The sequence below is a fragment of the Haliotis asinina genome, chromosome 5 (assembly GCF_037392515.1).
Source record: "Haliotis asinina isolate JCU_RB_2024 chromosome 5, JCU_Hal_asi_v2, whole genome shotgun sequence".
NCBI classification, from domain to species: Eukaryota; Metazoa; Mollusca; class Gastropoda; order Lepetellida; family Haliotidae; genus Haliotis; species Haliotis asinina.
In genome coordinates this window covers 41,838,551-41,899,498 of record NC_090284.1, presented here as the reverse complement: position 1 = coordinate 41,899,498, position 60,948 = coordinate 41,838,551, and the positions used below count along the sequence as shown (strand labels likewise).

The 60,948-nt window shown below is 39.6% G+C and overlaps 2 protein-coding genes across 2 annotated transcripts; both read right to left on the bottom strand.

Annotated features, from left to right (window-relative positions):
- Positions 1 to 6,575: 6,575 nt before the first annotated feature.
- On the bottom strand, positions 6,576 to 17,348 carry LOC137284918 (uncharacterized). The gene is made up of 7 exons (XM_067816965.1): positions 17,273 to 17,348; positions 16,106 to 16,219; positions 14,542 to 14,664; positions 12,531 to 12,626; positions 8,424 to 8,546; positions 7,677 to 7,766; positions 6,576 to 6,821 (listed from the first exon to the last, which is right to left on the bottom strand). The coding sequence occupies exons 1-7, from the start codon at positions 17,346 to 17,348 to the stop codon at positions 6,667 to 6,669; spliced, it is 777 nt and encodes a 258-aa protein (XP_067673066.1). The 3' UTR covers positions 6,576 to 6,666.
- Positions 17,349 to 34,527: 17,179 nt separating this feature from the next.
- Positions 34,528 to 53,299, bottom strand: LOC137283863 (putative per-hexamer repeat protein 5). Its single transcript, XM_067815541.1, has 3 exons — positions 53,184 to 53,299; positions 36,295 to 36,892; positions 34,528 to 34,581 (listed from the first exon to the last, which is right to left on the bottom strand). The coding sequence occupies exons 1-3, from the start codon at positions 53,297 to 53,299 to the stop codon at positions 34,528 to 34,530; spliced, it is 768 nt and encodes a 255-aa protein (XP_067671642.1).
- Positions 53,300 to 60,948: the final 7,649 nt, after the last annotated feature.

Below are 60,948 nucleotides of genomic sequence, written 5' to 3'. Positions count from 1 at the left end.
GTTGAATGTTCTAGAGTTGTGCAGGGGAAAAATACACCTTTTTGTCATTGCTTGTTTTTCCATCTGACTAGGAGTATTGGTTAAAGGGAACAAACTGACATGTAATACTGTTGACCAAATATGGACATCATGAAAATAACGGTAACGGCTGAATGTAGGTAAAGAATCAGTTGACAAAGGTCTGGTTCAGATGAGCAATGTTGTCTTTGACATGATGACTGACTTAATGAAGTTTTAGCATGGGTAGCGCAGTGATCTGCAGCAGAGTTGCCTCCCCTTTCTGTGGCAGGATCTGTTTTTCTTTGATTCAGGTTACAGAAAATCCAACTTAAGTGTATGTCACCATGATGGTTGACTGAAAGTGGATATACCCCTGCAAACAGACTTTATTTCTTTCTCTGAGTTAGATGAACTGAGTTAGATGAACCTGGCCATGTAGGTGAACTGTTTTAGAATTTAGCTGCTCATTATATTATGACAAGAGGTAAAACAAGATAGGTTACTGAAAAGACATTAATGCATGCATGATTTTTCATATGACAAAACAGATGAACTTGATAAGATTACAGTGCAAAAATTGGGTGTAGCATAGGTTCATTCATTGTTAGATTTCTCGTCCTAAAATATGGAGAGGATTTAGATAAATTGTTTATCTGCAGCCGATATGAGTAACTGTGTATGTTATGGATGTACTAGCTAATCAGATTTGTAGCATATCTTGCCCAGTTTAAATTCACTTTGCATTTGATCAGTTCACAAACCAGTAGCTGTCCAATACATGTGTAAATGTGAGATCCAGTTGGCTGAGTCTTTTAATGATTTGTCAGACAATTCTTAAAAGTGTGATGATACTTCATTTATGTCAAAGTTATAATGAATTTCATAAATCTGCTGTTACCTATATGATGCTACATTTAACCAAAGAATATAGTGAGTGAAACCATAGTTACCTTCCTTGTTGTCATGGCGACACAGTATTGTTTGAAGATGTCACCCTCTTATAACCTTTTGTATTAAGGAAAATGTTGAACATGTTGTTTGTGTATATGATTGATAAACTAGTTTAATTATATATGGCAAAGGATTGTATGAACTGAGTAATGTTGAACGTCTTCATTGCAGATTTTGGGACATCATTAGAATGAATGTTTTGATGCAAAAATATGTCCAGATTAACAAAACATTAATTTAAAACATGTTTTCTGTGACATGTCCACAGCAGCAGGATCTGTTTTAACAAGGTTCAACTGTAATCAGCATCACAATGGGAAATTGTTGATTTGATGATTAATACTAGATTCAAGTGTCCTCATTGTTTTTGTATAGTATTTTTCATCTGTTTCCAAACTGTTGATCAGTTTGTGTTCAAATGTATATTGTAGTTAGTGAGTATTAAAGAGGCAGATCTCTGAATATTCACATGCACCCTGTACAAATACAACCCACTGACCGACTTTGAAGGGTAAAAGCATCGGCAAACATTAGTTACAGATGCTGCTACTGGATAATGTTCTTCAGTTGCTGCCTGCATACTACTTGTGTGTCACCTTTTTTAATTTCTGTTTGGCATTGGTTAGTTTTAAGTCTTAAGTATTATTTCGGAGTTGTCTTATAGCTTTCATTGATGTCCTAACAGTGTTCAAATATGGCAGTTAGTGACTGTTTAAACTTTTGCCAGTTTGTGGAATGTGCAGTGGTCAAAGGTGTAAAGTGTGTATAGAGTTATCTCCCTTAGTGTTTACAGCACGTTCTTACACCAAACCCATGTTCATTGGTGTAGTGTTAAACATGCATGACGTTTTTAATCGGATATGCTGGAAGATAGCTTGAATGCTGTAGAATCCAACTTGTCCAGAGAAATGCTTGTACAGTATTTGCCATAGATCACAATAAGGAAGTGCTGCAGTACTATCAAAAGAACAGTGGAAATCTTAGCAAAATACTGATGTGCTGTGATTATTCCTTGCTCACATGCATATTTCTCAACACAAGCACATAACTAGAGCTTAGATATTAAAACGTTTGTTCATTTGGCAAAATTCACCTCCATATTGGTACACTTTGGAAACCAAACTGTGTTTCCTGGACTACTGCTAAGGTTTTACCCAAATAGCCCCAATGCATTATCATCATAAATGCGTAAAGAAACATTTTTCTGCAAAGCTGATTTATTTTGTTTTGAACCATGCAAAGCTGTCAGCTTGGGACATTTTGCTGGTTTGTTATTCCATACAAGGAATCGGTCTGGTAGACCATGTGCTATGATTTCAGCGTTGTGGAGGATCTATAATATAATCCTCACTTTCTGTTGTGTGGAATAACAAACTTCTGTGGTGGTTCCAGCCTGTGAATGGTTACAGCTTGTGAAGTCTTCGTCAGATCATAATACTACATTTTTATACAGCCGTGATGTTTTTCTTTTTGTGAGGAGGAATTCTGAGCAAAACATTTATTGCAGTATTCGAGCTCATGATTTATGATTTGCTTTTGCCAGGCCATTTATATTTCTTGTTTTACTGATCCGTCTGTCATTCATTTTCATTAATAAGAAAAGAAATAATTTTTTCCACTCAAAAAATAAAATCATAATGTTTTTATTTTTCCAAAATTGTAAACTTACAAGAAAATTTCTTTTCAATTTTTTTTGCCCCATTTTCACTACATAAATTGCCAAAAGTATAATACTTTTATTATTTAGAAGGAATATTAGTTTGACTGATGATTTTATTATTTTATTATCCTTTCCTTTACATTTTCTGAGGACAAGAATATGTAAAACAAGAAATAAATTTGGTCTGGCCTCATGGATTTATTGCTTGTTTCTTATACATGATAAAAGTGAAAATTGACCTCTCAGAGGGTAAATATGACATGATTAAGGTTTTGGGGACCAGATTTGGAAGTAGCAAATATGAACTAACATGGATCCTTGAGATTTGTTTCAACTTACCTGTTGTCATTGTATACAATGATGACATTTGTACAGAGCCATCAAGTAAGAACATTTTTACAAAGCTTTCATGATTGTTTCTTTGGAGAGGTGAATTCATCAGTATATTTCATTTTTTGGCAATGAGGAGGCAGTCATTTTTGTGTTTTGCAAAAGGTTTCAGATGTTCTTTTTGAGCAAATTGTAAATTAGAAGGTCATTATTTCATTTGTTTTTCATTAAAATTGGAATTAATTGTGGAATGAATGTTAAAATCAAATTTTGAACAATTCCAAAGAACTATGGTCCAGGGTTTGCTAAAGATTTATAAATGAATTCATTTTTTTACATGGAAAATATGCTTTTTTAACATTTAGCTGAGTGGCATAGTATACGAGCGTCTCCATGGACAGAATCTTGGAAATGCTCTTGGTTCTGCAAGTATAAATTGTGTTATTATGAACCCGGCTTAAGAGACAGTGTTAGTACCATGCATAGCTTTGTATTGTTTTGTATTGCTTCTTTTTATTCTTTACACAACGTTTCAGAGCTAATTCTTGCTCCTGATCCCAAGAACGTGTCATGCATTCATGTTCATTCAACTTCTATATGCCTTTAAAAACCTTCAAATGACAATGGAATTGTCAAGCAGACATTTTAAAGCATAGGTGGATCCAGATGTCCGTTTTGTCCAGAAACATTTAAATGACCTTTGACTCTCTTGTCAAAATGGGTGAAAATGAACTGTACATCCCATTTCTTAAAAAGCTATCTTTACCTGTAAAGTGAACCATCACCAAGAAGGTTGTAATCCCCTTCTGTGATGAGGCGTTTGTTCATGTGACAGCATCTTTGAAGATGGTATTCAACTTCATCACTGAGGCACCTCATTACCTGCTTCACCAAGGTGAAGGTACCATTATTTTAATGCTTGGTTTTTGTGTTGATAAAGAATCAAGTTCAATATTACTAATACAATGTACTGTGGAATATGCTGAATAATTATGTGCGACTAACAGTAATAATAACTCAAGCTGCTGTATTTGCTGACTTGTATAATTGTGCTCTGTATATAGTACTTTGAAGTATTATAATCTATTAGCTCAGGTGAGCTTAATTGAAACCCTTTTCGTCCAGATGAAACTGTTTATCAGAGAAGTTGTCCAGGTTAACTTGTTTAAAGGTTGACGAATTAATGTTCCTTGGAACGTTTTGTGAATATTTCTCAGAGTTGTCATCTGGAGTACAGGGTTTCTGAATTTTAGAGATTCTTTAATAACCAGGATTCACTGTATCTCTGATGATTATCATGCTAACACATCACTAATGCTGATAATAACCAGGCTTTTAGGTTTGTTTTCTGGAAAAGGTCATTTTATTGCATTATTAATTTGTTGAAATTTATGAGGAATTTGAAACAAACTTAAGTTCATGACTAAAATGCATGTAGATCAAAACAATTTTGTCAATGAAAACTGCATTTGAGATATAGAATTGCTAATTATGCTAATCATGACATTGTAATTGAATGTATCATGTTGCTAGTGAAATGTTTAGGAATATGATGGAAATCTTGCCCTAGTCCATCTTTTACCACAGTGCAAAACTGCTGAAGTGCATCACAATTGTAGACAGTAAAAGTGTATTATATATGCCCTGGGTTCTGCTAGTATAGCAGTTCAGTGGTAGCCTCTGTGATGTGCCAATGTTAGGGGCTGACTGTATAGCTAGCATCCAAGGAGATGGATGGGGAACTAAATAAAACAGATCATGGGTGCAAGTAACCAATTAAACAACGTCCCAGTCAAGGTGTTTTTTCTGTTGGGCAAGTGTATTTGTATGTCATGCTGTACTGGTGTCTTGTTTACTTTCCAGTGTCAATTATGTTACTTATTTTAAAACATCATCAAGAAAATCGACTGGTATAGTGGAAATATTAACTGGACAAGTGCATTTGCCTCTGCACCCATAGTATCCCCCGCCCCCACCCTCTCCCTTTATGTTTTGAAGAAACATCTTTGCACCCGAATTATTTCTCTTCGCGCCCCCTCAATATGTGGTCAGCAAATGGTCAGCCCCTATTTATCCCCAGTGTATAGTCAGGAGTGATCAACTTCATACCCGTAATACTTACTGCAGTGTTATCATTGATTGTGTCATGTCATACCCATATGCTGACTCGTGAATAAGTCTGTATTAGTTACCTTTGGATTTAGATGTCACGCAATTTATGCTCTTAAAAAAAGGTAGGGGAACCTGAACTTTCAATCTGGATTGAAAGTAAAAGCATGAACCAACTTTTTAAAGAGAGGCATCTTGTGAGCACATCACCATTTATCTTAATCACCATCCTTAACACAATGTGATGCACATGCAGACACAGTAGCCCAATGCACGTGCATGGGGTGCATTCTTTGTGGTTTTAATGAAAATTTATAAATCACTGTAGACCGTTGATTTTGACAAACTGTTTGCATAACAGAGTTGTTAGTGTTTGTAGCTCTTTTATTTTCTTAAATCAAAATCGCACGTATGTAAATTTCACGTCGCTTTAAAGAGCAATTACTGTACAAACAACTATGGCCATAAGGAAGTGCTAGTGGTGATGCACGCTCAAAAAATACAATATTATCATATCATCTTTGATTGACTCCGATATATTTCCAAATTTTATCAGTTGTAAGTTTAAAATGATGTTCCCCTACTTTTTTTAAAGAGCGTATTTTACGAGCAACAAGTGTACAAAGCTAACAAGAATATGTACATGCAGGGTGTATTGGCCTTTGTCATTCGTCACTGTGTTGCAGGGTGTGTTCCTGTTGCCCTCCAACATATAGGAGGCCATATTTTTATATTTTGTGCGTTTATATAATAATTCTCACTGTAGCTGTCATTCTGATATATACATGCTTACATAATTTGGCTCCAACGTAGATAATTTTAGTGTGTGTGTATCAGAGGTTTATCTGTACAATAAATTGTATACATCATCAATTTCTGAGTTGTTGGTTTGTAGTTACATGGGAGATCAGTTGGAGTGGGTGAGTGAGATTGAGTGTGGGACATCTTGTCTTACATCTTGTCTTGCAGGCAGCCAATAATCTGCGGCTAACGCGAACTCAAAGGGACAACTATAGTTTGTTTGATTTTACCGTTTTTCATTAGACTCATTTTGACTGAAGTATAGAAAGTGCAAGAGACTCCAGGACTTGCGTTTAGTCTAAGAATATACATAATTTTGATAGAAACAAAATTTATATTTCACTGAAAAGAACCACCAGTGAGAAGTGAGACTAGACGTGCTTGGTGTTTAGATTTAGCAGAGTGGAAATAATGTGACTGGGAGACAGCACAATGGACAATTCATCACGCCCATCTGTTCATTATAACTGTGTTCATTATAAATGTACGTTAGTGTATAATGTGGTTCAGGGACTGAGGTCGTCTAAGAGACCACTTGAACATTTCATCATATCCATCAGTTCATTATAACTGCATTCGTTATAAATGCAGCTGAATGTATAACACTCGGGAGGTTGCAGTAATATTTGTCCTGTCCTGAATTCCGGAATAAAAGGATTTAGATGGTTAGTACATGGAATAACCAACTCACACTGTATCTTCAGAGACAACTAGTACAGATGGGTAAATTTTAACAAGTTTATTACATATTACATTCAGTGAGGAGGTAATTGTGCTGTAGTGTTTGCTGTCTAACCCTTGGTTACATGCCATTGTCAGTCCGTTATTGGCTCTGAGCAGAACATTATAGATTTGCCATTGGACTGGACTCCACATTCACAGCGATGGTTCTTGCCTTCAGACAGATGATAAGATGTTTGTCCGAATGGAATACACTTGATGCCTTCCACAGGATCATGGAATTCACATTCTGCAAATACAAATGATTTGAATTGAGACTGTTACGGTTGTGTGTTAGTTCTTGAAGGAACGAGCAATTGTTAACCCCTTACTATTCTACCTCCAAATTCCAGTAGATCCTTCTGCATTTATACCCACTATGCTTTCTCCCCTTTTTGGATGCTTTTCTTACGTCATTCATGTGATTGCTCTGATAAATTTCTTCTTACATTCTCCTCTCAGCCATCTGATTACTTCTTTCTATCTTGCTCAACTATCATGAATTTCCCGTTCTTCAACTGATGAATTTCTTTCCTCCTCAACAACTGACAACTATCTTTCTCTAAAACTATGTGTCTTTCTCCTGTTCTCCATGGCTAACTAATGTCTTGTCAATAATAGAACACTTCTGGTGACTCTCCTTTTACTTTCTCCAAGAATATATGGCACTTTCATCCTCCAACCATCAAGCCAGCAGCAATGTTATTGCAGACAACAGAAGCACTGGGGCTCTTAGGTCTGCATCAATATTGTAGATATCAGAAGCACTGGACTTACCCACTGCAACCATCAGGGCTACAGCTATGTTATTGTAGACAACAGAAGCACAGTACCTACACACTGCAGCCATCAGGACTGCAGCTATGTTACTGTAGACAACAGAAGCACTGGGCTAACCCACTGCAACCATCCGGTCTACAGCTATGGTACTGTAGACAACAGAATGACCGGGCCTACCTGCTGCAACCATCAGGTCTAAAACTACAGTTGGACAGAGTGGACAGCATGTTACTGTAGACAACAGAAGCACTGGACCTTCCTGCAGCAATTATCGAGTCTACAAATATATTAGTGCAGGTAACAGAATCTCTAATTATCAACCTACTTGTAGTAACTGTCAGGTCGGGGTTACAGGAGATGCAGTCCCGTGTTACTCCCACATCCAGACATGAACCATCGTGGTTCAGCATGCAGCCTGCAACATATATACACGATAATACGTAGTAAATAGCAGCCCATCCCAATGTTAATGTAATATGTAGTATACAGTCCATAGATATTAGAAAACTTGGACTGGTCAGCTACGTTCCATACATCCCCAAACATGCATACAACATGTGCAGCCTGAAAGACAACATGAATCCTACAGCACCTGTCCGTCAACACACATCGTATGACAAACCCTACAGCATACACCCTTACGCAACATACGTTCTACATCATGACAAAACATACATCCTCTAGTACACACCCTGCAATACCACAGATCGTACAGGATACAGCCATAAACACTTTGCACAGATCCTCGTCAGTACACGACACACATCCGACAATATACACTCGTCAACATGACACGCACATTACAACATACACTCGTCAACGTGACACAGATCCTACACTACACACTCGTCAACAAGAGACAAATCCAACTACACACACACGTCAACACATCTAGAGTACACGCTTGTCAGCACACGACGCACATCCTACAACATACACTCGTCAACGCGAAATACTCAATGAGTACCCTATACCTTATGATATACATTCCTTAGTAGTAATAATAGTCTATTGACAAGAGCACCTACGATCTCAGTTTACGAAAATTAGAAAAAACATGGACAAACTTTACGTTTTGGTTGAGCTGGAATTTCTTGAAACTCCGCTCCTGTTGGCAGTTCAACACATATCCAGTCGACACAGTCGTTCCTGATGACGCTCCCAAGAGGGTAACACGTGTCCCCCACGCTGCAAGCTGGAAATAGAGTGACAGAGCGAATGAATAATGTTTTCCGCTACATTTACAAATGTGCAGGTGAATAACCAGTAGGCTAAAACTGAGCGATAATTCAACAATGACTCAATCCATCAATGACTTTATGACTCTTCCAACAATGACTCAACGCATCAGTGACTTAATGACTCTTCCAACAATGACTCAATGCATCAATGACTTAATGACTCTTCCAACAATGACTCAACGCATCAATGACTTAATGACTCTTCCAACAATGACTCAATGCATCAATAACTTAATGACTCATCCGACAATGACTCAATCCATCGATGACTCAGTGACTCAGTCCAACAATGACTCGATCCAGACTGTATGCAGACATGTCACAGATTCAACCCAGTTTTTCATGCATATAGAAGCATCCGATCCCCATTGTTATCGGCTCTCGCGTCAAGCGGGAGGAACAGAGAATGTGTTCTCTGCAGAAGTCCCCACAGTGAGTACGCGCTATTTCGTTCTTAACAGTGAAGTTAAAAAATGTCTGATGACCAGATGTGATGACCATTCTTAAATACTGGTTACCTGCTGCATATGCGTTGCGACATCTTTATCACGTGTAGAAATGGACTGTGGTTGCATTCCGATAAAGCGTATTTTATCTAACGTCTGATGTTTTCGCGCGGGCAAAGCGAATATATACTGTAGTATTCAAAGCACGCACACCAGTTAGATTTGTATCTCGGCTCTCATTACCAACGTCCTAGTTGGCGCTTGTACACGATTTCTTTCATAAACAGTCAAAAACATGTTTTTAGCCGAGGTTAGATACGTTTTCCGTCCACAAGGAAACTGGTATTCGATAATGTCAACTTTCTGTTTCACAGTCTGTTCGAAAAAGGTTGACTGATTGCAACATGGTATGTATGTTTTTACACGACAGCACTGTACCCATGTTTTTTTTTCTAAATAGTTAGCGACTTAGACGCGTGTCTCTTTGGGTTTTCCTCCCACATCACATGAAGATCCGGGTTAGAATTGATCTTCAGTAACCTATGCTTGTCTGAAGAGGCGACTAACGGGATCGGGTGGTCAGGCTCGCTGACTTGTTTGACAAATGTCATCGGATCCCAGTCGCGTATATCGATGCTCATGCTGTTGATCGCTGGATTGTCTGGTGCAGACGCGAATATTTACTGACCTCTGTCACGCAGCGGATCGAACCCACCTGTGACCGGGTGCAAAAAGCCTTTTGTGCAGGCTTTTCCCGTGATGTCACAGCCCCTAGTGTACAGTAAACAACACTAAGCACTTAATAAACGATCCACGAATCCGTTGTTGTATTACCGGATGGTAGTCACGTGAATAAGTACAAACACCTAGTTGCGGGTATTATAACGTACAATAAACCTTGGACAAGATACTGTGACTATGTGTCCCAGGCCAAGCAGCTGTGAATGGGTACCTCGTAAGGATGGGGAAACCACAATTACACGGTGCGCCTAGTGGCTACAAGAGTTGTATGATCCCCAGGGAGGTGAGACTGATAATACACTGTGCTGTTGAGATTGATGTGCAATGATCGAGGGAACAAAATACCAGCGACTTGAGCATGTCCTAAAACTAGTGGGCAAAACAAAGTGAACACCTTTATTAATGATCAACAAAAAGGCAAAACATACAATCATTATGGAGCATGGTGAATCGACTGTCGTCTGTGAAAACCACACGCTGCCAATTTCGTACCAGACGTACAGTCTTTGCCCATTGTAACCTACGCAGACGATGTTCCTGGGTCACCACGATGTTCCTGGGTCACCACGATTGGTCTTGGGCGCTGCCAGTCTGCCTGTTACGCTGGGAGCAGATTGATGATGATACCACGTGTACAGTTCAGGGTCCTTGCAATATAGCTGTTTTTGGCACCCCTCTGCCTCATACCTATGGCCCTCTCTCTCTCTCTTGCGCTGTTAGCCGTGGCATAACGTCTGTGGTTTTCTGTCAGCTGAGATGTATGGCCACCGGTTGGCTGCCCTTTTACACCATTTCTCGTCAAGCATTTTGCTAAATCTCCTAGATGCACGTTTTTACATTTTTCGCAAATTCACGTGCTTATACACAGCCAATATGCTGCGTTTGGGAGAATGATAAGTAAGTGTTGGGGGCGAGCAGTTTCGGCATAACAGGGTTTTACTAACGTGGACAAAATACAAACGTGTTCACTTTCTTTTGTCCATGAGTTTAGATGCACGGATATGTGCGCTATATAAATATCCTGCCCTGTTCCTATATAGCTGGAATATTGCTGAGTGCGGTGTAAAACTAAACTCACTCCTCTCACATCAAGCTGCGGTATGTACAACTAGAATGTTGTTCAACATATAGAGCGCTACAAAAGATGCTATTTTTTGCCAGAAACATTATTTTACAGGATATCCAGAGAATATAATTTGGTCATAAAACCCGTAATTGTTCTTTTCTACATTTTGTTGACCAAATATTTAAAAAAGACATAAACAACATGGTCAGTCCAAAATGGCAAACATATCTAAGGAGACTGAATTCGATCCTATTGACAAAGTCTGGTATAAGAAACTTAAGTCATATAACTAAATTTATATACATTTATGGACACTGGTTGATCGGTCACCAGTTGGTTGATGACAAATTCGCTTGACCAGCATGTCCTGTAACGGAAAGCTAACCATTCATAGACAAAGTTTTTTACTGTCAAAATATGCTTAAAACAAACGCAAGGCATGTTTAACATCAGCGGAAGATGTTTAGAAAAAGGCATGTGTAGATCAGCTGAAGGTGTTTAGAAAAAACACAAGGCATGTTTAGATCAGCTGAAGGTGTTTAGAACAAGGCATGTGTAGATCAGAAAAAATACAAGGTCAGCTGAAGGTGTTTAGGAATCTGATTTAATTCTAAACGGAATGATTACATATTCTGCTTGATCATATTCAGCGTATATCGCCATGAAATATAGTATCTAATCTAAACCAGCTAAACACAACATTCATATGATCTAAACATGATTCGAGTGTATTCAAACATCGTAGGGACAACACACATGGAGTTGCGCATTGTCATAAAAGTCGGAACTTGCTGAGTGAGTGAGTTAGCTTTTCAGAATCTAAACGCGTTAAATATAGATGCAGAAAAAACGTGCAAAAAAAACAAAACAGTATAGGATAATACTGACAAGAAAGACTGACTTGTTTTACTTCAGTGATATCTCTCAGGCAAATAATCCAGTAAAAAAAAAATAAATCAACACATTCCAAGTTCGTCTTTTGCTCCACAATAACAGCTTCAGAATGATAATTGAATTATACTCAAATCCCTCACCCCTTACCCTATGGGGTAGCATAGTGGTTGAAGCGTTCGCTCGTTACGCCCAAGACCCGGGTTCGATTCCCCACATGGGTACAAGAGCAAAGCCTTTATATGGTGTCCTCTGGTGTCCTAGATAGACTTCAACATGAAAATAACGACAACAGTCAGCTATAGTGTAATACAAACAGTAGACCGATAGGCGTGGCATCTGTTTATAAACTCCACAAGGTGTAGGGGTTAGTCAATCAAATTACTCACATTCAGTCACATACACTGAAAATCACTGAATGCTTTTTAATGTTTATAGCCACCCCCAGCAATAGTCGTAAGTAAGCAAGGTGTCCAGAATAACGGAGACCGGATTAAGGGGGTTCCAGTGTGTAGGGACATCAGTTTCGTGCGTATTTTGCAATACTACGTTTGTATCGAACAGGCTAAAAATAATAAAAAATAATGGCCATTTGAGTTCTTTACAGTCGTAGTTTACTGTATCAGTAACTTCGTTTTCACCAAGCAAAGGTAAATACAACGCTTGCGTATCATTTTTGTTTTGTTTGATCTAGCAAAACAAACGTATTTCTTTGCTAGATATACGCTATAACAGAATGGTGACACACTTGTAATGCTAGGGGTTGGTATCCATGGCAATATAGATACACTTACCTTTCTTGAGAACAGGATGTCCATTGGAACCAAGAATACACTCGTTGCAAAATGTGGTGGTGTCCACGTCCACACATTCGTTACTGACGTTGCACCCTGTGAACATATTGATGACGTAAAGAAGTTGACACAAAATCAAAACAATATTTCAGAAATATGTTAACGTTTGAATAAAATTTCCGTATTAACAAGAAAAATATCTTCAGGTCAAAATTGCTTTGTAGAAGACAGCACTGGCAGAAAAGCAAAGAGTGAGTGAGTGAGTGAGTGTGTGGCATAAGACTTATTTTTAAGGTTTGGCGAAACTGGGCAGTTACATGCACGAAGATTTCAATATGAGGCATCCCTACATGTTCAGTAAGGGCGCGTCGGGCTAACTGTACTTCGAAACAAACTATGTCACAGAAATAATGAAGATGTATCACACGGCCTTTTACCCATCAGTACTTTGAAATCTGATTTTACCCTTCAGTGCTCACATGGCAATCATATTTGACATTAAATCGAAGGAAATCTACGGCTTCGATGTATCAAAACTGACCTATTCGTATTTCTCAACATAAACACGAAATAAACATGAAACCTATTTGTGCAGAACAAATACAAACGGGTGGTATTGTATGACATTTCACGGTCGATGACGTCGCACTGTTGTATGTAATGTCTCCGGCGCGGTCACTACACAATGCAGATGAACGCCCCGTCAGCCCCCGTGTCTTCCCTTGTGTTGCACAGTTAAGTGCATTGATTGCTACACACCAGCTTTACTTTACTACCCGATACTGGCTGACTCTGACTTCATCGAATCCAAAACCGGTGTCTTACGTTAACGAATATAAACGTGGGAAGACGACTAAATGAATGGCAACTTCTTCTTGATTGTATTACACAACGTTTCTACTCTACTTTTTCCCTTTCTTCAGATGATTAAAGACATATGTACAAAACATACTAAATATACCCGAATTTACAGCAAGTCAGTGATGTACATGTATATACAAACAATGTACACCTCTGGCTTCCTGTAAATGTTGGCATATATATATTTATATATATACAGACACACACATAATCAACTCATACTATTTTTTGTTTGTAGCCCGACTGTCCATGATGCAGTCATAATATCAACCACTAGTTGTTTCATTCAGGCCCGGTTACCAGTCAATGGCCCTCACTCAGGGTGCCGTTAACCTCGAACAAACAACAAGGAACTAATCGGATCTCATACAACCATAATCAAACACGATGAATATAGTACTGGGCCGCGTCTTACCTGGCGCTCGGCATTAATAGGTACAACAAAGACTGGTCGGCTTAACTGCAGCATGGTATATCAGTGAACTAGCACTACAAGACAAGTTTAAGTGTGGACTTCTTATGAACGCACCACCATTTCCCTCTATCACCACCCCTAAACACAACGCATGATATGCACGTGCACAACGCAGTAGCCCCACGCACGTGCATGGGGTCCCATTCTTGATTTTGACATTTTTTCAAGAAGGTCGAGAAATCACTTAGAACATTAATTTTGACGCTCATTTTGCACTACACATTTGTTAGTGTTTGTTTCTTGTTGTTTGTTTTAAAATGAAAATCGTACGCATGCAAATTATGTGCCATACACCAATCATCTTTCAAAAGCGACTACATTCCAAATAAATATGGTTGTAATGAAGGGCAAGTGGTGATGCACTCTCAAAACATTCAATATTATCATATCATCATTGACTCCGATAAATCTCTAAATGTTTTGATCGTAAATACAAAAATTGAAGTTAGCCTACTTTTTTAAAGAGTATAAATAGCATCAAATCCAGACGTTAGACAACGTCCAAGCTGTTATAATTTGAACGTTAACTGGGAGAGGAATACAAGCTGATCGAATCACGGCATGACAAAGGGACGCAACTCAGCCAGTACCGTACCATTTAGCCACCTGTTATAAAGGACGGCAGTTATTGTTTGCTCATTCCAACACAGGTACGAGTGACCGATGCAAACTTACGTGGGTGAGTGATGCGAATGAAGTTGTCGTTGTTCTCCATGACGCAGGTGAAGATGGAGCAATCTTTTTGGAAGGTATCCCCCATTGACAGACAATCAGAAGGTGCCATCGGGTTAGGACATCCTGCAATTAAGAGCTGACGTTCCAAAATCTTGCTGCTGACTACCGCTTGTCTTTTAGGCTGTTTTTAGTTTAATATACCCAAAGAACACTTTGCAGAGTAAATTAATAATTTTCATTTAAAAATACCAAATTAGCCATTTATCCAAAATGTGATCATTTTATGATCAAGAATCTGTTTTCTGATTTTGGTAATGATTCAAATATACCGATTATCGGTATTAGTGATGGAGGTGACTGCTTCAAATACAACCTAACATTACAAATTTGATTTAATCTTGAAATTGAAGCAAAATATCACTGTAGTATTAACGTAGCACTCCTAGGGATAGCTACAGTGGTGGCAGAAATGTACGTGAATGAGGAAGTTCAGTTTTGTGCTGCATTCTGACAGCAACATCCTAGATATATGGTGGCGTTCTACAAATAATCGACTCTGGAGCAGACAATCTAGTGGTCAACAGCATGAGCATCGATCTACGCATTTGGGAAACGATGACATGTGTCAACCAAGTCAGCGAGCCTGACCACCCAACCCCATAAGTCTGACGACAAGCATGAATTACTGAAAATCAGTTCTAACCCGGATCTTCACATATTAGCCTGAGTAGTCTTAGTAGTATTAGCATTAGAATTAGCATCATCATCATCATCATCAGTAGTAGTAGTAGTAGCATTAGCAGTGGTAGTAGTAGCAGCAGCAGCAGCAGTAGTAGTAGTAGTAGTCGTAGTAGCAGCAGCAATAGCATTAGTAGTAGTAGCAGCAGCAGCAGCAGCAGTAGTAGTAGTAGTAGCAGCAACAATAGCATTAGTAGTAGCAGCAGCAGCAGCAGCAGCAGTAGTAGTAGTAGTAGCAGCAATAGCATTAGTAGTGGTAGCAGCAGCAGCAATAGTAGTAATAGCATTAGCATTACCATTAGTAGTAGTGGAAGTAGTAGTAACAGCAGTAGTAACAGTAGCAGTAGTAGTAGAATTAGCAATAGCAGTAGTAGCAGTAGTAGCAGTAGTAGTTATTGGTGTAGTAGTAGTACTAGTAGTAGCAGCCAATTACCCAATTACATACAGTGATGTAATGTAGTCATGTGCAGCGTCTCTTATTGTGTATCAGCTGTGTGATTACTATGACTCATGATCGTTGTAAGTTTTACATTATAAAATGTAATATGTATATTTGTTCAAAAGTGCAGTATAATGTACTAACCAGACCTCCTCGGGATTCCAACACTGTTAACTGTAACGCTTGCATTTCTTGAACGTTGTGTATAACACAAATGCAAGAACTCTGTATTATTATGCTATAGAAACACCCCTCGAAACAACAACAAAAAACAAACAAAAGACCCGAAAACTAACAAACACGCGAAAGAAACCCCCCAAACTCCCAAAACAAACAGTAAAACAAATAAAAACAAACTAACACCAACAACAAAACAACAACATTTACCTCCTCTCTCTAGAGCCGCTTCACCGTGGACACACCTGTAGTCGATGCACTTCACCTTGAAGATCTCCTTGTCTTCGTGATGGCCATCAGCCCCCTCACAACCGTCACTGGGATCTGGACAAAACAGTGAGTGAGTTCACGTTTACGCCGCACTCAGCAATATTCCCGCTATGTGGCGGCGGTCTGTAAACAATCGGGTCTGAACCAGACAATCCAGTGATCAACATCATCATCATCATCGGTGTGCGCATTTAGGAACCGATGACATGTGTCAACCAAGTCAGCGAGCCTGACCACCGGGTCCCGTTAGTTACTGGAGGCCAAAATTCTAACCCGAACCTCACAGTGAGTGAGTGAGTTTTAATTTTAGTTTTTAGTAATATTCCAGCAATATCACGGCGGGGGACACCAGAAAATGGACTTCACACATTGTACCCATGTGGGGAATCGAACCCGGGTCTCTTTACCGGGACGCTTTAACCACTAGGCTACCCCAACGCCCCACCGAACCTCACGAGTTCACCATGAGCATACATGGGCAGTTCGTTATACTCCGAGGTATTTCAGTAATTTTAATAATTTGTTTAGGCATATATTTATAACGTCAAATAAAACGTTTTTGAACATGAACAAATACATGACCCAATATATAAAAGTTTGTAACATCCGTCCTTATATATTTGTACGCTTCCTATATGTATACTCAAAAGCAATACTCAAACCTGCAGTCGAATTAATCAACGCTTATGTAACCTTGTTAAGAAACATAATTGGGCACCTATTGCAAGTAACTCTAAATCATACAGCTTGTGAAAGAAACACACTCCCATGAGCTGGAAATATACTGAACTGCAAAAGAGACGCAACACTGTTTCTTGTCAAGTTTATTTTAAATAGAACACATACACGTGAACGCTTACTTTTATGAAATTTCATTTTTTTCGAAATTTGCGTTTCTTTTGCTGTCAGTATATTAAGTGTCTAGTTCACATGCGTAAAGAACACATGTGATAACACGCATAACATTTTGTTCAGTTTTAACATTAAACACGTCCTATGGGCTGAAAGGCGTCCTTAAAAGATATTCAGTACATCCACGACAATAGAAGAATGTATAATCAGATTATCAGAACAGGTCAGAAAAAATCCGGAAACATGATTACTCACCTCTTACGATTCTGCGTCCTGATAGAGAGACGATAACGACACACAGTGTCACTGCCTTGTAAAGAAGATGCGACATCGCCTACAAAACATATTTTAAATAAATTAAAATAAATTAATTACATTAATGATGAAATAACAGTGAAACTTATTTAAAAAGAAATATAGGAATGCAACTGATATTGTTATCAATGTCACATCACAGGAATAATTATCAACTTTCATACGGAATATCCCGTATATATAAATCTTGACGATTATGTTTGGGATGAAAAGGACACAAATTCATAAAAATATTCCTTTATATCGCCCTGTCTATCCCACAATGAATAAGAATGAATTTCAGTATCACTACTGCTTATAATTGAAGAGTTTACCCTCATTGTTAAAAACCCCCAACAACGTCAAAGCACGTCGTTGTTGATTAAAATATTAATTTTCTGTGTTATCATGAAATTTACGAGGCTGATGTGGATTGAAACAAAACACTGACAATAGTCTTTACATGGTGACATGTCATATTACACGAACGGTGTACTTACTGTGGTGACGGTAGACTTTCAGTTTCTGTAGTGAAACAAGCATGCAAGGTTTAAATCTATCGACTGATTTCGGCAGCAGGTGTCTTCCATTCAGTAATAAAATCTTAGTTCGCTTGCTTACTTTCCATGTGAGTTGTCGGAAAGCTGAGACAGAGCCCAGTCTCTGGTCAATATCTCTCGCGTCGGCAGTGACATCAACTGGAGAGCTCGTCATCGATTTATGTCTGTGCTTGGAAACGGAACGAACAATAGAAGAGAAATATATCTGTCATGAATATATAATAAGTTATTGAGTGAATTTTATTGCTTCATGGTATACAAGACGATAACGGATAATAAATTCTCACCGCCTATTTATTTTTTTTCTCTCTCTCGTGATAAAGAGGGCTATAGCTACATCCGTGTACACCTACAGATGTAATAACACTATAGAAATGTACCTTGAGGGTCTATAAGTGAGTTACTGTAGTTTTATACAATATTCCAGCAATATCACGGCGGGGAACACCAGAAATGGGCTTCACACATTGTACCCATGTGTAGAATCGAACCCGGATCTTTGATGCTGGTTTGTGTTAACATGATTAAACATAGTAAAGCTGAATATAATAATTCTGCTTCCATATTATGATAAAATATGATAGTATCAAATTGTGCAACGTTTTCTTTGTAAATATTGCCACAACATGTATTTAATCTCTTAATGTAACATTTGTACGGAGTCTTACAACTGAAATTTTAATGATGATGATAAGATTGTTTTTCTTGTTAATGATAGATACTTCACATCAAAGTTTTGAATGACGCTTCTACTTTTAACATTTGCAGACTACTAGCAGCAGCAGCAATACACATAATAAAGAGCTACTACTACTACTACTACTACTACTACTACTACTACTACTACTACTGAACTTGACCAGTTGTGTAGATCGATGTTCATTGTGTTGATCACTGGATTGTCTGGAAACAGACCGTCGCTATATTGTTTGAATAAGAAACTAGAACGAGATAACGGGAAAACGAGAACCTGGTTTTTGAGGTTTTAGGGCACGTGACGGCTACATGTAGTGTTTTGATGTTTGTGCGATCGGGCAATGGATGACTGCAAAAACAGGGTAAGAATGTAAACACTGGATTAAAAAAAACCACTGGAGATCGCCTGAAAAATATTTAGGTCAATTCATGAATATTGATCTGTATGTAAGATTAAACACGTTTTTACCGTACAGTTTTCACTGCTGTTTCACAGTTTGTGTGATGGGTATAAGTAATTGAAGTGCACATAAAATAATGCTCTGTACCTCGTATGCGGTGGAGATAATACCGTTGATAAAGACTATTAAAGAGTAACATTTTTAAGAGTTCAAAATGATTGAATTATTTCTTTGCTAACTTGATGCTGTTGAAATAAATTATTAACCAACAATAATCGGAATGATATTTGGAATTTCGGATTCGTTGCAATTCTAGGTAAAATATCAGGATCTGAGTAATTTTGTGCTTCCTTTCTTGTAGAAGATTTTTTGTCGTAATATGACTGAAAACACATAGAGATTCTGGATTAGAATCGGCCCCTTCGAACCTGGATTAGCTGAAAGAGGTCACCCACCCGTAGAAATCCAGGTTAGAATCGGTCTTAAGCAACCCATGTTTGTCTTAAGAGGCAGCTAACGGGATCGGGTGGTCAGGCTCGCCGGTTGACACGTCATCGTATCCCAATTGTGTAGGTCGATGCTGTTGATCACTGAATTGTCTGTTAGTTGTTTATCGATTATTTACAGTCATATAGCTGGGATATTGCTGCGTGTGGCGTTAACAAGAAACAAACTGTTAGAGGCGACCGGTCCGGTCAGGTACTGCGTGCTATCTGACTCAGGTAGCGTGGATCACTGATCATAATACCAATCATTGGATAGTTTGGTTCAGACGCGATGATTACAGGCTACCGTCACTTAGCAGGAAACTTGTCCATCGTTTACCAACCAACCAGACATTGATACACCTGGAATTCACTCCAACCTGTTAAAACTACAGTGGAAGCTGTCTAAACCGGCGCTCATTGGAACTGAAGAAATAAACCGGTTTGTACAGTGTGCCGGATTGTAGAGCTCATGATAAATGTACAGGCCACAAACGGGACTGAGAATTTACGCTAGTGTTGACAACATGCCGGATTGGATAGATGGCGGTTCTGACATCTTCCACTGTACATGCAGTTTCGAGTTTAATGTACAACGTGTCGGTTTTAATACTATTTGATCATATACGTCCTTAGAACATTTTTTGAAACATTTAAACCTTTAATCAATCGGATTTATGAAAGAGACTAATAGCTCGCACAATGAATCAGTAATCACCATATTGGGGTTCTGACCTCTCGTGCTGTCGACGTGTGCCACGTTCAAGATTGACCACAACACTTGACCTGGTGTCAAATTCCTCTCCACTAATCAATTAATTATTTTTTCCAGAACCATTCATCATTAGAATGAATACAAGTTTTGACCTCACACGACACCGAGGTTACAGTCTCTCACCTTGAAATGTGGCGAGTGTCTCCCGCCACTCGCGGTGTCAATGAATCAAGACGTTTTGTCGGTGAAGCGACACCAGCGGTTATTGATACTGACATTCCCCTAAAGAGTGATACAAAACTCCCAACGCTTCAAGATGTACTCAAAATGAATCAATCCACGTGTGTCCTGCACGCCGCAAGAGTATCTAACCTGCCTTTGATGGATTAATTGACAGATTTTTAAGCCACGTTTAGGAATATTCACGCAGTGTAATGACGAGGGACTCGAGATCCTTTGGACCCTTGGGCTTCATACATTGTACCTATGTGGGGAATCGAACCGGAGTTTTCGGTGTGACGAGCGAATGCTTGAACCACATGGCTACATCACTGCCCTCATCTGCCGGGAGACCTGGAGTCTGGTTTGAGGAGAGAGGAGGGGTAGGGCAGTCGGTGTGTAATGTCAACCACGGTACTATCTATCTATACCTGATTCAATTGCAACCATATTCTTCCAGAGCAAGTCCTTCCCACTCACGGAGTAACTACGACCACGAGCTACGCTATCTCGATGATGATGATGATGATGATGATGATTTGGAGATTTAACGTGCGCTGCCCCGACCCCTCCTCCCTATTATGTCTCATGTCCATGCCTGTCACTTAGAGGGGTCAACCCATATGACCCATCCCCATCCGTCAACGACGTACAGGAAAAGTGGATTGTCTCAAGTATAATAGAAAAATACTGAATTATTTCCCATTCTCGAACGTCCTTTTTGATACGCAGTAATGATCTGAGTGTACAGTATGACAACCTTTTCGTATTCACCTGCACTAAAATATGATAATTAATGAAGTTATCGAAGCTTTTGTGAATAGCTATGACCTATAGAAGCGCACATAAAAGGTTGCGAGTTTACCGGTATTTCAATGTGAGTTCGTTTGCGCTTGATAATATTACACAAACATGACGGCACCCTGTGATCGATCTGCAGCAGACAAAACAGCTGATGAATAGTAATGACACTGAGCCTGACCATTGATTGGATGTAGTCGCTTAGCACGACGGTCATAGGCAGGAATCACCACAATACACCACGCAGTGGAACTATCGGTCCTTCTTAAAGGGATACACCACGCAGTGGAACTATCGGTTCTTCTTAAAGGGGCACTTGGTTCAGGATAACTATCAGTTCTACTACTTTTGACTCCAGTTAAAAGAACACCGTACTTATTAGTCAAAGTCATATTTACTCTATAATGTAGAAAGAAACTGGTAATATTTACTCTATAATGTCGAAAGAAACTGGTAATAATTACCATAAAATAATAAATGTATTAATTACCCTATCATGTGAAAACAATACCCCAATGTCAAATCAAGAACTGACAACAAACAGGCAATATATCACCATCGTGTATTTTCACCCCTTGTATGTCGATAAAAGAAAAAAAAATGTAACAACGAGAGTTGATTTAACAACATTTTGCTTACACACCTGATATACTGGTTTTACATATAGCCACATTTATCTATTGCAGTCCTACCATTGTTAGATCATTGTTATTATCTGTGTAAACCGATTGTAGCCATGTTGCAGATCCACCCATACGTACTTCAAATTTTAAAAAAATTATTCCTTTTCAAAATTAAAATTAAAATACGTGACCATATATACTGTTAATTTCCTGCTTAAAAGGACTTTTGAGACCTGCATGACGGAACCTTAACAGCTACTTACAGAAAGTTTTCAGGAAACAATATCCTTGCTATTGTCTGTTCATTTACTCAAGAAAGGAATATAGATAATATAACATCCATTAAGAAAACATTTCTACACAAACCAAATTAATTACCATACCATTAACGTCTCTGTACATAGATAAATAGAAACAGTGTTCGACGAGTTTGCGGATGTTTCCGAGTTATCTCCCTTGGATCATACTTTAAGTAAGCTCGACCCTAGCTGGTGTGAACAGCAAATCATGTTTCACATCTGCCATTTCATGTTTGATTTCATAACGATCGGGAATTAAAATTATTACTCGACTTAACAAATTGGATGCATGTAGATTGTTATCTTTAGATACTGGAAAAACGCTGCTGCAGATTGCAATCAAACCGGGTGTGCAGCGAAATGAATGTTTGAATAAAAATCAATAAAACACGGAAAACACGTTTTTGATACAGCGAACTAAATTAAATTACTAATCCATATCTTCGTATAGAAGTGATTACACAAATAGAAATGTTCAAATCATGATCACCACAGTGATCTTGATAGAAAGATTTGCCGCTGTGAGTACATGTATTTCCGTCTTAAATTGATTTGCTGGTGTATCTTTGTTGCCATAAAATGTCTCCAAATGCATTAGTTGTGATGCTTTTGAAGAAAATCATGAAAAGGGAAGTTCAAATGTTGTAATTACTCTGGAATGACTTTTAAAATTTTCTTTGATTTTTTTTTTGCTGTGTTAAAAAATCACAAATGCGTCTCTTATTATGACTGACACCTGAGCTGTGAATGATTTTCGTCCTGTAATATAGGTTATTATAATTATGGGTGCGTCATATCAATCTATCTTTTAAACTTCAAACATTTTGCCCCAATGTGTGACAGATGTGCAGTGAAACGACACAAAAGCCTCAGGCGTTAAACCAAGAAATGGTTCACTTATCTTGAAAGCCAAGACAATACCTACCAATTGTCCGGTGTCTCCTTGAGCAAAGGCGTTTTATTGCTGTACTTCGAAATTTCGGCGACAAAAGACGCTCGAACATTGTTTTGTCTAGATTGTCAAGTACGGGTTACCTGCCCTTGACGAGTTCGCAACCTTCGTCACCATAACTCCACTCACCAAACACCAAAGCAAGACAATTAATCTTTAGTCAAAGATTTATGTATGGAGAAATCTCATTAAGAAATAATCTCTCCGGCCTGGAATTGCACCCTGTCTAGAGAGTGACCCACCGACACACGCCTACCCGTGACCTCAAGAAACTATGACCCAAGGTCATCCCCGGCGGCCTCGCCTAGTGTGTGTTTAATGGCGGTTCTACCCACCCGGAAACACTGACAATGCAACAATCATTTCTAAAATGATTTTATCAAAGTGAAACGTAAAACATAATTATCGGCCGTGTGGAAACGTAATTTTTCACGCTAACTCGGTCCTGTACGGTAGTGATTTTTCTTAAAAAGACGACAGTTTAAGGGTAATGAGTTCGTGTCCAACAGGGCGGGGAAATTGTCCCGATTTCAGGGGACAATATGGAATTTCTTTTACCCGTGTTTTTACGGGTGTCGGTGTTCGGTTCATTAGCAGATTTGTGCGAAATTCTTCTCGAAGTAACTGCTTTTCCCTTTTTTGTTGTTGATTTTAGTTTTTACGAGAATATACACTGGTGTGTGAGTTTCATGTATGTGAGCGTGAGGTTTGACCCGATTTAGAACGTGCGGGAAAGTTTGATTTTTAAAGCAGCGTATTTGTGCTAATGAATTGGATGCTGGAATCGTGGTATTATTGTAGAAAAAGCCTCGTAAAACTACAAACGCTCTGAAGTCGCATAATGCATTTAGTGTATATCATACACATATTGAAGTAAGTAAATAAGCAAGCATGCATCGCTTTCATGTTTACATTATTTATAAGAACCGACTTTCAATAATTCCACACTCTGCCCCGGAGCTTGACGCTCTTACCTCCGTGTTAGTCGATATCGAAGTAAAGCTTTAGAGAAACGTCTACATTTGAAGAATGATGGAGGATGAAAGTCTAAACTGGTGTCTCCCTTTCTTTCATAATTTTATGCTTCCCTTTCTTTCACAGCATAACATTTACCTAAAGCATAACTGTTCCCTTTTTTACCTTTAGACTTCCCTTTCTTTCATAGCATATAGCATAACACTTCCCTTTTTACCTTTAGACTTCCCTTTCTTTCATAGCATAATATTTATCAATACCATAACACTTCCCCTTTTTACTTTCACACTTCCCTTTCTTTCATAGTTTTATACTTCCCTTTCTTTCATAGCATAACAGTTATGTATAGTATAACACTTCGGATTTTTAGGTGAACACTTTCCCTTTCTTTCAAATCTTAACATGTCCCGTTCTTTCATAGCATAGCACTTCCTGTTTTTTTGATAGAGAGGTATAAAATGTTAGAGAGCGACTGGGATTTTGAGACGGTGATGCATTCCATGGGGACAATGCAATGTCAGGTTTCGATCTCACTGAAGTCAGAGCCAAATGTCACGCTTGCATGGAATGCACGTGCAGTACGTGGAAATATACACTGCAGTAACTCTGTTGTATCTGGATATCGTTATAAAGCATCTGATCAAATGACAATGTTTCATTGGACGAGAGCCTTGGATAAAAAGTGCTTAAGGAAAAAAAGCGAAAACATATATCTGAAAAGGAAGTTTAATGCTTATTCTCCAGGTGTACGAACTTTACATGTACATCAATATTTCTGTAAAACGCATCTATGGTAATTCTGTTTAACAAATAGCCAAGACCAGTCTGTCACCATGCTTTTGTTTTGAACGTGACACCATCACCTCCATCGTTTCAGTCTCCAACTTATTACAGTTTTATTTGCCGTTATGTTTGTTGGCTGCGATTAATTTTAAGTGATCGAATCAGGATCAAACAACCCACTGACTCTTATCACGTGCATCGATCTATGGCAGTGGGGTTCGATGGCAGTGCATCAACCATGTCAGCGAGTCTGACCACCAGGTCCCTTCAGAGTAGAGTCGGTGGCCACCATTAACGCAGGGGCACTTGAACCGGGATGAAAAGTAATCTATGAGTTATGACGAATGCCTCTAGGGCAGAGGTAATATACACTAGATAACCGAGGATGATATTAAGTGAGTTAACATTGTGAGTGAGTGTTCAACGCCGCAGCTTTTAATGCTTGTTGGTGCAGACAAACAATGCTAGACAGATTGAGTAACAAACCATGACACCATGACACTATGACACATAGTCACAGCCTAAAGCCCGACCACCCAATCCCTAATAAAACCTCATCCTTAGAAGTACAATTTTGAGATCAATTCTTACTCAGTATTCCATCATGTTTCAACAACGAAGATGGGGTGGCACAGTATTTTTCGAACCGTGATCAAGCGCCGTAAATGCAATTTGGGGGATATAACATAATGTCATGTCAGAGGTACAGTTTCTTTTACTCATCAGTTTAACTAAAAATAATGACAGAGGCGTTTGTCCTTTAAGACAAACCATTTATAATAGTCACGTTTCCTGAAATGCACATAAAGGAGTTCCCAGTCACACTCATGATGGAACATGTGTGTTAATCCCTCTGAACATAGAAATATTTGTAGCACTATGCTGATTGTTACTTGGCATTAGTAACCCTCAATTTAAATTAGTAACCCCTGCTTATAGCCTTCGGGTCAACTCCCCACCGCCGTTTAAAACACAAAAAAATAAAACGGGGTCATTTATCATCGTCTAAACGGCGACTGAACACGACTGTCGGAAACAAATGTACTTTCTCCGGTAAGTTATTTTAAATACCGGCCTGCTTCATACGACTCCTGCCACATCAAAGGGTATGCCTACCAAGGGTCACATTCAACGCTTTGTTCCCCCTGACGCAACTCCCTGCGCGTGCGGAACACGTGGGTCAGAGGGTCACGTGACGTGCTGCGGACAATGTCGGCTGTCACACGTCAGTGGTTGACCCGCGGTCAACTTGTCCATCACGCCTACTCGCTAGTTAGGGTAGTGGTGACGCTTAAAGAATTCTTTGAGGGTAATGGGCAGCATTAGCTCTTGACACGGTTGTGATGGAGGAATTGACCAGAATTGTTGAAGTGTGTTAAGGTATCAGTCTCGGGTTTTGACGATCTTCCACGCCAGGAAACGTTAGATGTCGCACGTCGACGTCACAATGTGTTCGTGAACACCTGAAATGATGGATATAAATATAAGCTTCATTGTCCTTGCACGTGCCTGGGCTTTGTTTTGTTTTATTTGTTTTTGTGTGTTTCTTTGTTGCTAGAAGTGGACGTGGTGGGGTGGTTGGGTGGTGGGGTGATGGGAATGGTGAAAGTTACACAAACTGTTTGCCCATGTATGTATGTATGTATGTATGTATGTATGTATGTATGTGTGTGTGTGTGTGTGTGTGTGTGTGTGTGTGTGTGTGTATGTATAACACATTTATTTGACAACATTTCTGTTAACCTTAATTTCAACACACTGTAAACGTGTAACCACACTACTTTAAAATTGAGTCCAACGGAGTTCTTCCGACTTCTACGTCAAATATCAGCTTGTAAGCACAGTGTGATGAAAGCCAGATATCACAGCGTAATGAAGTCAGACATCAAAGTAAAATGAAGTCAGATATTAGTGAATTGAAGTCAGATATCACAGTATAATGAAGTTAGATACCACAGGGTATTAAGGTCACAGTATAAGAGAGTCAGATATCATAAAAATTAAGTGAGGTATCACTATAATGAAGTCAGATATCAGCATAGTGAACGTAGATATCACAGTAATGTGAAACCCATATCAGCATGATGAAATCAGACACCACAGCGTAAAGGAACCAGATATCACAGTAGAATGACGTCAGATATCAGTATAATGGAGTCAGATATCACAGTACAAAGAAGACGGATATCAGTATGATGACGCCAGGTGTCACAGTAAAATGAAGTCAGATGTGTTTCACGTAAAAGTAACTATTACATAACGCGGCCAAGTAAAGACGTATTTTCCATGGACGTTACAAAACTGCTACTATTTCGTATATTGTGACAAATCAAAACTATATCGCATCGTTGGAGGTGACAAAAAATGTTTGTAAATGAAAATAGAAGTATGTACAGGAAATTTGCAATCAAACATCACTAGGCACGATAGGTCAGTTGTTCCTGTTATGCTGAGCCGAAAATAGCGATCAGCTGTGCATCTATGTTTTGGTCCAATATATATACCAGTGATTCAATTAGAAACGAAATCATAAATTTATAACATCCGAGAATTTCTGTTCCATTATCACAATAAGTTATATCTTAAGCAGTTATTTTAATATAGACATTATATTATCTGTTGCTATCGTATTAATATGACGCATGTTTTCTACGAACACATTTAACATAATAATTAACATACAAGGCTAAGCATTTTGGGCTACCTGGCTGGATACATGTTACGCATTTTACATAGGTAAAATGCAACTATGTACATACAAACTGTTGGCAATTAATTGTCAAATATGTCTTCAAAGAGCCAATAACGCAGATCTTAGAGTCCATGGATGACAACGCTGTAATCTTTTCGTGGTCAGTGAGAATAATGTGAATTTAATGCTATCACGGTACATGCGGAAGTTGTAACCTGTACGTTGTACGGAAGTTGTATGGAGTGAGGTGATGCCACTTCACACATGGTTTCTCCGTTGTTACCGTAAACGGTTGTAATGAATGAAAATGGGATTGGATTTAATCAAATAATATGTGGGTTTTGGGGGGCACCACACGTGAACGACGGATGTTGCATCACAGTAACCACTGTCAGTGGCATGTCTTTATCATCAAATTGTCTTTTCAAAGTTTTACGGTGTTTCGCCGTTCGTCTGTTATTTAGAAACCCTACATACTTTAAACATCTGAAAAACAAAACCCAGATATGTACGATAAAACTGTTAATTGCAATCCGCACTGAATTTCACTTCTTTACAACGTGATTAACCAGAGCTCAACAGCGGATTTGTTGATGTGCTATTTTCGATGACGTGAATTAGGGGTCTGACCGCTGGGCAACAATTTTATGGATTACCCCGCCGTTTCCCGAATCCGCAATATCGCGTAGAGTGTTATTGCGAGGGATAACTGTATGATATGATATGACCAGTGTAATTTTAAGTCGCCGGTCACAGTCTGATACATAATTAAGTCAGAGGAAACCTGCTTTTCCATTTTTCTAAATTTAAAATAAATATTATTCTAAGATGCCAATAAAACACTTAATATTTTACATTTTGAGATCAAATATGCATGAGTGACTGGGGTGTTACAATAATGAATCCAGTCAGCGAGTTAACACGCGTACATCATGATAAATGTGATGTATGTATACTGAACAACAAAAGAAACGCAATTTTCGAAAAAAATGAAATCTCATAAAAAATGAAATGAACGTTCAGTTTTGTTTTCTGTTTGAAAACTTGAGGAAAAGTCAGAGTTGCGTTTCTTTTGCTGTTCACTATATGGAAACAAATGAAATGTGCTCAGGTATCTGTCTCGGGTTTTGACGAGTTTCCATGCCTCTAAACTTCGCACGTCGGCGTCAGAATGTGCCCGCGAACAACTGAAATTACGGGTGTAAGTATGTCTTTCGTCCGTGTTATTGTTAATTACATGTATGTGGTATTTCTTTTTCAAAAATGTTGATATGAAATGAATTAAGAGAGAAAATACGAGTAGATCGAAATTCTGAAAAGTTCGCCGACAGAACATCCACAGTTTCCAATTTCATGTTTTTACGACGTTCATCCCCCACGATGAATTGCCCTTGGAGGCTTTGATGGTGTATAAAAAAAATCACCCCATTGTCCCTGGGCGAGTTTTTGTTTCTTTTTTTCACCTTTCATATGATAATTAATTTCAGTCTCCATGGAAGTAAATTACTTTTTAATATAAATTCAAATATGACCTATAAAATCTCAGCTGTTAAAATATATTAAAACGCATTCATATTGTAAAAGTCATTATTAAATACATGGATTTATTGTGTAATGCGTGCTTGACTATAAAAGCTTGTCCAGAGCCCAGGCTAGCTGATAGAGGGTTTCGCAGACAGAGGCTTGTAGGAATACAATGACATTGTGTAGCAACAAAACCGCAAAATAGCACACGGATAAATAACCTTTGACAAAAAAAACCCCTAAAACTTGAAAACAACCCGAGCAGCGAAAAAAAATATCCAAGACATATTACAGATTAAGTGTGTTTTAAGCCACCCTGCAAACCTGCCCCCAGTATTATTTTTGTAGCCGTGGTTTTAATCAACTTAGCGTTTAGTTACAGACATTAAATTGGATTACTACTGTTAAAATTTGTGATGTAATCATATAAGTTTCTGCAAGTTAATAAAATTTCACTAGTTTATTAAACATATTGTAACAGGTGTGACTTTAATTTTAAGATTAGATTAAAGCTCGCAGAGGGAAATTGACATTAATGCGTTCTTCAGAGTTTGAATTTAATTAAGCATGTTTTTGTCAGTTTTGTCGAAGACTGCAAATAAATAAGCTTATCGTGACGAATCAGCTGTTGGTGTGGTTGAATGTTTGTTTGGTTAATTGACACTTTGTCAGTCTTGCTGATCGGAGAGCAGACAGAATCAAAGACAGACTTAAACGAGTTCCAAGCCGACTGACACATTTTAAAGGGTTATCGTAGTTATTGTTTCAGTTTAATAACAAAGAACTAACCGGTTGGGCAAAACTGTAACAATAGGGGTGAAATAACTGGTCCCGTAGCGCTCTGTAGTAAGGTGTCGTCGAGGGGACGGAGATCGGGAGTGTCTGTCGAGGGGTCCGGCCTGGGTGGGGGTCGGGGAGAGAGGGTCGAACAGAGTGAAACACAGAAAGAAGCAGAGAGTTGGGAGAGGAGAACTGTCGCTTTCTGTCTTGAAATTAGCACGTATAATTCTTCCAGCTGAACCCCCGTCGAGGTGCACAGGCGATTGATTTGTTGGTCACGCAACCGTATTGTAAGTGAGTGTCCCCATGCCCAGCCGGTCGGTACCCACACGTGCCCCACCCTCTCGTCTCTCCTCTCTGCTACTTACTGTCGAGATCAAGATCACACGACAAATAAGGCCACCCCGGCCCAACCAGGCTTATGATCTTAAATGATCTTGAGTGGCATTTTTTACACCACTGCACGTGCGAGACTGTCTATAAAAAACCAACAACAATTTCAGCGGTGGAAAGCAAACAGTAAGCCATACAATGCCGTTGATTACAACCATGTGCCACAGCCCAGGCTTGAAAGACCTCTGCATAATTCCATTACTTCAGTATTTTATTTGAACACAATATGCTGAATCTAAAATCAAATATTGCGCACAATGTACTGTAAGACAAGTTGGAGCAGCAATAATAAGATTCCTGAAAATTTGAATTTAAAATGGAACCAGGGAAAATTAATTCACCACTAAGCCATTCTAGTAGCGTTGTACGGAGGTTGTGTGATTTTTTAATTTGGTGGAACAGACTCTCAAACAGCCCAGCTACCACATACCACCAAAGAAGTACAACCGCGGCAAGAATAGCATTGCCCCTATCAAACGCTTCTTTCATTAGTTTTGAAAATTAAAAAAAAAATAGGAAAAGCAAACTGATGCGCATGGTAAGACCGCTGGAGCTGTTTTAAAGAGTGACGGACTCAGACATTATCGCCACCTCCTGAAACCGTAAACCTGCGTAAACTGAGAAGAAATGTGCGTCCATATGATGTTGTTGCCTCATCGTTCATCTGAGAAAAATGATACCCTTATGGATTGTCACGTGCAAGAATAATAAATTGTACCTGTAAAATATCCTGTTGGTTGTGCAGTCGAACACCACCGTTGATACGCAGGGTGGGGTTAATGGCGGGTTACACGGGTCAGGGATTAAACGTGCTCCGTGGTATCCAATATCGAATTTACATTTACATTTACTACTGCTGCTGTTGCTGCTACCTCTCTATTGTTGCTGTTACTACTACCACCACCACTGCTACTATGTTCATCCTGCTACTATACTGCTACTGCTGCGACTACTGATGATGTTTCTGTCGTTGCTGCTTTTACTACCACTACCGTCACTACTACTACTGCTGCTGCTACTGCTACTACTGCTGCTGCTACTACTACTACTACTGCTGCTACTGCTACTACCACTACTGCTGCTGCTACTACTGCTACTACTACTACTACTGCTGCTACTGCTACTACCACTACTGCTGCTGCTCCTACTACTACTACCACCACCACCACCACCACCACCACCACTACTACTACTACTACTACTACTACCACCACCACCACACCACTACTACTACTACTACTACTACTACCACCACCACCTCTACTACTACTACCATCACCACCACCACCACCACTACTACCACTACTACCACTACTACTACTACTACTTAAACTGCTGCCTTTACTCCACTTTAAGCAATATTCCAGCAATACCATAACGGGAGACACTAGAAATGGGTTACACACATTGCACCCATGTGGGAAATCGAACCCGGGTTTTCAGTTTGACAATCGAACGCTTTAACCATTACGTTACCTCACCGCCCCTTCCATTTGTTTCGACCCGCGAGGATGTGGCAGAGTTCTCAGCAACACTGACTGACAGACTGGGATAACCAGGCTCACTGGCTAAAAGCTGGAACCATACTCACTCGCTGAACAGGTGTTAGCATAAGAAAAAAGAAACCAAAACAAAAAATAAAAACAACAAAACATTCAGTGTTGTCATACATAAGCCCCAGGGTTGAATCATATGGAAAAACATCCTAAAGCAGGCTAGCTATTCTCGAAACGTTCGTAACCCTACGACCTTCTTATGCCCATTCTTAACATATAGACTACGATCAAAGTTAAGAATCCTTAGGGCTACGAACGTTTCGAGAATAAGGGCCCAGGTAACTTTTTCAAGACGTTTTGGTTTTGACGTACGCAATTGTGTAAAAGCAATAGTGCAATGGTACAGCGTCTGCCTATCATGCTGAAGGCCCGGGTTCGATCACCGGTGGATGCACCTAGGTTCGGGCCCCCAGGTGAGCAAATATGCCTAGTATCCTTGGACATGATACTTAGATCCAAACTGTCTTTGTTCACCCAGTTCTAAAATGGGTACCCGTGAGGATGTGTTGACAGTGTGAGTGTTTAGGTCTTTGTGCATGACTGTTCGCTCCCCAAGTAGTTTCACAGTACAATAAATTCCTACGAACGGTAATAGTCATGTACGTAGCGCCGTGAGCATGTACCTGGATATGAGCGCCACATACGCGTACTGTTACTATTATTATTACTACGGATTCGCGAAGGTCCGGGGTAGAATAGGCCCTCAGCAACCCATGCTTGCCATGAAAGGCGACCATGCCTGTCGTAAGAAGCGACTAACGGGATTGGGTGTTCAGATCGCATCGCAGATCGATGCTCATGCTGTTTATCACTGGATTGTCTGGTCCAGACGCGATTATTTACAGATCGAAGCCATATTGATGAATGGGGCGTAAAACAAAACTCACTCAGTACCATTGGGGACCATGTCATGCCTTGTTTTTTAATTAAGATTGAAAATGTATTTAATCTACCAGAAATATTTTTACGTTTAATGAAGGTCTGCATTTGCGAAGAGATAAACGATGTCAAACATATATTCGTCGCATCTTTAATGTATTCATAATTTTACACGGAAGCATTAGTCGGAAAGGTTTGGTAACTTAACGTTATCATAGCATGAAAACATAACAAAACAACTTCAAAACAACCAAACATCATCTCCAACAGAAAATCCAATCAGAGCAACACTGCACATCACTTCTACAAAATCTAAAGGAGGATATAAATTATGAAAATTCACCCAACTCAACAATAAGAATTCCAAGCAACAAAAAAATGAAATAATAAATAAATAAAAACATAAATACACATATAAACCGAATGAAAAAAGCAAAAGCAACAACAAGAAGAAAGAATTGTTAACGATTTGCTGTTCACAGAAATAGAGTAAACTCCAATGAAATAAATAAATTAAAATAGAATAAAAAAAACAAAAAAACAAACCAAAAACAAAATTAAAAAAACCAAAAAAAAAAAAAAAAAAAACCAAACAAGCAAAATTAAACCACGCCCTCCCCCCCTCCTCCCTCCCAAAGAAAAAAAAGAATTCCAATAATGTGGGATAGGATACTATCACATTGTTTATGACCCTACTCCCCCATCCCTCTCCACCTATCCCCCAGAACATTGTCTGTCATACTTTCCTCGACCTCGTTGAAATCCATACTAGACTTACACATCAGAAATAACAGATTTGGACAATTTATGACCCTAAATATTAAATCTCGAACAAAAACACAGAAGTCTGTCAAGTATGAGGCCCAACGAAAATAATCGCTCAAACTCCCAATTACCGGTGACGAATGGACTCAGTCATCTAAACGGGACTCCTTGTTTTCCAGTTAAAACTCTAAGTGGTTCAAGAAAAAACTTGCCGAGTTAAGAATATGGTAATTGTTTAGATTAGTGCAACTGACATAATATTCATGATATAATTTGGTGCCATTGTACACCCCAACAGATCCAGCGTCGATTGTATTTTTTGAAAAAAAAATCCAGCGAAACTGAGCTCGGCTTGTGTTCAAGCGTGTTGTGGCTAAAGGTTTGATACAAATCGGAGCGGAGGTTGGTGGATAACCGGGATTTGGTTCATTTTCTCCTTCGAATTTCCCTCATTGTGAGGCCGGGAAATTTTACGGTTATCTTAATACCAGGGTTGAACTTCGGTGCAGCCCATCATAAACAATTATGTGGTAGAAATTATGGTCGGAGCTATATGTCGTAATTACGCTTTCAATGGACATATTATTTAAGCGTGTTCTGACGTCTCTCCGCCGGCAGAGGAACAAGCGATGACAAAACCAAGTGTAACGGTTAAAATGTCGAACCATCTGCTAAAGACAAATTGACACCAACACGAAGATTATAGATTGCGCTTCGTCGCGCGGAATCCTGCCCCCGTCCCCGAGTTTCACGAGCCACGTGCTTTCCTATACTCGCACAAACAATCTGACACTGAGCGTTGCGCGGTGTGTCGCCATGTTGTACACCTTCTGTGTTACGGGAGGCGGGTAACGTCTCCGCACGGGTAGGGGGTATCATATAGCCCCATCTTATTGCTGATTCCCCCTCCTCGGCCTGAGGGTCGGCTAGGGCCATAAAGCTGGTAATTGCACGGGGGCGATGTCCATAGCTAACCTTTGGGAGAGATGGGCCACGCCGTTGTCCGGTTTAGACGGAGGATAGAATATCATGTTATTGGGATTTAAAATGGCAGCGGACTGACAGGGAACACATGAAGGCTGCAGGAGATAATATGGGGAATTTGTAGTTCCAGGTAGCTAATCCTTCTGTTTAAGGTCGCACGACACGACAAGTTTCAGTTTAAACCCTCCCTGTTAAACATGCCAAATATTCAGCGTCATGACTGTCATATTGGGCTGGTCGTAAACTTTGCACAGAGCCAATGATTCTAACCTGAGGATACCGTAAATGGTCACCTATCTAATTAACGGATTAGATGGACTGTGTCCGAAACGTCCGGCACGTCCTGTCCCCTCGTCGGAGGACATCTCGACGGTGACCCTGGTCAGAGTCGGTGGTGAAGTGAAAGGCAACCGTTTAGAAAGAGAAGAAAATATCACAGCTACCTTTCATCTACTATGCCTAGAAATAAATAAAGACTAAAACTAAACCTACTATTTTTGCATATGAAAACACACTTCTTTTAAAAATCCACCATGAAGTCATATTGTGACAAATTGATTTTCAACGTAAGGTACAGAATGTGAAATAGACTGTCTAATAACAACAATTTGCTACTTTGTATGAGAAAGAGCAACATATATGGATGTCAACTTCTGTATTGTGAATAACACGACGTTTCCGAGCGTTGGCTAGCTCCTTCATCAGGTGAACGGTAATGAGTATTGGGCAGATATATATGCATGAAACACTGCAAAGAAAATATGTTTAACAAAGAATGTGTAATACAAACTTTGTATCATTGATACCCGATGAAGGAGCCAGAAATAGCTTTGAAATACTTTCATAAAGTATTAAATGAAGTTGTTACTCATAAATCGTATCATGTATTCATTTGTTCTCAACTACTTCATTCTACATTTGATGGAATATCGCTAAAAGCCGCGTAAAACTTAACTCATTCACTCACTATATATTGTCACTGTGTAGTCTATCGAAGGTCGTTTATCAAGTCCAGGGTGGCTGTTTCTGTGGGACATGTTCGGAAGCCTCATTACCCATTATTTGTGACCATCTAATTCTTCAGCAGTTATCTAAGGCATTCATTGACATGAAATCAATGCCATCTGTTCAATGGGGGTAGAATAGTAGTTAAAACGTTCGCTCGTCACGCCGAAAACCCGGGTTCGATTCCCCACATAGGTACAATGTGTGAAGCCCATTTCTGTTGTTCCCCGTGGTAATATTGCTGAAATATTGCTAAATGCAGCGAGAAACCCAGCTCACTTACTCACGCCAAAGGCTCAGCATACATGAAACTGAGTTATTGTGGTTTTATCATTTTGCATGTATACTGAACAATAAAAGAAAAGCAAGATTTTTAATAGAAGACATAAACATGAACGCTTACTTTTGGTAGATTTCATTTTTTCGAAACTAACGATTCTTTGGCTGTTTAGTATATATAAATGTATGTAGTTATTTTTCTATAAGCTATATACTCTCGCTGCAGTTCTTTCGTTGACATGCTCCATGTAAGTGTTATAATACATGTCGGCTTATCATCTTAATGTGAGCCGACAACACCAAAGGGTTTGGGGAAACCAACAACTCGCCCAGGACACTGACAAACGAAGGAAAACATTAGCCGGGTGATTCTAAGCCGAATAAGGGACTCGCACAGATACAATAAATGCGAATGTGCCGGTGCTGGCGACGATGCCGGTGTTGGTGCTGGTGCTGGTGTCTGTGCCGGTGCTGGTGCTGACGCCGGTGCCGGTGCCGGTGCCGGTGCCGGTGCCGGTGCTGGTGCTGGTGCTGGTGCTGGTGCTGGTGACGGTGCTGGTGCTGGTGACGGTGACGGTGACGGTGACGGTGCTGGTGCTGGTGCTGGTGCTGGTGACGGTGACGGTGACGGTGACGGTGACGTTGCTGGTGCTGGTGCTGGTGCTGGTGCTGGTGCTGGTGCTGGTGACGGTGACGGTGACGGTGACGGTGACGGTGCTGGTGTCTGTGCTGGTGCTGGTGCTGGTGACGGTGACGGTGACGGTGACGGTGACGGTGCTGGTACTGGTGCTGGTGCTGGTGTCTGTGCTGGTGCTGGTGCTGGTGACGGTGACGGTGACGGTGACGGTGACGGTGCTGGTACTGGTGCTGGTGCTGGTGCCGGTGCTGGTGCTGGTGCTGGTGACGGTGACGGTGACGGTGACGGTGACGGTGACGGTGACGGTACTGGTACTGGTGCTGGTGCTGGTGCTGGTGCTGGTGCTGGTGCTGGTGCTGGTGACGGTGACGGTGCTGGTGACGGTGACGGTGACGGTGACGGTGACGGTGACGGTGACGGTGACGGTGCTGGTGCTGGTGTCTGTGCTGGTGCTGGTGCTGGTGCTGGTGACGGTGGCGGTGACGGTGACGGTGACGGTGCTGGTACTGGTACTGGTGCTGGTGCTGGTGCCGGTGCCGGTGCCGGTGCCGGCGCCGGCGTTGGTGCTGGTGTAGGTGCTGGTTGCAGAAGCAGAAGTTGACACATGCCATTGCATCTCAGTATTGTAGATCGCAGCTCATGATGTCAACCACTAGATTCTCTGGTCCATCGATACTCATTATTTACAGAAAGCAGCCATATTGCTTGAACAATGCTGTGTGTGTTATGAAGAAAGAAAGAAACAAACGAACCATATAATGAACAGGCACTTGTCTCCATATACAAGGGTGTAACTTATTTAGTTAGTAATGTTTTTTTTTTCAGGTATCGGTGATATAAACATGTTTCCCAATGTTACACTGAAATTCAGAATGTATGAAAATATAGGCACGACGCATAACTACGATCACATGCGTGTGCAGTATTGTTTTTACGGGGCATTATGTTACTCAACTGAACGTGCTTGATACTCAACCGTAGGTTTTTGGTTACAGAATTTAATGACTGTCACATATCAACTGCATGCTAGATGAAAAAGCCATGTGGCACACACAGATCGCACATGTTTACCACTCATTTGAAACCCAGGACTCGGATATCGCATTGACAAACTGATAGCAATAAATATTTTCACCAGGATTAAGAAATGCAACTCTTGCGTCGATTTAAGACTTGTGTATGTATGTATACCCTCTCTGTTAAGATATATGTATATGTGTATACAAAATAAATTTAACAAAAAGTGGAATCGTTGACACAATTGCTGTAGCTATAGTTGCAGAAGTGATGGCAGTAGCAGTGGTAGTGGTAGTGGTAGCGGCAGTTGTGGTGGTAGTGGTAGTGGTTGCGGCAGTTGTAGTGGTAGTAGTGACATTAGTTGTACGCTTATTTCCACTATTATTAATACTGTTGTTTTTATCATTGGTAAAACTATTCGTGGTGCTGCTGGTGTCAGCGCTGGTAGTAGTAGTAAAACAGCAGCAGCAGAAGTAGAAGTAGCAGCAGTAGTAGTAATAGCATCAGCAACAACTGTAGTACTAGTAGCAGTAGTAGTAGTAGAAGTGGCAGTAGTAGTAGTAGCAGTAGCAGCAGCAGTAGTAGAAGTAGCAGTAGTACTAGTAGCAGTAGCAGTAGTAGTAGAAGTAGCAGTAGTAGTAATAGCAGCAGCAACAACAGTAGCAGTAGTAGTAGTATTGTTGTTGTTGTAGCAGCAGCAGTAGCAGTAGTAGTAGTAGTTGTTGTTGTTGTTGTTGAAGCAGCAGCAGTGGCAGTAGTAGTGGTAGTAGTAGTAGTAGTATTGTTGTTGTTGAAGCAGCAGCAGTAGCAGTAGTAGTAGTAGTAGTTGTTGTTGTTGAAGCAGCAGTAGCAGAAGTAGTAGTAGTAGTTGTTGTTGTTGAAGCAGCAGCAGCAGCAGTAGTAGTAGTAGTAGTTGTTGTTGAAGCAGCAGCAGCAGCAGTAGTAGTAGTAGTTGTTGTTGTTGTTGAAGCAGCAGCAGTAGTAGTAGTAGTAATAATAGTAGTAGTAGTAGTAGAAGCAGTATTAGTAGTTGTAGTAGAAGTAGTCGTGGTGATTGCAATAGCAGTTGTAGTAACTGTTGCTTTTTTACAGTTAAACACTTCCACAGTTAGTTTTACACAAACGTCGAAATATCGCTATGAAAGAATATGAGTGAACAAAAACTTTTGTTCAATACCCGGTAGTTTTTAAACAAACCTTTACCCTTAACACAGAGCCCTGAGAAATATCAACGGGTATGTTCCGAATGCCTATGAAACTTGCTACCAAACACCCAAGCCATACAGAAGTCTCGCCGCCGCACCGTGACATTGTGAGTGCTGTTTCTTCGTCTTGCAGCAATTCTTTGTGAACAAGGGTGCGGCAACATTTCACGTATACAGTTGTTCAATGTTCAAGTGGCCTTTCAGTTTCTCTGGTCGTTGACGTCTATGCACTGCTCTCCAAATTGATTTTTAGGACTTCAAAGTTGCCTGTATGTGACAATAGAAATATCACTTTAGGATTCGAAATATGCTGACAAATGTGTTGTTTAATGGTACTTTTTAAAGGGAATTGTTTTTGTTAAAAGTTGTATCTGCTAGCTGAAAGATAGTGGGATTAAAACAAATCATCAGAAATTTAGCATTTTTAATTTGATGAATTTTGAAAAGGAGAGTGAGTGAGGGAGCTGGTTTGACGCAATACAGCTGCACATCATTTTAAAGCGCCCTATGAGAGCTAACGGTTAAGGCCTATAACGTTGTGCGACAACGACAACGACAACGCAGAGAAAACAGTTTTAATACTTTGTAAATTCCTTGTTTTTATGGAGCGACAGAGGCATTCTCTTACAACTTAGTCTGTATGTAAATAAACAACGCTTTTATAATGCGTTTTCAAACCTATTGTTTACCAAAACAATTTCTTTACTGAGCGGATTTAGAGTTACCCCCCTTTGCCCACCGGTACAATGCGGGATGGGATCCAGTTTTCTGCTTTGGACTCGTTAATAATGTACTGAAAGTGAGTTAGGCTTTTTTTGTCAGTTCATTTTCATAATGATTCTATGTCATAGTTATTCTTGATTAAAATCAAAACACTTACTAATAGAAATAGAAAAAGCATACCATCGAAAAAATCTGGGTTAGAATTGGCCTCAAGCAACCGATACTTGTTGCAAGAGGCGACTTAAGGATGGGATCGGGTGGTCAGGTCCGCTGACATGGTTGACATATGTCAGCGTATGCTCACTGTTCATGATGTTGATCAGTGGAATGTCTGGTTCAGACTCCATTAATTACATATAGCTGCAATATTGCTGAGTGCTGTGTTAAACAAGGCCCACCCCCACCCCGTCCAAAATAAATACGGACAACTGCAGCAAAAAAAAGAACAAAAGGGGGATTCAAAGAAACACACACACAAAAAAAAAACAACAACAAAAAACAAACAAACAAACAAACAAAAAAAATCAATAAAAACAAAAAACAACAAAAACTAAAACATACAAACAAAAAAGCCAAAACCCGAATCATAACGAAGCTAGATTACTGAATGTCATGAGACAGCAGGCGTTCCTCAAACAGGACAGACATTTAATTATTTTAGAAACAAGATTCTCTCTAGTATTTCCCGACATAATGGCACTGGGAAGTTGATTTTAGCTGAAATGGTCATTTTGATTTAACAAATTTAACACATATTTATTTCTATCATCTTAACATCTAGCAAAAGACAAAGTAAAAAAGAAAAGAGAAAAGGAAAGGAGAAAAACAGAAACAAAAAACTTACAACAAACAAACAAGCACACATCATTGTTAAACATTTGATGATTAACTTGATTATTTTTAATTCTTTTATTTGTATATGTATTTGAATTCTATATATTTTAGTACGTGTTAAAACGGAAAGCATTTAGCTCAATGACAGCAAGCAGATGTCACTGAAGATGGTTTATGGCGTTTGAATACTTTCAGTTTACACATATAAATGATGCAATAACTACATTTTAAGTCCACAGATATATAACACCAACTTTGATATCTTTGGTAAACTTTACACCACCATTATATAAAAATCGTTGTCTTACGTAAACTTTGCACCACCAATAGAGCCTTGTTCGGAACATTCTCACCCCGTAAGACTCAGCGGGAACAATCCGAGCATTCAGAGTGGGACTCCGATTGAAGAGAGGCAATGATAGTAAGATGTATTTCATCTATGTTCTGTCACTTAAAAAATATGTAAAATGATATAATAAAACATCTGAAACCAATTTGTACCTGTCAAATTTGTAACTGTTGGGTGAGTTTGTTTTACATTTGGTACAATTAAGATATTTTATTATCGAGGTAACAAAACAAACGAAACAAGTATCAACCGATACCCGGGGAAGCAAAAGAAAGCGTACTCGGAATAATTGAAAATGAAATGTAATCAAAATTACAGATGCTACTGAAACAATTTGGAAAACAGTGAGTTCCAAAACACAACCACGCGTTTGACATACTGGTATCAAATAAATCACCGTTAAAGATCAATATTTGTGTCCTTTATTTGTAATTTTGTAACCATCAACAAACACTAATGTCTATATAGTTTTTATCTAATCAGAAATATATCAACAGTTTGTATTCTTTTAATTTTTTTTCTATGTCATATATGTCCCTTGTGATCATTATTGAGTGTTGATGCAATTAAATGATCTATATTTCTGATTTTAGGAAACACAATAATACTAAAAATAGTGCTTCAACAGATGCATAGTACACATGGATGTCAAAAGATTCAGAACAGCATCGTATTTTAAAACTTTCCAGATTGTCGACTGTCAACTGTGCTTATATTTAGAAACTAATAATGGTTTTTGTGTGAAACCTTAAGTACTGAAATACTAATTTCATATTCACAAATTGAATAGGGGGCTACCCGTTGTAAGGTTGACCCGTCTACTGTCATGGCGTTTCAATTAGCATAGATCAGATCCCTGATATCATATCGCTGGGTCTCCCTCATAAACAAAGCCCTAATCTGTCACGATATTAAAGAAAAACAAAACCCTAAGGTTCTAGAGCATCCCTGTGAATAAACTGATACTGATAATATGAACATAATATTACCCGTGTCTCCGTTTGGCATGGTGCGGCTTTGCGCTGGCATGAAGTGTCCGACATAAGTGGCGCTTAGGTGACAGGGGGAATCAAATATGGGCCTACACCAGATGTTAGAGGAAATGACACTGGACAGTTTATAGGTTCATCTTCTCCACGACGGTGAGGTGGGGTGAGATGGGGTCAGGGTAGAGTCGTGGGGGTCAGGATAAGGTGAGAGAGGGGGGTGGCGTCCTTTGAGTAAAAACAAAATTTGATTGAAGTCATATCACAAGCAGTAGAGTACGAATGGGCAACTTGCATTGTGACGATGTCTGGAACCGAGCCCGACCCTTGAGTGTGCATGATATACTACCGTTTAATAATGTAAATAAGTAACCTTGGTGAACTGAATCGAACAAACAGAAATTGACGTACTACCTTCTGTCTCACTGTAGAGCAAAAAGGTGACGTGTGTTTAACGTTTAAGCCATTACTAGTCATCATCATCATCATCATCATCATCATCATCATCATCATCATCATCATCAGTTTCACCTTAATCTCAGCGTCTGAACAAACGCCTGACACAGAATTTCTGCCGATCATGAGGTAATGTAAAGGACTGCTATATCCGGGTCAGTCGAATATCTTAATCGGATCTACCTCTGAACAGTTGCAGCGAATGCAAGCAGGGTATATATCCAGCAAAGAAATACTATTATAATAGTAATCAAGGATGGCTAAGAACCAGAACATCACAGTGGACGAAATTAAATAATAATTAAAAAATATACCCATAGGTATCATTTCACATATATTTTACTTTGTAGTAAATGATCTACTTACCCGTACCCAGAAGACACTGGGATGTCGCGAGAGTGTTAAGTTGTTGTGATTTCTGTGACAAGCAATAACATGGCTCACACCCCTTTGACAGTATGTACACCGCATTTCAGGACCGCTTCATCTATACACCCGATACGCGAAGGAGCGAGCATTGGTTTACGCCTCTTTTGGCTATATTCCAGCAATATCACGGCTGGGGATACCAGAAATAGGCTAAACACATTGTACTCATGTTTGGAATCGAACCAGTCTTCAGTGTGACGAGCGGGCGCTTCAACCACAAGGCTTCATCACTACCCGTACGCCCGATGAAAAGCCAAGAGGTAACTCAGAATCCATGAATGGAGAAAGCAATTCACTGGAATTTTGTTCATTTTCTAAATACCTGTAAATGTTATGACATTTACGTGTTTATATATCTTTTTGAAATATGACTCGTAGATAAAGCCAGGATTGATTGAAAGTCTGTCAGAGGGATTATGAAATGATAAATATTATCGTAATTGTAAGGACTGAGGAATAGAATATTATATACCTACTTTGAGTTGATAAAGTGCTGTCTAAGATAACGACGGTTCTTTTAAAAACAGGAGACAAAACACGAAGTCATGTAGACTTACACGAGAATGTATAAACAAACAAAATATATAAACAATGAATTCATAGAGTTTTACCGTTTTTTTACAAAAATCCAGCGGATCACAGGTGACGATCAAAATTAGGGGTAGACGGGAATTATTATAGCAGAATGTCATACACTTCAGATGTGTCTTCACGAGCTACAATTAAACAGCAAATGACCCGAATGCTGGGGAGTCCATTTTACGACCTGAATGTTCTTAAGTAAATTACACAGGGACCGTTCAGCTTTATTTACTATTACCATGCCACTCCGACTATTGCGACATCTGTTTTTACCGCAAACGCTTCGGCGCCATGCGCAGAAGCCATAAAGACTTTCAATAAATAGATACTAAATCTGCAAACAGAGATTCAGTGAAGCGTGATCGTCTCAAACAGACGACCTTTCTTTCATGGAGTGGACATTCACGTCATAAAGATGAAACCAAAAGCGTGTGTTACATTGCAGTTTCTTCCACAATTGACCGTCAGACCCTCATCATTAAGGCTCCAGCAAGAACTTTTGATTTGTATTATGTCGCTCTAACTCCTGGAATAAGCCAAGCGGAACAGATCTTAACGACCATGTCTTTTACAAACATAAATTTAAATGCACTTTTGACAAAAATGCACTATGCTCAGTCAACACTCTCACGTGTTGGGCTGTGTTCGAGGTTGGGGACACGCTCCTTGCGTCCTTCAGCTCCTCTTGATGGGGAAGGGCAGGGTGCAGAAAGGACTGACGTCACGCAGGTACAATATGTCACGTGTTGTTGGAATAGTTCCCACACCTGAAAATGTTCGGATCGCCGAATTCGCTATAATACACTATCAATAAGATCGATTTGTGGCAAGGAGTTATTGCTGGTTTAAATCGTATTATGGATTCATTACGAACCATTGCTGGTACAACTATGATTAAACGTGACCAGGTATGACAAACAGCGAACCTTGAAGTCTCAGACAGTCATTGACTCCCCTGCTGATGTCCTTAAACTACTAGAGTAATTTGTTTTGTTCAGAGCTACCCACAACTGCAATTATGTTAACACAGTAATAAATTATGAATTGTTATTTGCAAATTGTACTATTGATTTCTGAGAGATTAGGAAGTTTTTCATATCTCATGTACTTGTATTAGGAACACACAAGTAAAACGGACAAAAAAGTCTTATAGTAAATTTGTTTTCTCAATACAACTGAAGACTTTTTAAAATGATTTTAAGGTTCGGTTCGACATGCCGTCCATTGTTGTGTGAAGCTAAAAGAAAACAATTACATTTAAAACCACATAAATGCATTATTATAATGATTGTTACCAACTCGAGTTGAGACACCCCATGGCAGTTACACGTGAGTACATTTCTCCAAGACACATTCTGGTAGTTCCATGAGAGTATATCTTCTCCAGACACATAATGGCAGTTACTTACATGTGAGTATCTTTCCCCCAGTTACATGGAAGCATGATACCACGCAATACACCATGGCAGTTACACGTGAGTATCTTTCCCCCAGTTACATGAAAGCATGATACCACGCAACACACCATGGCAGTTGCATGTGAGTATCTTTCCCCCAGTTACATGAAAGCATGATACTACGCAACACACCATGGCAGTTGCATGTGAGTATCTTTCCCCAAGTTACATGAAAGCATGATAACACGCAACACACCATGGCAGTTACATGTGAGTATCTTTCCCCAAACACAACATGGCACTGACATGTAAGTATAGGTGCCCCAGACAAACCACGGCAGTTACATGTGAGTACCTGTCCCCCAGACACAACATGGCAGTTACATGTGAGAACCTTTCCACCGACACATAAATCTACTTATATCTGAGCACCTTTCCTCTAGAAACACCATCCTAGTTACATGTGAGTAAATTTTCCCTGGACACGCCTTGTCAGTTACATGTGAGTACCTGTGCCCCAGACACACCATGGCACTAGCAGTATCATTCCTCCAGGAACTCCAATCTACTTACCTGTGAGTACTTTTCCAGAGCTTCTTAAAGTACCTTTCATCCACATACACTGGGGAAGTTACATGTGAGTGCCGTTCCTCCAGACACATCGTTGAACTTACATGTGAATACTTTTCTCCAGACATGTCATGGCAGTTACATGTGAATACCGTTCTTCCAAACAAACATTGCAGTTACATTTGGGAACCTTTCCTCCTGAAACACACCAATCTAGTTACATGTGAGTAAATTTTCCTTCGAGACACCTTGTCGGTTACATGTGAGTACCTGTCCAGTTACATCTGAGCACCTTTCATCCAGACACACCAGTGTAGTTACACGTGAGAACCCGTCCTCCAAAAACATCCATCTAGGTACATGCGAGTACCTGTCCCCTGGACACATCTTGTCAGTTATATGTGAATACCTTTTTATCTAGACACACCAAAACAGCAACATGTGAGTATCTGTTCCCGAGACACCACAACAGTTACATGTGAGTGCCTGACCCCCAGACACATCAAAGCTGCTACATGTGAGTATCTGTTCCTGAGACACACCGCGACAGTTGCAGTAGAATAGATTTCCTCAAGACACACCTCGACAATTACATAAGACACACCTCGGCAATTAAGTACGAGAACCTTTCCCAGAGACACGTCATTGCAGTTACTTTCATTTGAGTACCTGTTGATCAGACTCACCAAAGAAGTGATATGTGAGAGTATTTTCCTCCCGAGACACTCCAGGGCAGTTACATGTGAGTACCTTTCCTCCAGACACATCATTGCAGTTAGAACCTTGCCTCCAGAAAGCAAAACCAAAAACAATCTATATGTGAGTACCTTTCCCCACGACACACTATACATGTGAGTATCTGTTCCAGAGTCACACCACGACAGTTGCATGAGACTAATTTTCCTCAAGACACACGTCGGCAATTACGTATGAGAACATTTCCCCCAGACACACCATGCCATGGCATTTACTTAGATGTAAATGTACCTGTCGCCCAGACACACCAAAGCAGTGATATCTGAGTGTCTTTCCCTGAAACACACCATGACAATTACATTTGATTACCTATGCCCCAAATACACCAGGGCAGTTATATCTGAGTACCTGTCCTGCAGACACACTATGGTAGTTACGTGTGTGTACCTGTCCCCCAGATCATGTGAGTACCCTTCCCCTGGACATACTGGTATGTTACATGTGAATACCTTTCCCACCATTATGCATCACATGAAAACACGGGTGAGTTTGATCCAAAATCGATTATTGACAGGTCGTCGTCATTATTCTGACCTTGTTGCGTAAGCAATCAAATATACTGGCCAAAAATAGTTAGGGATATTTGTAAATTTTGAAAATATGAATAATGATGTATTTATTCATTGACATACTGATAAAATATCAGTCATAAAAATACCAGTATCCCTAACTCATTTTGTCCAATATATTATAAAACATACATATACCGATACTAATCATGTGTTGTATCACAAAATAAAAACAGAATTCACAATAGGGGATCCTGGTCGATTTCCTTCATCAATAGTAAAATTCCACATGCGTACATGTGTCGGGTTTCTTAATCACTCATCATCGAAAAAATGACAAAGACAATAAAGGAAACAAGCTAAACAAACAGGACTCAAAGCACACGTACTTGATTTTTTGCTGGCCTTATCTGCCAAAAGGATTTAATATTGAAATATAAACAACCTTTTCTATGACAGTTTCTGAAGGTGGCCCCATTGCAGTATGACAGCTTTTCATCGGGTGAGTATGGGGAGGGCCGGACTAGCGGAAACTTCAGGCATTAAGTTTAGTTTCAAATTTGAAACTATTTAGCAAACAAAAAAAGTCGTATTAAGTACTGGGTGTCATTTAGAAGGTTCCACGCCACTGGGCCCACTTTCTTAATACATATCGTATTAACACCAGCATTTTCAAGCGACTGGTTTTAGCAACAATTCAATAAAAATTAAATGTACCCTTGAGTTCAATTGGGACGCTTGAGCAGAGATGTAAGAGGGGAACTGGCGATCGTTTGGAGCTCCATTCATACAATGTTAAAACATAAACGGTTGAACGGGTCCATTGTAGACTGGGTGAAGATCGTGATTTTTTTGCGAGTATGGCCTTATGTAGAGAGTTCTTGCCCATTAGCTAACCCTGACAGTAAGATTCTATTAAACGAACACACGAAATATGATTGTTGACTTTTTGAAAAATTCAATGCAAAAGTATCATTAAGCTGAGAATACGTTTTAAGGGGCTATTTTGAAAAGTATTCATGTTTATAATAATTACATTAACACAAAGATTCAGCAGCAAAGAGGTTACAGACAAAATGTATTCACATTCCTTATGCATTGTTATGCTAAAGAATCTTTTTCAAAATATCTATTTTTCAAAATGCAGTTGTGCTGGGCTGTTTTATATTTTTTTACCTATCAAATAAAACGTTTTTGTTTGGTCCGTTATTTGGTGATTAGAATATTGATTGATGTGTGAGGTAGCAGCCCCGGTTAATGTTATTCGTAACCGAAAGAGCTAACCTGGGTTAGGTCGCTGTTTGACCCAGTCATGAGAAAATTAACATTTTCATATCAAATTATCGCTATGAAACTTATCGTATCTGTTCACACATACCTATAGTAAGGCTATACAACCCTTGGTTAATAATGTAGGATGTGAAATTAGATAATTTGCTCTCAATAATGAAACAATAACTGAGTGAGTGAGGTCTATGCTGCATTATTCCAGCAATATCACGGCAGGTGACAGCAAGTAAGTGAGTATGGTTTAATGCTACTTATAGCAGCAATATTCCAGCAATATCACGGCGGGGGATACCGGAAATGGGCTTCACACGTTGTAACCATGTGTGGAATCGAACCCGGGTCTCCGGTGTGGGGCGCTAACGCTAGGCTAAGCGTTTGCTTTTCACGCCGACGAGCCATTTTCAGCAATAGAGCGTGGTCTGTTAACAGTCGCGTCTGTACCAGACAATCCAGTGATCATCAGTATAAGCATCGACCTTCGGAAAGCGAATACGCGGGTATGTGTCAACCATTTCCACGAGTGTAACCAATTTAGTACCACCTTACGACAAGCATGGGTTGTCTTCACGGGTCTTCGGTACAAGAGTAGAAAGAAAAAAATATATACTGAACAGCAAAAGAAACTCAGCTCTGTTTTTTGTCAGGCTTTCAGATAGAAGGCACTAACAATGAAGGCTTACTTTTATAAGATTTCATTCTTTAAACTTGCGTTTGTTTTGCTGTTAAGTATAGCAGCAAACCAACATGTGAACAAACCTTGTTTTCTGTATTCCCAATATTGTTTTCTCTATTCCCAACCGTTAATAACAAAATAGACCAAATTTATATCAAATTCCTCGTATCAATTCCCTCAGCCATTGCTGACTTATTGCTGTTTCTGACCACGCTATGCTTACACTTGTTGACAAAACGGACCTTCATCATTTAGTACGGTCAGAAAAAAAGGTATCAGAGAATTAAATAAGACGACACTTAAAAATGATCCGTTCGGATTTGTTCATTGGAATGAAAATGTGACATCATTCAAGTCAGCCATTTGTCTGCGGCGACCCATGCTTGTCGTAAGAGTCGGTGAAGGGGATCGGGTGGTCAGGCTCGCTGACTTGGTTGACACATATCATCGGTTCCCAATTGCACAGATCGATGCTCATGCTGTTGATCACGGGATCGTCTGGACTCAGTTATTTGCAGACCTCAGCCACATAGCTGAAATATTGCTGAAACTACACTCACTCATTCATTTGTTTTTGTAGGCATTACAATATAACAATATGCAGAGATTAGACTAAAATATGTTGAATTGATAATTTTTAACTGTTACATATTTTAACATGAGCAAGTCTTAACGCACACTGGTTTTAGATAAGGATTATACTGTAAAGTAAATTCACATCTTGCTCGCAGTCTGATAATCTTTTGTAGGTCGATGGAATGGCCATTCCCACTCATTATCGCCACACTTGAGTACTTAATCGTACTAAATGTCAAAAATATTTTAGCGCAAAAATAGGAAAATTAACTTTTTTTAAATATACATTTGACAGATGAACTTCACGCGCACATTCACATCCTAGGTTGTTTGTAAACACTTGTACAAGTGGGCACAAATTTTTAATCTCAATAAGGCATTGTGTAGACATCCTTGCAAAACAAGTAGAATTTGAATAGTAACCAAGCACCTAGCCACAAACAGTAGATATACACCACACAACGCTGACATAGCGACCTCAGGTATTAAGGCTGACACGTTGAGGCGGCTGTTGAATAGGGCAGCGGGAGAGTCATCTTACATCCCTTGGGGGTCCAGTTCCATTCTCAATACTTGCTGTTTATAAAGAATTGTGGTGTCATATCGCGTCATTTGCAAAATTAGCACAGACGTGGTGGACAAATGAGCCCAAATAACACTATATTGACTCCAAACGAACGTCGCAATGCTATGGGTCAACGATCTCGACCCTAACAGAAGCTTGTTTTGAGGATAACGCTACTAAATTACTGTAAATTAATCCTGACGAAATACTTGACACTAATGGGACGACCGCCTTTGCTTCCCGGTGTCGGTTTGCTAGTCCTCCTTTTGAGTGAGTGAGTTTACGAAACATACAATGAACATCACGGCTGGGGAAACCAGATCGTCTTCCTGCAATCCCCTTACACTTGTTCTAGAGTAACGGCAGTCGCTTCTATAGAATGTTCTGTAGACTTACGACATTATTTCGAACACTGCTTGTCAAATGGTTGTGCGTGTCGAATGGTCAGTCCTGTGAAATATCATCACTATATGACCTGTCGAAACGGATATATCGATTTAACAGAATTTCGGAGCTAGACCAACTAAAATGTTGACTAATTATTGGCAGGAATCACATCCGGGGGTTCTACTTGCTGACGTCACCACAGTCGTCATTACTACTGTACATGGACTCAATATGTCTCTTAACAATATGCCTGCCGTTGGAGAATGACACACAACGCCAGTAAGAGGTGAGTCCCGCCCTTCACAAATTGCACAAAACATCTTAACAAACCCATATTCAGAATCGGGTATGTAAGACTGCAAATCAAATCCAACACTGTATGCGTGATCCAACATTCATACAGAGAAAGCAAGAGGAAGGACAATTCGTGCATGTGCCTAAGCGAGAAGAGCAATAAACTCAGTCCGAAATGTAGGATTGTGAACTCTGCGTCATCGTCCAATATCTGGCAAAGAGTTATCTTTCCTTCTGCATTCTACGCCTGTGAGCCATGGAGCAATATCAGCAACTCCAAGATGACAGAAATGGAAACTGTTCAGCGCTACTTTGCTAGACGGGTCTAGAACCATCTGAAGTGACGATTCCCTCGAGTTGCTACATCGCCGGTGCCAGGACTATGGACAGTGCAAGGCAGAGTAGATAAATCAAAGCTCCTTGGACTGACTGTCGCTCAGCCAGTACTAGTATTATGAAGCGTATCTCGTATTTGAGGTTCGCGGAATATATGTGTACTGTGATTAAAAGTACACGATCGATTGTCCATGTCCTCTTGAATGCAGCTAACAAATGTGGATTTTCAGATGTCATTGGTGCCTTTATGACATAAAGGGAATTTCCATGCAAAAATGTATGGACTTCCATGGTACAGAAGGCTATATTCCATCACGAACATACTGAATTGAGAAGTAAACTCTAAGAACGTCCAAATATGCAGAGATTTAGTGCCATATGTACACGTCTTTTTCCTCATAGTGTCTGGAACCATGTCTGTGTCATAACATGGCCACCCCTCCTGTATGTGCTCTGATAAAGATGGGTATACTGCCCGTACACCTTGGTCTGTGCCTGGTATGTGAGACTAAAAGTGAGGACATTGTAAAACATCAGCTACTCTACTGTTACAAGTTGGTAGAAAGCAGGAACGCGCTGAGCGAGCATCTGTTTGATGACGTGTGTCTCGACACGTACATGAGACTTTAGGATGCTGAAGACGAGTTTAAATCCTGACATACCTTAGTTAAAGTACTACGGTTGTACAGGACATAAATCTTGATAGTTGGATTGAGTTCATGAACATTATTGCAAAATGCATCAGTGCATGGGACCTAGGCAGCATTCTGTATTTATGAGAATAGCATGCAGTGCTTTGTATATACTGATCACCCTTTGAGGAGTTAAAATTTATTGTGTCCTTTTGTATGTTTCAAATACTTCTGTGCTTAGGATCTTTCCACAAATATATATTTTGTTATAAAATATACAGAATACATAGCTGGATGTACAACTCTCCAAACCATTGGTGGAAATAAAAAAACCCAAAAACATTCATTCATTCATTCATTCATTCATTCATTATGTATCCCACAAAGCACAAACTTTGCTCACTGCAACGGACCAAACATTAAAAGTATAAAAACAGTTGTTGTTCCATGCTTGTTTTAAGTATTTCATGGGTTCAGATTTTTCTTTTCATGAATGCAGTCTTCTTAAAGATGGGAAAGGTCAAGTTATGCTGCAAATATTTCATTTTGTGTGCAGCGAAAATGGAGGTTCCGAAATGAGGCAGCACAGAGTAAGGAATAGCGTTAGCTCGTCTCGGCGAAAAGTCGGGTTCGATTCCTATCATGTGTGCAATGTGTGAAGTCCATTTCTCTTGCCCCCCGCCGTTGCTGGAATATTGCTAAAAGTGGTGTACAACGAAACCTGCTCGGAACTGACATAGGTGAATGGTAATGAAATCATTTTTCTCTAGAGTAGTCAAAGTTGAAGCCAGGATTCGATGCTCATGGGCACCGAATCCCGGATCACTAATTGTTCCAAAACCAAAACAACCAAAAGTGTGATAGTGAAAGGTTTTAAGACGTACGTCACATCGGGATCTCCTCGTTGGTCATTTCCACAATCCCAAACCATGATTGTTGGTAATGACCGGCGTCGGTGCGGGATACATCACGATTGTCGGGTCTCGATCTATTAACTGATTCAATATTTAACCTGCAACTCCATAGAAAATTTCCAGAATTAATCTCCAATCATCGATGTTTTCTTACGATCTGTGTGAGTTTCAATTTGAATGTGTTGCACACCAAGACACAGAAAGCTTATGGATGTACACGTTCGGTTAGTAAAACTCGTTTTTTATCAAAATTGACCCATCATTAGTTCCAAAATTATAAATATATCAATTTTAGTGAAACCTTTGTAAGTGATGCCACCTTCAAATACTTCCGAGAAATCTCTTCTTAGATAATACTTTTATAAAATCCGTCATAAAGGTCGGACGCCATAACGCGATGACGCTGTTAAACTCAGGAGGTCTCACACATTGACTTAAATGCATTTAACTCGTTTAACTCTTCCGTGCATCATTATGTCAGGAACATTGACTTTTAAAGGTATCGGAAATGTATCTCAGTTATAGCAATTCTCTTCATGCAAATTGCAAACAAAACCAGAAACAAAACAAAACCAAACAAACAAACAAAAAAGCAAAAAAAGCAAACAACAACTCAGTTTATTCTTATACTTATGCGGGCAACTTGAGATTGTAATGTGTGTTCCATAGGCATTTTAAGCAGCTGATGTTTGTAAAGAACAACTCCCTAACTTTGCAATATATATTTCACAGCATGCATTTAAAATACCTCGTGCTTATCTGAAACATTATCCGCATTCAAATATTAAGGATACCATCTTAACGTACACAGAACGTCCCACAACGGGTTTAATCTTCTCTTATCAAATTATAGCAATATCCTAGACGCACCCACACGGCACGAACCACCCGTGGCAGTTCCCTCCCGTCCAGGACCGACTCCCATGAAACACCAGACCACCCGATGATGTCGCAGGGATTGTGTCGTCCATGACGTCCTCGAGCCGGTATCCCGTCGCGACGTTGACGTTGTCCTTATTTGTCGCCATACACCGAGGCCGTCCGTCCATTGAACTCAAGCTATGCGTGACACATTATTCTATACATCGTTGCGTTTGGTCGCGTTGGCTAATTCCGGATCAAGGGTAATTCAGGTAGTCTTTGTCTGATCTGGTCTCTTTAACTGTCAGTGTTTCTGTATTACCTTACACGCTTTCTGCATAGTTTTCTTTGGTCAAAGTTACCAACTGAGGACAGGGGAACCTTACAGGCGATTTAACCAATTAGCCCTTCCAATAGCCATGTCTTTGACGGTCAAGGCGTTACGGGTTATTAGGAAGTATTAAAGTTTACCACGCCCTGTTGCTCGCTCGTTAATTAGCCATTAGGGTAAACGTTGGTTATTCCAACCCAACTGGCCGATACGGGGCCTTGGCCAGCTGAGGGCAAACACGCGACAGGTCAGCGGGGGTCAGCCATGGGCTGGAGGGGGTCGAGCTGGAGAGTGTTATTTCACCGTCGGGCATGTTGCTGGGCGTTTACATCTTTGCAACGTCACCGTCATCTGTTCGTAGTCATGCTTTGTTCTTCAGTGAGGAAAGGAACGTAATTGATTGACACATGTTCGTTAACGAATACAAACAAAACACTTGAACGCAAAGGGCCCTAATCTTAAATCTAAGTGACAGACTTCGGCTCGAAATTGGGCAACATTTTGGTTATCTAAATATCTACACTGTAAAATAAACTGCCTGCAAAAGAAAAATTGACCTGTCTGAGAGGCAGTCTAGAAGGTGTAAGTAATAGGACTGACAATTCTTGTTTAGGCTATCTTTGGGTACTTCTTTATTGTACAATCGTGTTGTTTCGTTATATACACTTATACCATTTTTAAGCTTGAGATGGTGAATGGAAATATATACATGCATTTGAAAACCGGCTTTGAAAATGTATCAGTGTTATCGAAAGCTCCTTGGCTGAAAAATAGCCGCCGCAACATAACTGCAGTACACGTACCTAGGGGTGTTCAAGAAATGTTTTGTTCCTTAATTTTTGTCACCTCAGAGTCAAACTTTGTTTGATGTTTGGGGGGATACTCCACTAGGTAATCTCAGAAAACCAAAATGATTATCATAAAGGCAGTCCTTGGCGATAACATTCGGGTTTGACTCGTCTGGTTTCATAACAACGGCGCAAAACAAATGTCCAAATGTCCGCACAAATGATTTTGGTGCTCGTTCCAGAAATCGGTGATACCAGTCTTGTTTGGAAAGTACTTCTGAAGTGGGGAACGATAGTAGTGGTAGCCACTATTACCGATTAGACCAGTTTATTCCCTATATGTGTGTTTTCATGATACAAAGTAAATGAGTAACTGTGGTGAAACTTTTATAAAATATTCTACCACAAAAAGATCATAATTTTCTAAGTAGAAGGTACCATGTTTTTATAAACAGTTTACGCGTATATATTGTGAAACAAATAGTTTTCGTTAAAAAACACGTTCGAAAAACACACGGAAGTAAAGCTTGTCATCCTTCGCCACAGACAGGAACATGACTCCAGTCGCCTGTGACACAGACAGCCACACGAGATACCAGCCCGTCGTGCGCCACCGTAATCAGGTCTGCCCTTGTTGCTTGTCGAGTCTTGTCGTACTTAGTCCTTAAGTGGCCAGAACAAAGGACATTCCAGGGATTTAACATTCTTATTTCGTGTTTCACATCACCCTTCAGTTGACGTCGGTTGCGTGGAGAAAGAAAAATATTGAAAAATGTATATGTTTCAGTTATATTTTCTACTTTTAAGCGCGAAACGTCGATTGGGAATATATGTTTATAGTCATGCATACGTATTAAAACAACACATTCGACGACACAACACACACAATGATTTTTCGAGTAAATCATTTAGGTAGTAATATAGAGTAAACTATGTATATAACTAAGTGAGGGGTATGACGATGTGCTGTTTTCTGTCTCGATCACTGAGTAGAACGATCTGTGGTTATAACCAGCTAAAGGAAGAGCACACCCAAAGTGACGAACTCGAGCACGTGTGCTCACTCGTCTTATAAAACAACCCTGACATCTATCTGAAATAAAAAAGTCGGTTAAACGACTGGAGAAAAATATGGACGAATCTATAACAAAGAATTACTATTTTGGCAGATTTTTCGAATTGAATGGAAACGTTTTTCAGGCCCATGCACTGCCCACAGATCATATGATGTCTATAAGGTTATGATGATTATGACGCAAATATTATAAATAAAATGCCACTATTATAAATGAAAACAAACTTGATTGACACTATCATGAATCACCAGAAATGTATAACCACATTTAAATGAAACGGCCCACCACAAAAAGAACTCTGAATCAGAGGAAACCTAGAGATCTACATTTAACTTGAAAAGCTGTATGACTCGTAGCTATAAGACTGGAAACGGTTTGCCATATTTAGTACATTAAATGGGGTCAGAGAGACGACTGGCGCGCACGCACGAGATCTGTCAATGTATTGATCTTTAATCGAGCTGGTTCAACGACTTTTCTTTGTCAGTGTATAGTATTGGTTTGAAAGAAACGCGGCAATTACGACATTATATGGTCAAAATATGTCATGACACCCATTTTATCACGTAATAATTATCAAATATGAAATCTTTTAATATCTGAACCCTGCTCTCGAATTTGTGGCATTGGGATACATACTTCGAGTTAACGAGGATACTGTATATATGAAAAATACATTATGCACAAAGTATAATTTGATTGAATTTTCACAATGAATGTCTGTTTTTCTTTTAAATTGAGTACCGACATTATTCAGAGGAAATTAAGAAATATTTCTTCCCCAAAAATGTGCTAAAATGAAAAATGTGGTTTCAACAATTTGTAACCCAGATATCTTGATATAATTCATTACCTGATATCGATTCAGCGAACAGAGCAAGACTGAAATCAACAAAGAGTTAAGCCAATACCAAATAGATAATTTCAACAAGGCGGAGGGGGGATTTATTTGCCAATATTAGGAAACGTAGTTCTACGCCATATAGCTGGAATATTGCCGAGTACGGCATTACTAAAAAACAAAACAAGCCATACTCGGTATAATTCCATAATAACACGAAACGGTAGGTTGTCACGCGAGACTTCAGGAGCTCGCTCCCCGACAATACGACACAAAACGCACCAAACATTTGAAAGATGCCACAATTGATACTGACATAGACAAGCCCGAGGGGGCACGCGCTGTCTTTCTTTGATGGCCGCGTGTCTCCATGCCACACGTGCAGTGGCCATCAATCTACATGCTACGTATGGCTCACTGTCGTTTTCAACTGTCATTAAGTGAGTACGATGAAAGAAGACTTCATTACCAGTTTTTAGCAATTTGTTCAATATGGTGCCCAACCTATTAAAAGGGATATAGAAATTAGTGACTGTTTGCTTTTGGGGACACTTTAAACATAAAAAACAATTTGCGACATTTTCAGGAGTGTGTGTTTGACTTCTAACACACGTACACAAGCGCTTGTAAATCAGTTTGAATATTTAACTGTTTCAAATCTTCTATAATCAGTTACCCTTTCAGGAATCCAAACTGATTATTAAGCCAAGAAAATTGATTTGCCCCAGCTTCAGGATGAAATTTTTAATTTACCTGAGATAACAGTGGATTCGTGATGTATATGAAGGCTCAGTCTTTTTATCGTTATATGAAGGCACACATTTAAACATGCATGTGATGAACACAATGGTCTTAAAATACATTACACCGATGGCTGATCGTCATAATTCTGTGTACGCTTTACGGTATCTCAAGGAATTAAATCTGTGGTAAACAGCTGTTCATAATTTCGGTATATGATGTGTAACAGAAAGTATGATGAAAGAAAATAGAACATATTATAACAATGTCATGACCGAACCAACTATTCGTCACCACATCTGTTGCAAATCATGTCAGTTGTTGCCTAATGCCTGTCACCTCAATCTTTGTCTACATCCGTTGTAAACTACTTACCAGGCCAATGGTTGCCTACAATTCGTCACCCCATCCGGTGTAAACCATTCACCAAGATAATAGTTGCCTACTGTTGAACATGTCATTTGTTATCAACGTTCCCGTCATATCATTCTTTGCTTACTATATTTTACATAACTCGTTGCAAACTGGTGACTAGGCCATTCGTAGTCCACTGTTGGTAATGTCACTCGTTACCTACAGTTGGCGTTGTCACTCGTGACCTACTTTTCGTCACGTCACTCTTTGTCCTCTCTTCGTCACCTCACTGTTGCAAACTGTTGATCAAGCCTCTCTTTGACAACTGTTGGCTACCTCACTAGCTGACATAGAGAGTTTTTGAGCCGGATGGGTTCACTGGGAACTATACCTCGTTTATTGCATGTGTTCCGTGGCCACACACTATAACTGCCGTGCAAAGGTAATTTCACGGATGCAAGAATCCCATTTAGAAGTCTCAATGAGCACAATTCCCTGCTTTGGGGCAATCAAGAGAGCCATGACTTCTATTCCTTAACAACCCCGTCCCATTTTCATATGCACGTAATTGATCTTTGAAACCTGAATTGCCATTTTCAATTTGTTTTAACATCTGTAATGAACATTCATGTTAAGCACCCTCATGTCAATAAACGATTAACCCAAATATACCGTTAGATTAATATTTTTTTTCTTCATTAGAAAGAAAAAATATTCGTTAATGAATTGTCTTTGCCCACTATGTAACCTCGCAACCCCGCACAATTAAAATGATTAATTTTGTTTATCTTGCATGGAGTTTTTGAACTCACAGATGCAGAAAGGTGATTTGATACACACTTCGCTTATAGTGCTCTTTCTCGCTCGTCACTTGATCCAGTGATAATTAACACAAGGAGTTTTCTAACATAAACCCCCCGAACTATCCCGAGGAGTTCAAGGTCACAAAGGATAGTCATCCATGAGTAATCATGCCTTTCTTCAAGTCAAACATACGACTGCAAATGGGCAATTGGAACGTTACGCTGACGCAACCATGTAATCAATTAAACGACAACTTTGTGTTTACTCGTCAAGCGTACAGATAGCGAGACACCGTAGCGCGCAATTGCTTGTGCAGTAATCCAACTGTGACGTCATTGTATTGACAGGTCATGTGACAGCCCAACCGCAATGCGGGCCGGAAGTAGGCATCTCATGCGCTAATGTCACGGTTGGAGATATTCTGTTGACAGCACATGACACGTTCTTGACTTGAGAAGGGTTTATTTCAAATGGACAATACCGAGTATTGACATGAGATCAATGGGGTGCGATGTGTAATGGGACGACCATCGTTACTCATGTTGTGTGGGTGTGACATCAACTCGAAGGCTGCGCACAAAAAATGACGCCCACACCAGGCCTGGAGATATGCTGCAATGGGCACCTTTGGGAGGGATATTTTGTAGCAGTTCTAAATACATGTAAACAGACACACGTGCTTAAACCTATATACTGTGGCATTTTGACAAAACTGTCTATTGTTTGGTATGTTTGCAACATGATTTTATCAATGATTTTCAAATCTGAGGAAATGTTCTTACAATGTGTTTAACAGTCTTAGGTAGATTTTTAAAAAACACAACAAAGAAACACTGAAATATTTTCTTACTTAGAGACAATATATTTCGTCAGGCAAGACCTTGAAGCCGCATATGAAGAGGTAAGGAACATCTAAATGTTTTATTTTGTTTTTTATCAGTGCAACCAACATGGCCAATGAAGAAATTGTTTGATGAATACAAACTTAAAGACAGGGTGGATTGTTCGGATATCTCCAGGTACAGGCTGTTATAGTTATATATGTCTTAATTACGTTCCCCGAAACATATCAATAGCATTACTATGTTGACGTCATGACAGGTTGTGAAGTTGTACAAGCTATGTTAATGTCATTGTTGATTTCCGGTTGTTGTAACTGATCCACCACGTTAAACTAGTATCGCGACAAAGGAAATGACTCCATCCACCCAACCAAACTCACAAATAGAAAACCCCACAAAGACACGTCCAAATGCAGGTTCTTTGCGTGCCACGTTACAAGCGTGAACACTGAGTTGGACAGAGCTCGTTTGGCGTCTAATGGCACCATCAGGAACTGACCACCATATATCCCTCAGTGTCCTTAAAATCTGATCTCATTTTGTTTTGAGTGATTAGTTGGGTTTTGGGTTCTTTGGCCACCGTTGTAGATCCAGGGTCTCGCATCGCCTCTGAACAGCTGGAACCAACTCTCATAAAAATGAGTAAACAAAACGTTGCGAACCGTGAAATGGACGCGCATGACGTAAACGCTGACGTGGACATTGCTTTGTCAAGGTTATTCTTCTGAATGGTCGGTAGGCCATGGAACCAGTGGCACGTCCAGGTACAGTCGCTGCAGATGACGTCACATTGAGGGTCTGTTACCTAGGCGTGTGTATTGGAGATATTTGTTCTCGGATGGTGACGCTGGGTGTCGCGGAGTGACACTGTAGTAGCCTCGTAATAAACGTATATGTTACTGAAGAATTATTCTCAGTGGATCTGAAAGGTTCTCTTGTGTTTAAGTCATGACTACGTGTTTTGTGTTTGTGGACAGTTTTACTTGCATAATCATGTACTACCAGTAAAATGAAGTCATGTCGTAGGAGCTGTCTGTGAGGACTGTTACAACATGTCATTAATGTTCGAACCTATCCGTTCATGATAGTTCATTGTGTGTAATGCTAGGAGGATGTATCGGCCTTCTTTTTGATCGCCATTTTATGCCACCATTGAGATTGATTATGAAGGTGATACCAAAACGCCACATTGGCATCAAATCGTTCTGACGAGACCTGTGAAAATCTGGATTTGAACTGATATTCAACAACCTATTTAGCGATTTACAGGATCAGTAAGCCAGGCTATCTGGCATAGGTATTTGTGTAGCTTGATACTCATGATATCAGTCACTGAATTGCCAAGTCTAGACTCGATTTTTACAGGCTGCAGGAAAATTGAGTGAGGCGTTAAAGAACAATGCAACAAATCAAATTCAAATTAATATAATAAGCAGTGATAATAAAAGTGATCACTAATGTGAGGATTAACTTACCATGATCGATTCCCACTGATCAGTTTATTCATCCATGGCTGCATCGCATGGACTCTCCTTCCCAGTCAAGGTGACAAGCAAGAACTGAAGATTTTCAAAGCCGTGATAAACTTACTCACGCACCGAGTAGAGTATGTTGGTCTTTTAGAATGAGTGAGTGAATATGGTTTTATGTCGTTTTAAAGCAATATTCCAGCAATATGAAGGCAGGAGAAATCGGAAAAGGGCTTCTCACACTTTGCACAGTGCACCTATGTGGGGAATCGAACTCTGGTCTTTGGCGTGAAGAGCATCACCATCACCACTGGCATAAAGACAAGTCTGAATAGGGGTTAGTGTAAGAATGGGTTGTGCTTCGGTCATTTTGTCCAAATATGTGAACGTTGGGGCTAGTCAATTTTCATTATCTCATTCACCTGTCGTAAGGTAACACAGTGAACACTGTTTCGTGAAATATGATTAAAACCCATCCTCCTTCCTCGCCCCTCGATACACATGTCAGACATGTTCATAACAGCTATATTCATACAACTCTAGGTATCATTTTTACAATGCTTCTACATGCATTAATGTTCTTTTGCCTCTCTAGATCTGCCACACAGACATCTGTCTTATGCGATATTCAAACGTATATCTGTCACACTATTTTCACTATCACCAAGAGTCTTTTTTTTTAAATTGAAATATTTTTTGAAATTATTAAGTATTCCGTTTTGTACATGTCTCATCACCCAGTTATTTTGATACCACGTGATGTTATTTATAAGAAATGTTTTAAAGGGTAAATATGCATTTCCTTTCCGAATTGATTTGCTTACTTCGTCAGTCAGTCAGGTCGAGAGTTCACCATCAGTCCGTGGGACACTGGTTCATCTCATGTGTATTTGGCTCAAGATTTACACGACTTACATGCACATTCCAAATGCCGTTTTACAGTTTGGATAAAGTCACTTATGACAAGAATAACATATTTATACGTTCTAAATGAATCTGTCTATCTATCTATCTATCTATCTATCTATCTTTCTATCTATCTATCTA

Coding starts and splice junctions, on each gene's coding strand:
- LOC137284918 (XM_067816965.1), bottom strand. CDS start 17,348: ATGTCGCATCTTCTTTACAAGGCAGTGACACTGTGTGTCGTTATCGTC. Junction 8,547..12,530: donor ACATCCTGTTCTCAAGAAAG/GTAAGTGTATCT, acceptor CTCTATTTCCAG/CTTGCAGCGTGGGGGACACG. Junction 7,767..8,423: donor AATTCCAGCTCAACCAAAAC/GTAAAGTTTGTC, acceptor TATATGTTGCAG/GCTGCATGCTGAACCACGAT.
- LOC137283863 (XM_067815541.1), bottom strand. CDS start 53,299: ATGCCCGACGGTGAAATAACACTCTCCAGCTCGACCCCCTCCAGCCCA. Junction 36,893..53,183: donor GCCCCGTATCGGCCAGTTGG/GTTGGAATAACC, acceptor TTCTGCAACCAG/CACCTACACCAGCACCAACG. Junction 34,582..36,294: donor CCGTCACCGTCACCGTCACC/GTCACCAGCACC, acceptor CATGTTTAACAG/GGAGGGTTTAAACTGAAACT.